General features: G+C 42.5%; 1 protein-coding gene and 1 pseudogene across 7 annotated transcripts; one reads left to right on the forward strand and one right to left on the reverse strand.

Moving 5' to 3' along the window:
• Window positions 1-13,859: 13,859 nt before the first annotated feature.
• On the forward strand, window positions 13,860-58,625 carry PWWP2A (PWWP domain containing 2A). Of its 7 annotated transcripts, none has more exons than XM_062188733.1 (4): window positions 13,860-14,510; window positions 38,615-39,579; window positions 47,043-47,198; window positions 52,919-58,625. In XM_062188733.1, exons 1-3 carry the CDS (start codon window positions 13,930-13,932, stop codon window positions 47,129-47,131), a joined length of 1,635 nt encoding a protein of 544 aa, XP_062044717.1. In that variant the 5' UTR covers window positions 13,860-13,929; the 3' UTR covers window positions 47,132-47,198; window positions 52,919-58,625. The 7 variants fall into 7 exon arrangements, with proteins under 7 accessions (XP_062044717.1, XP_062044721.1, XP_062044719.1 ...); XM_062188737.1 differs by lacking the exon at window positions 47,043-47,198 and adding an exon at window positions 50,591-50,747; XM_062188735.1 differs by lacking the exon at window positions 47,043-47,198 and adding an exon at window positions 50,591-50,710.
• On the reverse strand, window positions 24,782-25,084 carry LOC133758189 (U6 snRNA-associated Sm-like protein LSm3; annotated as a pseudogene).
• Window positions 58,626-63,020: the final 4,395 nt, after the last annotated feature.

Consider the following 63,020-nt stretch of genomic DNA (forward strand, 5'->3'; position numbering starts at 1 on the left):
GAGCAACCGGGACTAGAACCTGGTGCCCATATGGGATGCCGGCGACGCACAGTGTCGGACCCCCCACACTCTGATTCTAATCCAGCTTCCTATTAATGCATCCTGAGAGGCAACAGATGATGGCTAAAGTGCTTGGGCCCCTGCCACCCACATGGGAGACCCAAATGGAGTCCCTGGCTCCTAGCTTCAGGCTGGCTCAGCACTGGCTGTGGCAAGCATTTGTGGAGTAAGCCAGAGGATCAGAGATAACCCCCCACTCCCCCACTCCAGCCCCCACTCTGTGAGTCAAGTAGATAAAAATAAATATGGGGCCGGTGCTGTGGCTTAGTGGGTAAATCTGCCGCCTGCAGTACCAGCATCCCATATGGGCACTGGTTTCAGTCCTGGCTGCTCCACTTCCAATCCAGCTCTATACTATGGCCTGGGAAAGCAGTAGAAGATGGCCCAAATCTTTGTGCCTTTGCCCCCAAGTGGGAGACCTAGAAGAAGCTCCTGGCTCTTGGCTTCAGATCGGTGCAGCTCCGGCCATTGCGCCTGCCAATTGGGGAGTGAACCATGAAATGGAAGACCTCTCTCTCTCTCTGTGTAACTCTGACTTTCAAATAAATAAATAAATTTTTAAAAAACAAATGATAGGCCGGCGCCGTGGCTTAACAGGCTAATCCTCCGCCTTGCGGCGCCGGCACACCGGGTTCTAGTCCCGGTTGGGGCGCCGGATTCTATCCCGGTTGCCCGGGAGTGCAATGGAGGATGGCCCAAGTGCTTGGGCCCTGCACCCACATGGGAGACCAGGAGAAGCACCTGGCTCCTGGCTTCGGATCAGCGAGATGCGCCGGCCGCAGCGGCCATTGGAGGGTGAACCAACGTCAAAAAGGAAGACCTTTCTCTCTGTCTCTCTCTCTCACTATCCACTCTGCCTGTCAAAAAATAGCAAAAAAAAAAAAAATAATAATAATAAACTTTTTTTTTAAAAAATGATCTCTTTAATGGCATGGAAATAGTCCATGATCATATGGTTTTGTTTTGTTTTGTTTTGTTTCCAAAATGAAGGGTTGATACCTCCAAGTTTATCCTCCAGGAGCAAATGCAGACAGTAACAGCTTCCAGGCAAAACTGAGTACTAAGAATTAAAGAAGAGGGGCTGGCACTGTGACATAGCAGGTAAAGCCACTGCCTGCAGTGCCGGCATCCCATATGAATATTGTTTCGGGACTTACTGCTCTTCTCCTTCTCCTTCTCCTTCTCCTTCTCCTTCTCCTTCTCCTTCTCCTGCTCCTCCTCCTCCTCCTCCTCCTCCTCCTTTTTTTTTTTTTTTAAAAAGATTTATTTATTAATTTAAAGGCAGAGTTACAGAGAGGCAAAGGCAGAGAGACAGAGGTCTTCCATTCGCTGATTTACTCCCCAGATGGCTACAATGGCTGGAGCTGCACAGATCTGAAGCCAGGAGCCAGAAGCTTCTTCTGGTTCTCCCACGCAAGTGCAGGGACCCAAGGACTTGGACCATCTCCCTCTGTTTTCCCAGGCCATAGCAGAGAGTTGGATTAGAAGTTGAGCAGCCAGGACTCAAAACAGTGCCCATATGGGATAGCAGCGCTACAGTAAGTGGCTTTACCCACTATCCCTCAGTGCTGGCTCCTACTCCACTTCTGATCCAGCTCTCTGCTACAGCCTGGGAACACAGCAGAAGACGGCCCAAGTGTTGGGCCTCTGTACCCACATGGGAGACCCAGATGGAGTTCAGGCTCCTAGCTTCAGCCTAGTCCAGCCCTGGCCTTTCCAGCCATTTGGGGGAGTGAACCAGTGGATGGACGATCTCTCTCTCTCTCTCTCTCTCTCCGCTCTGCCTCTGCCTCTGTGTAAGCCCGCCTTTCAAATAAATAAATCATAAAAAAAGAAATAAGAGAGAGCAACACCAGGAGGTAGCTAACACAGATCATCTGATGAAGAATCAGATGTTTCTGATTTTTTTCTTTGTCCTGCCCGCAACAAAACAATATAAGCCACTTATACACCTGAAAATGTTTCAGTAGCCATATTAAAAGCATAAAAATAAATGAGTGAATTAATATTGTGTTTTATTTAAAATATTATTTCAACATGTAATCAATATAGAAACTGTCAGTGAGCCAGCTTACAATACTTTCCTCACAGTCTTTAGGAATCAGCTTGTGTGTTATACTTGCAGCACATCTTAACTTGAGGCAGGTGCATCTCCTGTGTTCAGTACTCCCCAGGGGCTGGTTGGTGGCCATGGTGGTGGACAGCCCAGCTCTGGAAAGAAGCGACAGCAGAGCTCTAGATGGACACCACTCTCAACTCCCAGCCCCTCATCCCTTGTTGGAGTCTTGTAAAAACTCAAAACTCAAACAATTAAAAGTGACTTTCAAATTCACTCTACTCAAGCTGAAATGTCTTTTTTCCAGAACTTGGTTCCTGAACTGAGAGAAAGGAAGGCCTTGGGCTCTGGGTGAGTCTGGCAGTGGTATGTAGATTTTCTCTTTTCCCTTTGACCGGTAGTTCTATTAGGAAAGTATTTCCATATCTTGCAAAAGGAGAAAGCACTTATTAAGGGCCAGGCACAATGCTATTCGATTTGTACACATCACTCTAATTATCTTTACAATAACCCTAGGTAGGGGAATCTATTATTATGCCTTTTTTTTTTTTTTTTTAACAAATGGGCAACAGAGGCTCAGGGAAGTTAAGGAACTTGTCTCCAGTCACACAGCAAGGAAATGACTCACCGTGGGTCCGGACTGTTACTATGCCATCCTGTGTTGCAGAGCTGATATTCATCTTCACCATTTTTTAAAAAAGATTTATTTGAAGGGCAGAGTTAACAGAGAAAGAGTGAGACGGGTTCCGGGGCAGAGAGAGAGAAAGATCGATCTTCTATCTGCTGGTTCACTCCCTAAATGGTCACAACAGCCAGGGTTGGGCCAGACCCAGAACTCCGTCTGGGTCTCCCATGTGGCTGGCAGGGCCCAAGCACTTGGGCCATCTTCTGCTGCTTTCCCAGGTGAAAACAAGGAGATGGATGGGAAGTAGAGCACCAGTGCTCATACGGGATGCCGGTGTTGCAGCTGGTGGCTTATCCCACTGTCGTAGCTGGTGGCTTGTCCCACTGCACCACATCATTGGCCCTTCACTTCTGATTCTGGAAATGAAACATCAGCCACCTCTGCAGCGTGTGAGGACAGAGCCAGGCAAGATTCGAAAGCCTTCCCAACATTCTGCCCTCCTCCCCCTTACACAGTGTGAAGGCCCCAGTGTTTAAGCTGCTGACTTCCAGCGCCTGTGGTGCTCGCTTCCTCAGTGGGCGGGGAAACGCAGGGGTGGCCTTATTATGAATGACTATCATGACCGCTGAGGCTTCAGAGAGAAGTCACTATGGTGACCAAAGCAGAGAGTGTGGGCTCCAAGAGCCCTCCAAGGTCTCCAGGCTTTCACTGCAGAACTCTGCCAGGCTCCCCGCACCGCGAGCTCTGCCGAGTTAAGTGCCTCAAGGTCAACAGAATAAAGAAAGGACAACTCAATTGGCTTCATCTGCTTCTTCTTCCTTAGCCTCCGAAGGCCTGGATGGAGGGGGCTGAGTGTAGTAGAGATTTGGGTTTGGCTACAGGAGCTCGTTGATTCAGGAGGGGGTCATCTCTGACAGCTCTGGGGGCAGGAGCCATGCTGCTTCCCCTGCAGTGCCACAGAGACAGTGAGACCCAGGCCCTGCCTCTCTCTGCTGGAGGAGAATTGCTTCTTATAAATCATTTAGAGCTCTTGAAACACTCATCCGGGACTAGCTTTTCTCCACCCAGCAAACATGCCCGAGCAGAAAATGATATGGTGTGACCCAAAGGAGGACAGAGAGGCCCGGGCCTCTCTGGTGAGGAGCTCTCTATCCCTCCAAGCCAGCAGATCCCAGTCACCCAGTCACTCAGCCTGTGGCTCTGCACTCCCAGGCCAAAGAGCGCAGGTTTAGGATCTAATATTACAAGGCCAGCCAGGCCACATTTCACTCCCTTATTTATGCATATAATTGTTTTAGTGTTTTTTAAACACTTTCCCTCTAACAAATACAAATTTGTTCAGCATCACAGTATAGCAGGCTAAAGCCACCACTTGGGAATCCCCCATCAGAAGGCCAGTTTGAGTCCTAGCTCTTCCACTTCACATCCAGATTCCTGCTAATGCATCCTGGGAAACAGCAGATATGGCTGAAGTGCTTGGGCCCCTGCCTCCCACCTGGGAAGCCTGGATGGAGTGCCTGGCTCCTGGCTTTGGCCTGGTTTAATGCAGATTGTTGCAGGCATTTGGGGAGTGAAACAGTTTTTCAAGTAGGTGAAAATGAATGCATAGAACATTAAAAATCATGCATATATATATATATGTAAAGAAATACCATTCATTGGAGAAAAGTTAGAAAAGGAGGATAACTGGGGTACATAGATGGGCAAGGAGCAAAGAAAGTTCACAGTGACCCAGACTCCTGGAAGTGCCCACTCCCTTAGTTAGCCTTCTGTTTATGAGTTCTACACCTCGTTTTTAAGGCCCCCTATACACTAAGCAATGTGTTATATGCACAAGATGAGTGACAAATAAGACAAACCTCACAGGAGCTTTTTTCCATGAAGACATACATACTTTCCTGAAAATTTCCTGTTTTTTTTTTTTTAATTAAAAAAAAATCTATTTAAAAGCTAGAACATCAGAGAAAGAGATATTAAAAGAGATATTTTCTGTCTACTGGTTCACTCCCCAAATGGCTGCAGCAACCAGGGCTGGGCCAGGTTGAAGTCAGGAGCCAGGAACTCCATTCTGGTCTCCCACATGGCTGGCAGAGGCCTAAGCATTTGGGCCGTCTTCTGCTGCCTTTCCAGGCACACTAGCAGAGAGCTGGATATGAAGCAGAACAGCTGGTACTTGAACCAGTGTGCTTTCTCTCTCTCTCTTTCAAAAAAAATGTATTTATTTTATTTGAAATTCACAGTTACAGAAAAAGAGGTAGAAACAGAGAAAGAGATCGTCCATCTGCTGGTTCACTCCCCAAATGGCTTCAACAGTCAGGGTGTAGAATCAGAATCAAAATGGAGTGAGTGTGGCTAAAAGTTAATTGCAGACCTCTTGCTTCTGTACATATTAGCTTTGCTTGCTAATGTCTAAGGTGTATGTTGTGGAACTCTGTGGGCCCAAATTCCCAGGAACTAGGTTGACCGAAATGTGTCCTTTACTGTTATCTTACAACCATATCTTGGATCTGTTACTGGGTTTGTTCTTGTTAACTGTTATCTTACAACCATATTCTGGTTTTCCTCTTTATTGTTCACTGCATACCAGAGGTCTGGTTCAAAACTGTGAGCCCTAGTGGACAGAATACTATAAAAAGCTGTGTGACCTGCCGTTGGGGGCTGCACTCTGGTAAGGACTGTTGGTCCTGATTGGTGGACGGTCCTTACCTCTCATTTGTCTCTCTCATTTGCTTCTCATTTTCAATAAATTCCATCTGTAACTGTCACTGGTATTTGTAACATTTTGTTTTAGCTGACGAGTGGATGCAACAAAGGCTGGGCCAGGCAAAAGCTGTAAGCCAGGAACTCCATACAGGCCTTCCATGTAGATGGCAGGGGCCCAAGTATTTGGGCCAACTTCTTCTGCTTTTCCAGGTGCATTAACAGGTTGTTTGATTGGAAGTGGAACAGCTGGAATTCAAACTAGAAGCCATATGAGATGCTGGAGTCACAAGTGGCAGGTTAACCCACTGCATCACAATGTCAGTCCCTCTCTCTTTTTTTTTTTTCTTTTTTAAAATTAATTTATTTAGTTTGGGGCCAGCTGTGGCTTAGCTGGAAAAGCTGCCACCTGCAATGCCAGCATCCCATATGGGCACAGGTTCGAGTCCAGGCTGTTCCACTTCCGATCCAACTCTCTGCTATGGCCTGCTATAGCTGTGGAAGTCCTTGGGCCCCTGTACTGGGAGACCTGGAAGAAGCTCCTAGCTCCTGGCTTCGGATTGGTCCAGGTCTAGCCATTATGTCCTTTTGGGGAGTGAACCAGCTGATGGAAGACATTTATCTCTGTCTCTCTTATCTGAAAGCTAGAATGACAGAAACAGAGAGAGAAAGAGAGAGAGGGACTCTATTTTCTGGTTCACTCCCCAAATGCCCCCAATAGCAAGAGCTGGGCTAACCAGGAACTACATTCTGTCCAAAACCAGGAACCTGGAACTCCATCCTGTTCTTCCAGATGGATGAAAGGGGTTCAAGTACTTGAGCCATGCTCTGCTGCCTCCCAGGGTGCCCATTAGCAGGAAGCTGGATAGGAAGTGGAATAGTCAGGATTCCAAGCAGACACTAACATGGATGCAGGTATCCCAAGTGGTGGCTTAATGCCCTCCCTGGTGTTAATCTCTGAAATTGCTCTTAATGGTCCCTGCTTCTTGGCATTCACACCCTTGTGAAAACCTCTCCCCTTGTTAATGGATGGACCCAGTGACTTGCTTCTGAAGAGAACACAACAGAAGGGCTAGGATGCTTCTGAGATGAGATTATCAAGGCTTCTCTCTTGCCAGTACCATTTATCTCTGGCTCTTCTTGGACCCTTGCTCTGTTAAGGTCAGCTGTTTATTTTGAGTTATCCTATGGAGCAGACTTGTATGCAATCAGCTGAGGACAGCCTCTGTTCAATAGCAACCAAGGAATTTGAATGCTTTTGATAATTATGAGTGAACCTTAAGCATGAACTGTATTCTTTCCTGAGACAGAACCATTTTGTACCTATACCTATACCTATACCTATACCTATACCTATACCTATACCTATACCTATACCTTTACCTATGCATGTATGTATGTATGCCTAGTGGTGGATCACAGAGGCTGAGAAGTTACAGTATGTGCTATCTGGAAGCCAGAGACCCAGAAAACCTGGTGGTGTTATTCTCACCCAAGAACTAGGGAAGCTGATGGTATAAATCCTGGCCCAAGGGCAGGAAAAGATGAGTGTCCCAGCTCAAGCAGGCAGGCAGGAAGAGGGGAGAATACCTCCTCCCACTGCCTTTTTGTTCTAGTTATGTTCTCAATGGATCAGATGATGTCCACTCACACTAGAGAGGGCCATGTACTTGACCAAGTCCACCAATTCAAATACTAACCCCATCTGGAAACATCCTCACAGACACAAATGAAATAATGTTTATTCTGGCATCAGTGAAATTGGAACAAAATTAACCATCACTTTGACCATCCCCTGCCTGAGCATTCAGATGTGACTGCAGTCCCAGCTGTACCTCAGTGGCAGCCTTGAAACAGGGCCCGGGGAGGCTGTGTCTGAATTTCTGACCTGCTATTGCAAAACCAATGTAAGTTGTGGGGCTGGTGCTGTGGTGTAGCAGGTAAAGCTGCTGCCTGTGGCACTGGTATCCCATATGGACACCGGTTTGAGTCCCAGCTGCTCCACTTCTTATCCAGCTCTCTGCTGGTACTCCTGGGAAATCAGTAGAAGATGGCCCAAGTGCTTGGGGCCCTTGCACCCATGTGGGGAATCTCAAAGGAGCTCTTGGCTCCTGGGTTTAGATCTAACCATTGTAGCCATTTAGGGAGTGAACCAGTGGATGGAAGATCTCCCCCCGCCCACCCCCATAATTCTATCTTGCAAATAAGTAAATAAATAAATCATTAAAAAAAACAATGTATATTGTTTAAATCACTAGGACACTAACAGTTACAGATAATCGATATAAACCTACCCACAGAAAAGTACACATTGACGAATTTTAAAAGCTGAACATACCCATGTAACCAGTACTCAGGTCAGGAAGCAGAATGATAAGAATCCCATAAAACCCCACTCACATTCCCTGTAGTGCTCCTCTTCACTCCCACCAAGAATAACACCTATCCTGACTTCAAATGGCATAAACTTGTTTTGCTTATTTTTGTATATTATTTAAATGGGATCCCACCATATGTAGAAAATAGCTTTTTAGCAGATTCTCAGAGAGATCCTCCAATACACTGAGAACAGTTGAGAGACACACACACACGCAAACACACACACAGCCAATGATTGACATGTATCAGTAGTTATCCATCAGACTTGGTCTGGGAGCAGGAGAGCTGATTCTAGTAGAGAAATATTGGTCACCTAGATAGAATAGGTCTAGAACAGGGGGTTCAAGTCATTCAGGCTCATGGTTTCGCAACCATGCCCTGTGAGCATTCTAGTACCTTTATTTTAAGTCTCTGCTCTCCATGTTACCTAATGGCTATAGATTGATTTCTTGAGAGACCATGCCCAGGGAATATAACCACTAAGCCATATTCAACCATATTTATCCCTCTCCACAAGCAAATATTTTGGTAGGCTTTTTGTTTTATGATTTATTTTGTTTATTTGAAAGGCAGGATAACAGAGGGAGAGGGAAGGACAGAGACGGAAAGAGATCTTCCATCCTCTGATTCACTCCCCAAATGTTCACAATGGCTAGGGTTGGGTTAGTCCAAAGCCAGGAACAGGAGCTCCATTTGGATCTCCCACGTGAATGAAAGGGGTTGAAATACACAGGCCAGCTTCTGAAGCTGCTTTCCCAGGCAGGGTTGCAGGGAGCTGGACTGGAAGAAGAGCAGCTAGTATTTGAACCTGCATTTGATATGGGATAATGGTGTCATAGGGGGACAGTTAAATATGTCACAATACAAGCCTCTTGTGTTTGGATTTTTACGTAGTCCTTCGCAAGTTTATTGAGGATCTGCACTCCTCAAGTATGATCAACCACAAAAGCAATGGTAAGACTGAGTTTCTGGGGGCTGGTGCTGTGGCGCTGCAGGTTAATGCCCCTGCCTGCAGTGCTAGCATCCCCTATGGGCACCAGTTCGAATTCTGGCTACACCACTTCTGATCCGGTTCCCTGTTAATGTGCTTGAGAAAGCAGCTGAGGATGGCCCAAGTCCTGCACCTACATGGGAGACCAGGAAGAAGCTCCTGGCTCCTGGCTTTGGCTTGGCTCAGCTTCAGCCATTGTGGCCATTTGCAGGAGTGAACTAGTGGATAGAAGACCTCTCTCTTTGTCTGTCTCTACCTCTCTCTATAACTCTGTCTTTCAAATAAATTTTAAAAATCATTAAAAAAACGAGTTTCTGGACCTAGTTATAGCAATTATTGAACTATGCTTAATATGATAGAAGGTCTATGTTAGGCATTTTATATATGGTACATAGCTAAAAACCAAACCATATTGGTAAGTAGCTTTTATTAAGATACTTTGTGATTAAAGAAACAGAGATTAAGGAGTTTTCCTAAAATTGTGCTCCGATCAGTCAGAGCCCAACTGGGGAGTCAGATACAGGTGCATTCACTTCTATCAAACTATATACCCTGGGAAGCTTGAGATCCAAGTCTGCTGGTGAGCGAGAGACTCTGCTTGAGCATCAACTATATTCCTTATCCCACTCAATCATCTGTCTATCCAACCATCAATCTATCCAACTAGCCATCTGGCTATTCTTCCAGTTATCCATGCAGTCCATCAACCACCCAAACAACCCATCATCCATCTAGCCAATCACAAACACCATGTGATTCTCTATTATGCAAATATCAAGGGCTTCCTCTATACCAACTTCAGGTCAGGAGGATGCTGAATGCAAAAGTGACTAGGATACAACAGCAAACGTATGAGCCAGGTTGCCCGCTAGAGCTCTTGGAGCTCTTGGCTTTCCTGTGTTTGCATCTGAGGAGCATAAGGTATGTTTTCCTTTCTGACCTCATCTTACCTACTCGTCTTCTTGCTCATTCCTCTTCTGCGACGCTTGTCTTTCTTCTGTTTCTGGAACAGAAGCCCTCTTTTGTCTCACAACTTTAAGCAATTGCTGTTTCTCTTGACCCAAATGTTCAACACCAATGTCAGTGTCCTGTCCTTAGAGAAGCCTTTTGTAATCACCTCATCTAAGGTGTCTCTCCCCCAGCTACTCTCTCTTACTTCTCCCTGATCTTTTTTTTTTTTTTTAAGATTTATTTATTTACTTGAAGGAGTTACACAGAGAGAAGGAGAGGCAGAGAGAGAGAGAGAGAGACAGAGAGACACGTCTTCCATCTACTGGTTCACTCCCCAGTTGGCTGCAAATGGCCAGAGCTGCGCCGATCTGAAGCCAGGAGCCAGGAGCTTCCTCCAGGTCTCCCATGCAAGTGCAGGAGCCCAAGGACCTGGGCCATCTTCCACTGCTTTCCCAGGCCATAGCACAGAGCTGGATTGGAAGTGGAGCAGCCGGAACTGAAACCGGCGTCCACATGGGATGCTGGCACTGCAGGCCGTGGCTTTACCGGATACGCCACAGCACTGACCCCTCTCCCTGTTCTTTCTTATGGCATTGTCACAATCTGTCATGTTCTTGTTTTATTCTTTGCTTATTTTTTAACTCTACAACTAGAGAAAGAAGCCCTTGGAGTGTAGTTGCTAAATCTTCTTCTTTATTGCATGCCTCTGCCCATGTAGCTCAGTAATTAACACATAACAGATCTTCAATGTTTGTTGAATGAAGGGATGAATAAATGGAGAAAGGATATATCACCAGATCTCCCCAGTATTAGGGTACTTGAAGAGTAGTGGAAATCAGACCTGGAAAGATAGGGTGAGAACATGGAGAGGACCTTGAAAACCAAGCAGAAGATGGTACACCTGATGTGAACCTGAGCAGCCAGAGGAGGTTCTTGAGCTGCAGGATGAAATTGGTGGTTTAGGAGGATGGCTTGGTAAATCAAATCTGCTATAAATTGGAAATTTATATTATTCACTGCAACATCTTATAATAAATTACTGCAAGAGGTAATTGGGTCCCAGGGCCCCAAAATGGTTTTCTCCCTGTGAGAGATTATACCATATGGGCACTCAGAGTCTAGGAGTTTCATAGACTATATATTATGTTCAATTAATTGATCTTGATAAACTAGAAACAAGTGTCATTGTGAAAACCATGCAAGGCAGGACCTGTATCTGCTTACTGTAGGCATATAGCCTGTAGGGGATAATCATTTGTTGAATGAATAAATAAATGAGTGAAGAATTGTGCACTTGGAAGGACTTGGATCAGATAGAATCTGCTGTTAATTAGCTTGTGACCATTACATTCTTTAGCCTGGCTAAGGTTCATTTTCCTCATCTATAAAAGAGAAGATTTAATTCACAAGAGTCTGAGAGCTCATGGGAAAATCTCTGGAACAGAGTGGACACTAAGTACATTCTTTTTCTTCTGTTGTTTTGAAGCAATATCCTGCAGCTGCCCTGAATGGGATCTCCTACTGCCCTTTTCCCAATAGCCACTTGGCTTGAAATAGACACAGCATATGGTGATATTTGCTTATTGCCATTTTCAGTATTTTTCTTGTAAAACTTGAATTCTGACTATGCAACTTGCTATACATGTGACTGTGGGCACCCTCTTTTTTCCTCAATGTTTTAGTCTATAAAATGGGTATAACAAAATTCCTCAACTTATTACAAGGATTAAATGGGATATATTATAGGTTTGTACTATGGCTGATTCATGGCAAACAAGGATATGTTCTTTGGGGCAGGTGTTGTGGCACAGTGGGTAAGGATGCTGCTTGGAATGCCCACATTCCCTATTGGAGTGCCTGGGATCCGATCTCACCTCTACTTCTTCTTCTTCTTCTTTTTTAAAGATTTATTTATTTATTTGAAAGTCAGAGTTACAGAGAGAGGAGAGGCAGAGAGAGAGAGAGGTCTTCCATCTGCTGGTTCACTCCCCAATGGCTGGAGCTGCGCCTATCTGAAGCCAGGAGCCAGGAGCTTCTTCTGGGTCTCCGACGTGATACCTCTACTTCTGATCGAGCTTTCTGCTAATGCATTAGGAGGCAGCAGACGATGGCGCAAGTACTGCTACCCATGGGGGAGACCCAGATGGAGTTCCTGGCTCCTGGCTTTGGCTTAGCCCCAGTCTGGATTGTGTGTGTATGTTTAAAGATTTATTTATTTTTTTTGGAAGGCTAGGGGGTGGGGGAGCAGCGCAGGGTGAGAGATCTGAGATCTTCCGTTTAGAGTTCACTCCTCAGACGCCCAGAACAGTCAAGACCGGGCCAGGCCAAAGAAAGGAGCCCAGAACTCAATCCGGATCTTCAACATGGGTGGTGGGGACCCAAGTACTTGGGCCATCCTTCACTGGTGCATAATTAGGAAGCTGAATTGGAGGCAGGGTGTCCGGGACTCAAACAGGCACTCCTTTGTGGGATGCCAGCATTCCAAGCTTTACACAATATGCAGCAATGTGGTCCCCACCCAGCCCTCATTGTTACAGGCATTTGGGGAGTGAACCAGTAGATCAAAGTTCTCTTTCTGTTAGCCTTTCCCTCTCTGTCACTCTGCCTTTCAAATAAATAAATCTGCAAATAACTCTTAAAAATGGTAGCTGTAATTATTCTTTAGAATTCATTTTTTACTTCCTTCAATGTTCACATTTTTCTTCCCTTTCTCCTGTAGGCATTCTCAGTGTTCATAATCTATGTCTCAGAAAATTGACCCTGAGGTGCAGATTGAAAGAAATGGGCTCAGTAGATTGTTCCAGACATAACAAACCAAGAGATTTCAAGTGAGAGTAGAGAAGCTAGGGCATCAAGACACTGAAGAGAGACCCGTTTGGTTTTCTGAGGGTTTATTTATTTAAAAAGCAGAATGTCAAGGGGAGGAGGAGAGGGAGAGAGGAGAGGAGAGAATGAATGAATGTCTTCCTTCTGCTAGTTCACTCCCTAAACGCCCACACAGCAGGGCTGGCCCAGGCCAAAACCAGGAGCCAGGAACTCCATCTTAGGCCCAAGCACGGGGGCCATCTTCCACGGCCTTTCTAGGGCATTAGTAGGAAGCCTGATAGGAAGCAGACCAGTCAGGGATACCAGTGTTCCACGTGTGAGCTTAACCTGCTAAAACTGCTGGCCTTTAGGAGAAGCCATGAAAGAAAAAGGCTCAAGCAGGTAAACAGGTGTGCCCGCTCTGCAGTGGATGTGTAGAGAAGAAACACTGTTCTCATAGCAGTCCAGCCCTGTCCCAGGTTTGCTCTCTTAAACATTCATCGGCTTAATAGTGTGTATGATGTCTCTGCTCCTTCATCAGCATTTCCCTTCTCTGAAATTAGTAGGTTCCTAGAAAGTAGGGAGGACTCGAGGAAAACACTCAGGTGGAGACTGGAATGCTGCCACGAGGCTATGGAGAACGTCTGTACATCATTGCATGCCCAGCACCCAGGACAGTGAGTAGCATAGTGTTTGTTCAGAAAGTGCGTGTAGAATTATTTTTCCAACTTTAGTTGTCTTTCCCAAACAAGCTTGTGCCCACGCACGGCCGCAAGCAGGTCCGCGCTTAGAAATAACATTTATTCTAAGGATCTCTGCGCACGGATACTTGGGAAGCGGTTTCCCTCCCGCATTCTCTTGTTACTCCTCCCCTCGGTTGCCTTTGAAAGAACTGGTTCGCCACGTGATTCTTTCCTTTCTACCACCTCTGAAGACCTGGCTCATAATGGGCAGGAGCTTAGGCCAACCGTAAAACTCCATTTTTTTCTTCCAGCCAATAGAAAGAGGTGATAAGTATAGGACTAAGCTTGTGTGACTTCCCCCGCCCCCTCGGGGCCCGCCCCGTCAGTCCTCCTCTTAGCTTCGACATTTGACAAGTCATCTGGCCAATGAGAAGTTGCTGTTCTGTGTGGGAAGGCGGGACTGAATAGACGATAGACGTCCCGTGCTGACCAATGGGCTATCAGAAGTGTTGGAGGGTGGTAGGATGGAACCAATGGCGCGGTGCCAATAACGAGCATCAGGGAAAGGGCGGGACAAAAGTGTTCGCGGGAGGGAGGGGAAGGCCCAGGGAACCAAGCAGCGTTGCTGCCGCCGCCGCAGCTGCAACCGGAGTTGGAGGAGGGAGAAGCCAGGAAGAAAATGGCGGCTGTGGCTGCAGAGGCGGCAGCGACTGCAGCGTCCCCCGGGGAGGGGGGCGCCGGCGAGGCCGAGCCGGAGATGGAGCCCATCCCCGGCAGCGAGGCCGGCACTGACCCCCTCCCGGTCACGGCCACTGAAGCGTCCGTGCCGGACGGCGAGGCAGACGGGCAGCAGTCAGCTCCTCAGGCCGACGACCCGCCGCTCCCGCCGCCGCCGCCGCCGCCAGGGGAGCTCGCCCGCAGCCCGGAGGCAGCGGGGCCGGAGCTCGAGGCTGAGGAGAAGCTGCCCGTCCGAGTTCCGGAGCCGGCGGCAGTTGCTCCTCAGGAAGGACCCGACCTTCCTCCCTCCCCTGCGCCGCCCGAGCAGCCCCCGGCTCCGGAGGAGCGCGAGGAGACGCCGCTGCCCCAGCCCGCAGCCCCGGCGCTCGTGCCGCCGGCGGGCGGGGACTCCGCGGTGTCGCAACTGATCCCGGGCTCAGAGGTGCGGGTCACGCTGGACCACATCATTGAGGACGCGCTCGTCGTGTCGTTCCGCCTGGGGGAGAAGCTCTTCTCAGGGGTCCTCATGGATCTGTCCAAAAGGTACCGCGCCCGCCCCCAACGCCCCTCGGGGCGCCCGGGTCCCCAGGGAGGGAGCCACCCTAGGCAGCCCCTGCACCCCGGGCTCCGGCGCCCCGCCGTCCTCGGGTCCTGCTCGGCGCGTGGCGCGCGCTCTGAGTGGGGCAGGCGCTCGAGTCCGGGAGAGGGCGGCGCCTGCCCCAGGTGGGCACCAGCCGGGGCAGGTGTGCCGCCGATCGTGGGGGGATTAGCGCGGTGCTGATGGACTTGCGGATCTCTCCTCCCACCCCCGGGCTCCTGCGGCTTCATCCCGGCTCCCCCATGTTGAGGCGGGTGGGCTAATGCAAAACGCAGATTTCTTTCTTTTTTTGCAGAGAGCAGGGTGCTGGGCGGGGGGAGATAGCTTGTGAGGCCACTTGTCGATTTGTCCTCCCTTAGCCTTTAACTTTAGCCTGGTTGGAGGGAAGGGGGTGTGTGCCTTGAGGTTCCTAAAAGGTTTTCCCTAACGCCTTACAGGTGGAAGAGCGTTTGTTAGAATGCAGCTTTTGACTGCCCTCCTTTAGTGTCAGAAGTGATTGCCCTTAGTTAACTGTTTCAGCAGGGAAACGTTTTTCTCATTTTAATGGTAGTTTTAAGAGAAGTCGAAAGAAGGGATCACACGCGTATAAACTTTACTGTCAAGGTCGTATGCATAAAAGCCTTTAAATGATTACTGTAGATAGCCTTTATGTGCTAAGGGCAGAGAAGGTTGAGTTCACCCACAAACCTCTGTCCTCAGTATATTTTTCATCATTTGGTTTAAAATGTTACAGGCACTGCTTTAAATAGGTGAAGAAGATAATCTGTTCTAAGTCTGGAGTTAAGTTAACCTTTTTATTTTCTTCTTTTGCAGATATGAAGTGCAGAGGCTCCCATTCACGGCTCTCCATTCTGTTTCCTGCAACAGCACACATGCTGATAATATCTCACCTGTTTGGAAGTGGCTTATTAGTACGTTTTGCTCTTAACTCCTCGCCTCCCGTTGAGTTACAGATCTTTTCCCATTCAGGAAAAAGCCAATTAAAATTCATATTGAAGAATGGTGCCTGGGGGAAAAGATGGGAGCTTATATTGTTACTCTGTGTTGTTTAATTTCAAGTTTGGTGTTTTCTTTTTTTTGGATTGGAACTTTAGTTCTTTTGTTTTAGTAGTTGGAAAGCAGAGTAAGACGAGTATGCTTTCTCCTGCTGTATTTAATAGAGCAAGGCCTTCAGTAGTGTGTGCTATTGGATCAAACAGAAGAGAATGCCAGTGACTGTAGGAGAATCTGGATTTCAAATCTGCAAAAGGAAGGTGCAAGAAGGTAAGTTGTTTTTGGAAATGGGATGGATAGTGGTCTCCTGTTTGGAGGGTTTAATTTTAAGATTTTCTCTGGCAGAGTATTGCAACATTGCACTTTGGTCAGTTTTGCTAACAGTTCCTAGAAACAGCACTTCGCTTTTGTCGAAGGAGCTATTCTTAGTATGAACCATGTGCATTTGAATGTTTTGAAATGAAGGAATCACATTTTCATAAAAAGCTTTTAAAGGAGTCCTGTCAACTTTTAATTAATGTATATTTACCAACTACATCTGTGTATAAGGCTTCCTAGGTTCTGGGTATAAAATGTTTGAGGTGTACTTCCTACTCTCTAGAAGCCTAGTGTATGGGAGATACCAGTCATAGAAATGGTATGAGAGTAAAACATCATGGCTTTAACATTTAGCTATTCAAGGAATTGTTAGCGGACCAATGATTGGCTATATTTCTCTTATTTGTAATTTAATATAATGTGGAAAAGTGGACCTACCAATATATTTTGTTATCTGTACATAGCTTGATTGAGTTCTTTCATGTTCAGTTCTATGGTTAAGGGGTGGATCTAGGACATAACTTTTTATAGATTCTACCAAGGCCACCACTATAAGGTACTCATCAGTTACTTTAAAAGTAATTTATATCCTATTTGAATTGGTTCCTGAATTAAACCTCTAGGTAAAATTAACAAGAGCTTCTTATTGAGTGCCTATAAAGCATCAAGCATTGTGTCACAACAGTCTTTATAACTGTGGTGATGTTTTTCTTGTATATAGGAGGAAATTGAGGTTCATTTAATTTTGCCATTTGGCTAGATTGTAAATGGCAAAGTCAGGATTCAAATGTAGGGTGATTTAATTCTAAAACCTATTGGTTTTTTACTTTGATTTTAAAAAGATAGTTGAGCTAGCAATTTTTTAAGTAGAAAGTAAAGAATTTTGTGTTTTCGAAATTTAGTACTTAACCTTGAATTCAATACCTATATAGGTTAATACAAAGGATTTGTATGTTGGAGTCAAGCAGATTTTTTTTTTAAAGGCATAAAGTAGAGAGAAAAGTAGTTCAATCCCAGATATGCCATCAAGGGCCTGTACTGGAATGGGTTGAATCTGGGAGCCAGGAACTCAATCCAGTTCTCACATGTGGGTGGCAGAAAACCAGTTACTGGAGCTGTACCATGCTGAGGTCTGTGAGCAGGAAGCTGGAGTCAGGAGCTAGAGCTGGGTACTGAACCCTGGTACTTTGAAATGGGACATGAGCATCTTAGCTGCTAAGCCAAACACCTGCCCTCAAGCAAATTTAAAAAAAAATTAGTTTTACTTATTTGAAAGGCAGAGACGGTGGGGAGAAAGAGGAGGGAGAGAGGCAGGTATCTTTCTGTTGCTGTTTCACTCCCCTTGTTTGGGGGCTGCGCCAAGCTGAAGCCAGGAACCAGGACCTCATTCTGGGTTTTACACATAGGTGAAAGGGACCCGAGTACTGGAGCCATCACCTGCTGCCTCCCAGGGTGCACCTTAGCAGGAATTTGGGTTTGGAAGCAAAACCAGAATGCAAATCCTCACACTCAGGGGATGCAAGTGTGTCCCAAGTTGAGCTTTTTTTTTTTCTTTTTTTAAGATTTTATTTATTTGAGAGGCAGAGATATAGACAGAAGAGGGGAGAGACTGGTTCACTTCCCGACTGTCTGCTATGGCTGGAGCTGGGCTAATCAAGCTGAGAGCTTCTTCTGGATCTCCCATGTAGGTGAAGGGGCCCAAGCACTTGGGCCTTTTTTTGCTGCTTTCCCAGGCCATAGCAGAGAGCTGGATGGGAAGTGGAGCAGCTGGGACTGGAACCAGCACCCATGTGGGCTGCTGGCACTGCAGGAGGCTTAGCCTACTACGCCACAGTGCCGGGCCCCCAAGCCAAGTTTTTAAGTAACATACCACCAGCAGATTTTTTAGTTAATATTGAAACTTCGGTCCTGAGAAACCCCATTTCCTTAGCTGAATATTAGGGAAGACAGTAAACTCTAGTTCTGGTTGTTGCTTTTCTAGTGAGATGGTCAGGAAAAAATTAACATTTGGGAAAATGGGTCAATGTATGCTTTTCGTAACACTGTAAAAGGAGCTAGTTCTGACATTATGGATAGTACAGAAATGCCTTTTGAAATCAGAAATGTCCATTGTGTGGGTTCCTAAAGCATAGGAAGTAGTATATGTGTGTGGATGATTAACAGGCTACTTTTGTAAGCATTGAAATGTTTCACTTCTGCGTTGAACACTTTTTTAAAAGATTTATTTATTTGAAAACGGTGATACAGAGAGAGATGCCAATCTTCCATCCACTGGTTCATACCTCAGATAGCTGCAATGGCTGGGGTGCTAGGGCTGGGGCAGGCCAAAGCCATATGGGTGGCAGGGGCCCAAGCACTTGGGCCATCTGCTGCTTTTCTCAGGTGCCTTAGCAGGGAGCCGGATTGGAAGTGATGCAGCCGCACTCTGGCACCCAGGTCGGATACTGGAACAGCAGGCGGAGGCTTAAGCTTCTGTGTAGCAGCACCAGCTCTGAATAACACATTTGTGAGGCAAGTTTTTTTCTTTTTGGAAAAAAGGAGCAAGGAACATGTAAATCAAGAAAGAAAAGGAAGTGGGATTAAATAGATGATTTAAAAAAAGATTTATTTACTTATTTGAAAGAGGTAGAGAGAAGATCTTTCAACTGCTGGTTGATGCCTCAAATGGCCCCAATGGCCTGGGCTAGACCAGGCCAATGCCAGCAGCCAGGAGCTTCCTCCAGGTCTCCCACATGGATAGCAGGGGCCAGACGCTTGGGCCATCTTTGGCTGCTTTTCCCAGGCCATTAACAGGATATTGGATTGGAAGTGGATCAGCTGGGACACGAACTGGTGCCCAAGTGGGATGCTGGCATCACAGGTGGTGGCTTTACTTGCTATACCACAATGCTGCCCCTTTTAAAATTTTAATTTATTTTCATTTATTTGATAAGGTAGAGACAGATCTTCGATCAGCTGGTTAGTTTCCCAAATACCCGTAAGAGCAGGTGGTAGGCCAGGCTGAATCCAGGAGCACAGGACTCAGTTTGGGTCTCCTGTGTTTGAGTGGCAGGGACCCAAGTACTTGAGTCATCATAGCTGCCTCCCAGGGCGCACATTAGTAAGAAGCTGGATTGGAAGTGAAGGTGGGATTCAAACCTGGGCATTATGGTAGGGGTAAGGGTGTCCCAAGTAGACTTACCTGCTGTGCCAAATGCTTGCCCCGAGTATTAGATTATTGACCAGAACAGAGTATTGGGTTACTCAGACTCTGAGTACTCCCTTTGACACTTTAAGCCAATTATTGTGCCCCTATTTTCACTAGGTCTTTTTTTTAAGAGTTATTTGTTTGAAAGGCAGAGTTATAGAGAGGCAGAGGCAGAGATGTCTTCGCTAGTTCATTCCCCAGATGGCCACAATGGCTTGAACTGTGCTGGTCTCCCACAAGGGTGCAGGGGCTCAAAGACATGGGCCATCTTGTACTGCTTTCCCAGAGCATAGGAGAGAGGTGAGGTGTCTCAAAAGTGGAGGAGCAGGGATTCGAACTGGCGCCGATATGGAATGCCAGCACTGCAGGCAGTGGCTTTACCCGCTACGCCACAGCGCAGGCCCCTTCACTATGTCTTAGGAGGTTAATACATTTGGCTTTGGGCAGTTCACTTTAACACAAACAAGGATCAGACCATGCCTAGGTCTGTATGTAGTCACATGCTGTGGACTGCACAGATGATTGATGGTCCTCTGAGATTGTATTGCCTAATGATGTTATAGCCACCTTAGTTTATGTAAGTGCACTCTGATGTTTGCACAGCAACCAGAATGACTAACTGTAGTTTTCAGATGTATTCTTGTCCTTATCTACACTGTATATGTAAAGTGAATAGAGTGATCAAGTGGCTTGATCTGTACCATCCTGGTTTTACTATACTACTTTTGTAGAAGAAGCTTGCATTGGCTCATAAATGATAGGGTCACTTTAAAAGTGAGGAATTTTTTTCATAAAGATTTATTTATTTGAAAGTCAGAGATAGGTATTGCAAATGCTGATTCACTCCCCCGGTGAGCACAGCAGCCAGGGTAGAGCCAACCTGAAGCCTGGAGAAAGAAACTTCTTCTAGGTCTCCCATGTGGGCAGGGTCCCAAACACTTGGGCCATCTTCCTCTGCTTTTCTCAGGCCATTAGCAGGGAGCTGTTTTGGAAGTTGTGAGCAGCTAGGACACAGACAAGCGCCCATATGGGATGCTGGTATTGGAGACAGTGGCTTTACCTGCTATGCCACAGTGCTGGCACTGATTCTTTGAGTATCTTTTTGAGTATATTTTGTTTAGCATAGCATTTGTTTGAAACAGAGTACCTTTAGGTGAAGCATGTATTTTCTTGCTCCTACATTTTTACTTCCACCTCTGTTCTCTAGTTTATTTTATATGCTTACTCCAGCTCATAAGAGTGCCTAGTGACAATTGTCTAATATGAGAAGAATCAACCTTACAAATTCAGTTGAGGTTTTCCTATTCTTGGATAATCAACCTTACAGATTCAGTTGAGGTTTTCCTCTTTATTCTTTTATCTTAAGTTTTTGTAATTTTTAAGAAAATGTTTACTATTTTCATCTACATTAAAGGCAGAGAGAGCACGAATGAGCTTCCATTGGCTTATTCACTCCCCAAGTGCCTACAAGAGCCAGGCCTGGGCCAGCCTGAAGCCAGGAGTCTGAAACTCTATTTAGGTCTCCCACATGAGTGACAGGTGCTTGAGCACTTGATCCAGTGGCTCCCAGGATGCATTAGCAGAGATCTGCAAACAGGCACTTTGGTATGACATGCAGGTGTCCCAGGTAGTGGCTTAACCCACTGTGCCACCATGCCTTCAGGTTGCTAAGCTGTCTTACTGATTGTTATAAGACAGTAATAAATCAGTGGTTGTACGGTATTTTTGTTGATTATGTAATGGAAAATGAACATGGATGAGTATATTGGCTGTTTTTATTTTTTGTTTAAAGATTTTATTTGTTTGAAAGGCAGTGTTACAGAGGGAGGAGATAGATTCCATCTGTTGATTCACACCCTAAGTGGCTGCAGTGGCTGAACCTGAGCCAATCTGAAGCCAGGAACTTCTTTTGGGTCTCCCACATGGGTGCAGGGGCCCAAACCCTTGGGCCATTTTCTGCTGCTTTTTCAGGCACATTAGTAGGAAGCTGGATTGGAAATGGAGCAGCTGGGACTCAAACCTGCACCCATATGGGATGGCAGTGTGGAGTGCTGGCCCCTGTATTGGCTCTTTTCAAAATCTGTCAACTGTTAGCCAAATGTATCATATCATATAAATGCCTCCGTTAGATTATTTTGAATAATTCCTTGGCATATCACTTTTTTTTTTTTTTTAAAGATTTATTTATTTTACTTCAAAGGCAGAGTTAGAGAGAGGTTGGTCTTTCATCAGTGGTTCACTCCCCAAATGGCCGCAATGGCTGGAGCTGCGCCAATCTGTAGCCAGGAGCTTCCTCTGGGCCTCCCACGTGGGTATAGGGGCCCAAGCACTTGGGCCATCTTCTACTGCTTTCCCAGGCCATAGCAGAGAGCTGGATTGAAGTGGAGCAGCTGGAACCCCAAATGGGATGCTGGCACTACGGGTGGCAGCTGTACCTGCTAGGCCACAGCGCTGGCCCCTGGCATATCACTTTACCCATAAATATTTCCGAATAGACTTCTAAAAAGATAAGTACTTAAACTATATCTATACTTGTGTTTCACACCTAAAATAGTAGGAACAATTCTTTTATCTAAGACATCTAGTCAGTGTTAAAACGTAACAAGCTGTCTAAAAATGAACACCTCAAGACTTATACTTTGTTAAAATTAGGATCTTGATAAAGTTCATACGTTGCAGTTGGTTGATTTACCCTTTAAAAATTTTATTTATTTGAGAAGCAGAGTGACAAAGATAGAGATACCTTCCCTGCACTGGTTCATTCACCAAATACCTGCAACAGGTAAGCCTGGACCAGGCTGAAGCCAGTAGCCTGAAACTGAGTCCGAGTCTGCTACATGTGTGGCAGGGACCCAGGTACTTGAGACATGACCTGCTGCCTTTTTGGGTGTACATTAGTAGGAAGCTGGATTGGAAGCAAAGGAGCTAGGAGTTGAACCAGGTACTGTGCTGTGAGATTCAGGTGTCCCAAGTTGTGGCTTAACTAGTGTGCCACAATGCCCACCCCTGATTGCTCTTAACTGTCCTTTCATCTATTGTTTGGCTATTACTTTTATTCCCTTACAATTTATTTGTTAAAACCTTTGGATTTTGTTTCATAGAATTTTCTATATCCTGGATATTTTCCCCCCAGTTCCATCCCCTTGGGTGCATTTCCGTGTCTTAAAATAGTTCTTTTTCCTTAGGAGCCAACTGAAGGTTCAGCAACCGCAGTCCTCTCAGGTCTTCTTTTGAAAGCCTCTTCCCTTGTTTTGGGTTAGTAGAAATGATTATGGATATCTTACCGCTAACAAACACTCAGACCTCTTGCTTAAACGCACCTCCATCCTTGGTATTTCCAAGCACAGGAAAATTTAATGAGTTAAGATGGTTTACAAAGGGCAAGATCCATCAGCCCAAGCTACTAAAAAGGTGGTTCTAAGTCTTCTCATCCATACCTGAAGGGACAGTATTTGCTGGAGACCAATTATTTCTCCCTGCACAGAGGGATTTTTCAAACTCTTCTTTATTCTCTACATATTAAAAAGTAGTTATATTTTGAAATCCTAAAAATCATTCTGAATCCATTTCTTTTGACTTGACCTGAGTTAAGGAATCATAAAGTTAAAGGTTATACCTAAAAATGCTTTTTAATTTTGTGATACATGCATATTAACAGGGGAGCTAGCTGTATTTTCAGACTGACCTTTTTACAAAATTGTATTTTGTGTGTATATTGGGGGGATTGTTAAATTAAGAATTGAGATGATTTCCTTTGAAAACTTCATATTTCACTAAGTGTTTAAAACAATTTGTAGCAAATTTGTTTTTTAAGGAAATATAAACCAAGACAATGATTTCTTTTCTTTACAGAGACCATGAAACGTATGGTGCAATAGCTCTACTTTTGGTGGGAAAAAAATACAGCCATTCTGGTGAAGCAGTGAGTAGTGGTATCAGTAGCTTATACTAAAGCATACAGGTTGAGAATTTAGGCATTCATACAGTAGTATGCTTGAATGATTGTGTTGAGTTGTACATATTTAAAGCAAATATTTTTTGGTGATTATTCTGCTTATAGCCCAAGATGTTAATCAAAAAGGTTCCTACAGTAAAATAGCAAGGAAACAAGTACCAGTCACTTTCTGACCCAGACAGCTGAAGCTTACCCACTATACTGTATTGAGAGTAACTGTTTCATCCATCTTTCACTAACCTGGCATTTACCCTTTTGGAAGTGATTAGTTTATGGGCATAAAAACCTGGTTTGAGTGTAAAGGATTCTGTAACATGGTGTTAAATAACACTTTATAAGTAGGTTTTAGATACTAGATAACTAGATGTGTTATGCAAAAACTATGCCTGGCAAGTTTTATTGGTCTTGGGGTTTCTAATAAGGTTAATTTGCAATCTTATATGTCAATAAGACTTGAGTCACTGTGCTGTTTTAAAGTAAAGCTTTCAAGAAACTAGATCCGTTCTTCCTAATATCAGCTTTTCTGTGAGAGTAATTAAAAAGTTTGTATATTATGTGCTGATAGCCCGGTTTGATGCATATTGATAAAAAATGAAAGATGTTATTAGTAATTTGTGCCTACAAAATGGTAATTTTTTCTCAGTATTTATTGTCCCAGTCCTTCTTAAATCCCTAAATTCAGAAATAACTAACTGGTAGAAAACAAGCTTGCTATAGTGGCAGGTCTTAAAGTAAGTGGAGGCTAAATTACATTCTGGGTAGATTTGATGTAGAATGCTTTGGCTAATTACTTTAGGGCGATGTTTTTCAAAACATGTTCATAGATTTCTGAGCCCTACCCCATTTACATTTAAACACAGTGATTCTAATGCTGTTGATTTTTGGATCGCTTTTGAAGACAGCCGATTTATAGATAGAGAAAAGGAGAATGATAAATTAAAAAAAAATTTTTTTTTAAATATGTATTGAATGCTGAGAGAGAAATATCTTCGATTTACTGGTTTATTCCCTACATGCCCGCAACAGCTGGGCCTGGATCAGGCCAAAGAGGAGCCTGGAACTCCATCTGGATCTCCCATGTAGTAGTGGCAGGAGCCCAAATACTACATCTGCTGCTTCCCAGGGTGCATTAGCAGGAAGCCTCACTAGAAGCTGCGGTACTGAGACATGAACTGGCACTCTAAGCCAACCAGTGGCCTAACCGGCTGAGCCAAAATGGCACGCCCCAAATGATAAATTTCTTAAACCAGAATTGGGAAGTTTTAGAATAGGGTCTAATCACAGACTAAACAATGCATGGAGCATGGGCAGCTTGGGTAGTAGGTTTAGATCCTTATTGTAGAATTGAAAATTAAGCTTGCAAATAGTTTCTTAAATTTTTTTGTGCACTGCAAGTTTACATAGTCCATAAATTTCATCTCTTTGCATTTGAAACAATTTTATATAGTCAAGTTACTATAGCTTTTTTTTTTTTTTTTTTAGCCTTTTAAAGCTTATAATACTTAGTTTTACCTTCTCTCTGTTTCTATTAAGAATAATGCCAAGCTTTATTTCTGCATCTTGGTGACCACAATTATTAGAAGGGCTTGGGAAAAATAAAACTGCCATTTAGATTAAACGGTTCTAAATTATCTGCAAGTCAGCATTTCAGGAGAAGAAACCTTGTGTCATTTTAAAGTATCAAGTTGTGTGCAAATTTTGAATGTCTTACAAGTTTAAAGATAGGAAGTCTACTATTTTCTGTGCAGGGTAAATTCTTTGTTTCAGCCAATTGTGAATGTAGGGGCAAGTAGTACACCACCATCTGCCTGGACAAAGAACCCTGGAATATTACATTTGTTGATTTATATATCTTCTCATATGTTTGTTCATCACTTCCTGTGGTAGTCGTAGTTTGCTTGACATCTCCAGAGTATTATATTTAAATATTGATTGTAAATATGTAATCTGCCTTGAAACTCTTGGCCATTTCTCATTTTCGCATGAATGTGCTCATCTAGGCCCAGCCTGATGGGAGCCAGTGGCTGCACAGTGTTGGTAGTGTGTTGCTGATCACAATCCGGCATGTTTTCAGACTTCACTTTCTATACTTAATAATAGCTACTGTGTTTTTCCATTTCAGTGCTGGGTCCTGTGTCAAGCAGTTTGTATACATTGTTTCATTTTACTCTGGAAAGTCCAGTGAAGTAAATTTTATTAATTCCCATTTCATGGACTGGTTTTGGAAATTAAGTAAATAGCCTAAAGTTATACATGGGAGGTAAGGCAAGTATATATTCAAGATTCCCTTTTGAATGGTAATTTTGTAAGATTTGAAAACATCCCCATTCTGATTAAAAAGTACTTACCTGTATTTTTTTTTTTTTTTTCTAAGATTAATTTATTTGAGAGGCAGAGTTACAGAGATAGAGAGGTCTTCTACCCACTGGTTTACTCCCCAGGTGGCCTCAATGGCTGGAGCTGGACTGAGCCAAAGCCATTAGCTTTTTCTGGGTCTCCCATATGTGCAGTGCCCCAGACTCTTGGGCTGTCCTCCACTGCATTCTTAGACCCTTAGCAGAGAGCTGGATCAGAAGTGGAGCGGCTAGGAGCTGAACCAATGGCCATATAGGATGCCACACTGCAGGTGGGGCTTAAACATTGTGGAGTATGCCACAAGACCAGTCCCACTTAAATGTATTTTACCATTACCATTTAGTTTATGGTTTGGTGGGAAGTTAACCTGGTTGTTGGAAATAATAGACTTTTCTGTTTCTCATCCACCCAGAACAGCTATTTGCTTTAAACATATTAATCTTCTGTTTGGTGAAGTATTCATCATATAGTCATATGAACCTGGGTCTTAAATTAGATAACATTCTTTTTTTTTTTTTTTTTTTTGATAGAGTGGATAGTGAGAGAGAGACGGAGAGGAAGGTCTTCCTTTTTGCCGTTGGTTCACCCTCCAATGGCCGCTGAGGCCGGTGCATCTCGCTGATCCGAAGCCAGGAGCCAGGTGCTTCTCATGGTCTCCCATGTGGGTGCAGGGACCAAGGACTTGGGCCATCCTCCACTGCCTTCCCGGGCCATAGCAGAGAGCTGGCCTGGAAGAGGGGCAACCGGGATAGAATCCGGCGCCCCAACCAGGACTAGAACCCGGTGTGCCAGCGCCGGAAGGCGGAGGATTAGCCTGTTAAGCCACAGCGCCGGCCAAATTAGATAACATTCTGTTTTGCTTTAGTTGACTTAGTCCTAGCAGTAGTGAAGTACAGAAGAGGAAGTACAGATTGTCAACTTCAGTGCTTATTCAGCACAAATCAATGTTCACTAAATGCTAAATGACTGAATTTGAAAAGAATTTTGAAAGGTTTATGTATTTGAAAGGTAGAGTGATGGACAGTAGGTTGACAGAGATTGATCTTCTGTTAGCTGGATCACTCCCCAAATGACCACAATAGCCATGGCTAGGCCAGGCTGAAGTCAGGAGCCAGGAACTCCATCTGAGTCTTGGGTGTGGGCCATTATCTCCTGCCTCCCAGGTGCATTAACCAGAAGCTGTATCAGGAGAGACTTGACTTATTTTATTTGAAAGGAAGAGTTAGAGAAAGTCTTCCATCTGCTGGTTCACTTCCCAAATGGCCACAGTGGCCGGAGCTGAGCCAATCCAAAGCCAGGAACTGAGTCTCCTTCAGGTGCAGGGGCTCAATGACTTGAGCCGTCTTCTGCTGCTTTCCCAGGCTATAGCAGAGAGCTGGATCAGAAGTGGAGCAGCCGGAATTGGAACCGGCGCCCCTATCAGATGCTGGCACTGCAGGGGGCAGTTTTACCTGCTACGCCACAGCACCGGCCCCCAAGATTCATTTTCAGTTAACTTCATACACAGAAGAACAACTCTGTACTAGGTAATGATTTCAACATTTTGCACACACATGCATGCAAAAAAAAAAAAAAAAAAAACAAAACAAAACTGAGAACTAGTTTTACAGTTAACTCTCCTATTACAACTCATTGAGGACAGAGGTCCTGCATGGGGAGTTAGGGCACAGTGACTCCTGTTGTTAATTTAACAATTAACACTCTTATGTATGACCTCAGTGACCACCTGAGGCTCTTGACATGAGCTGCCTAGGTTAATGGAAGCCTTTTGAATCCACAAACTCTGTCAGTATTTAGACAAGGTCATAAGCAAAGTGGAAGTTCTCTCCCTTTAGAGAAAAGTACATCCTTCTTTGGCCACTTTCCACTGTGGTCTCACAGAGAACCTTTATGTTGAACATTTTTTTTGCTGCAGTGTCTTGGCTTTGCATTCCTAAAATGGTCTCACAGGCTTTTCAGCCAGACCAGGAAGCCTTAAGGGCTGATTCTGAGGTCAGAGTATTACTTAAAGCAATTGTCATTCTGTGAGTCTGCTGAGTGGACTGCTTCCCATGTTGGAACATTCTCTCCTTTTTAATTCTATCTATTATTATTACCAGACACTTGAGTAAACTATTTTAAAAGATTGCGGAAAAATATTTTTTTTCCCAATTTTGTTTTATTTCTTTGAAAGAGATGGAGATCTATTCATTGAGTCATTCCTCAAATGCCTGCAATATCCAGGGTTGGGCCAGGCTGAAGTTGGGAGCTAGGAACTCAATCCTCATCTCCCACGTGGGTGGCAGTTGTCACCAAAGTACTTGAACAACCACTTCTGCTTCCCTAGGGTGTGCATTATCAGGAAGCTAGAGCTGGGATTTGAACACAGTTATCTAATATATGATATAGGTGTCCCAAGAAGTGTATGAACTGCTATGGCACATACCCACATGTGAGTAAAATTCTTGTGGTCAGGAAGGTGTTCTCTGGAATCTTTAATATAGTCCTTTTCTCCATTTATTCATTTATTGATTTTTTAAAAATTTTATAATCTATTTATTGGTTAGAGAAGTGTAACTCCCATCTGCTTGTTGATTCCCCAAACCCCTGTAATAGCCAGGGCTGGGCCAGGCCAGTGCGAGGAGCCTGGAACTCAGTCTCATGTGTTTAGCAGAGACCCAAATACTTGGACTGTCTTCTAAAGATTCCTGGGATTCACATTAGCAGGAAGCTGGAATTGGGAGTACAGCTGATACTCAAACTCAAGCACTCTACATAGAATTTCTTTCTTTTTTTTTTTTTTTCTTCCTTTTGAGAGATTTATTTATTTCCGAAGCAGAGTGACAGAGGGAGAGAGATCTTCCATACACTGGTTTATTCCCCAATGCCTTCAACAGCCAGGGCTGGTCCAGGCTGAAGCCACAAGCCAGGAACTTTATCAGGTCTCCCATGTGGGTGGCAGTGACCCAAGAGTCTGTGTACTATGATAAGTACTTACTTATCATAGGTTCTTTCTTAATTGAGATGGCCATTCTATTAAGAATCCAAAAAGCTTTGAAACCTGAGTTTTTTTGGTGGTAAAACTTAACCTGACCTGAAATGATATAAGGCTATTCTATTTAACTATCCCCTTTAGTGTGAATGTACTTTGATTTCACTGCTGAAATTTTTTTTTTTTTTTTGACAGGCAGAGTGGATAGTGAGAGAGAGAGACAGAGAGAAAGGTCTTCCTTTTTGCTGTTGGTTCACCCTCCAGTGGCTGCTGCGGCTGGCACATCTCGCTGATCTGAAGCCAGGAGCCAGGTGCTTCTCCTGGTCTCCCATGCGGGTGCAGGGCCCAAGGACTTGGGCCATCCTCCACTGCCTTCCCGGGCCATAGCAGAGAGCTGGCCTGGAAGAGGGGCAACCGGAATAGAATCCGGCACTCCGACCGGGACTAGAACCCGGTGTGCCGGCGCCGCAAGGTGGAGGATTAGCCTGTTAAGCCACAGCGCTGGCCATCACTGCTGAAATATTAATAGGCTTGATAATGTGGTGCTTAGTATCTTCTGAAAACCAGAAAAATTGTGTATTCTGAAAGCTGTTTCCACAGCATTCAGAAAAGAGCATGTGAACTTATTTCCGTTAGTAAAAAAGCAGAGGTGGAAAGGGAAGAGGTTAAGTAACTTGTCGAGCTGAGGGGAGGCTGTAGTCAGCATCCTGGCTGGGCTGACTTCCTGGATTCATATCCTGGCTGTCTAGCTTACTGACTCTGTGATCTTGGGATGGTCACTCAACCTCTGTGCTTCAGTTCTCTCTGCTACAGAATGGACCTAGGAATAGTACCTTACTAATAGGAGTGCTATGGTGATTAAATATTGAATTTAACTAAGTGTGTTTTTAGTACCTAGTACCTACTAAGTGCTATGTTAATATTTTGTGAAATAGGTAATAAGTGACAAAACTGGATGAATGTGATAACGTCTCTTGTGGTTACTTAGTGTGAGTTTTCTTGAATATCCACTCAACCTGTTGTACTGTGGTGTATAGTAGAGTCTGTATCTTTAAAATGCTTTGAAAGGATCTATAGATGCTTAAGTAATACTGGCAAAGTATAACTTCCCCGTTTGAGTAAAAAAAGATGACACTTAGATTTTAGTAGGGAATGAGGTAGGAAGAGTTGTTTGCAAAATGAAAGTATGGGTTTTTCTCAGCGTTTTCTTACTGCCAGCACTTCAGGGGGGGATTTCTTGTGGGAAAACGATGAATTTTGTCTCGAAGAGAAGGTTATAGTCTAATTGGTAAATTTGGTTCTTATATTCTGTCTTCTGTATGCTTTTAAGCATAATTTTGAAGGGCTTACCTTTGAGAATGACACATTTCAAAGAAAGGGAAAGGTTTTTTTTTTTTTTTTTTGACAGGCATAGTGGACACACACAGAGAGAGAAAGGTCTTCCTTCCTTTGGTTCACCCCGCAATGGCCTCTGCAGCTGGCTGCGCTGATCCGAAGCTAGGAGCCAGGTGCAAACACTTGGGCCATCTTCTACTGCTTTCCCTGGCACATGCGGAGGGAGCTGGGTCAGAAGGGGAGCAGCTGGGACTCGAACTGGTGCCCATATGGGATGCCAATGTTGCAAATGGTGGCTTTACCCACTATGACACCACGCTGGCCCCTACCTTTATTTTAATGCTTGTTTAAGTCTCAATCCTCACCAACATTCATTTAATTTTATTTCTATTTATTTGAAAAGCACAGAGACAGTGGTTTATTCCCTAAATGTCTATAACAGATGGGGCTGGGTCAGGCCAAAGGTAAGAGCTAAGGACTCAATGATGGCTCTTTCATATGGGTAGAACCCAGTTACTGGAGTCATCCCTGTTTACCTCTCAGGGAGCTCATCAGAAGAAGCTGGAATTGAAAGTGGGGTCTTGCCTTGACCCAGGCACTTAAAGTACAACTTTAGTATATAGTGATTCTTCTCACCATATCCGCCCTTCCACCCATACTCCCACCCCTCCTCCTCCCTCTCCTATTCCCAGTCCCATTCTCCACTAAGATCCATTTTCAGTTAACTTAATACAAATACACAGAAGACTAACTGCATACTAAGTAAAGAATTCAACAGTTTGCACACAAAAAAAAATTGTTCATCAACAGTTGAGACAAGGGCTGTTCAAAGTCATTGCATCTCGAAGTTAATTTCACTTTTTTTTTTAGAAACGTAATTAACTTTAAAGAAGCACCCAAGATTGATACATGTTTTACAAGCACTTAGACATAACTATAACTTATGAGTCATAAGACTATCCTCCACTTAATGCATTAAAAGAAAGTAAGTCTTTGAGGATGAGTTTTATTATTAACTAAAGAGTCAACTAAGAAAACAAGCGATGGAGTTGGACACTTGGGCATAACTAAAACTTAGGAGACATAAGAATATCCTCCACTTAATACCCTAAATGAAATAAATCTTTGAGAACAAATTTTACTGTTAACTCTCGTAATACAACTCTCTGAGGACAGAGGTCCAGCATGGGAATTTAGTGCACAGTATCTTTTTATTTTAAAATAATCTCAAATGTAGAGAACTCTTGTGCTTTTAAATTTTATTTTTATTTATTTGAAAAGCAGAGTGACAAACAGATCAAGATCTTTCATCTATTGGTTCAATTCCCAGTGGCCCGCAATAGCCAGGTTTGTGTCAGACTGAAGCCAGAAACCAGCAGCTCTATCTGGGTCTCCCTGTGGGTGTCAAGGACCCAGTACTTGGGCCATCATTTGCTGCCTCCCAGCATGTGTAGTAAGCTGGATTGGAAGCAGACGTGGGAGTCAATCCCAGACACTCCAGTAGGTTATGCTGGTGTTTTTAGCTGTCAACCACAATGCCTGTCCCTCTTGTAAGCTGCTTATCTAGAGCCATGAATTTTTAGTGTTTTGCTGCACAGAGAGAAGGAAAGGCAGAGAGAGAGAGCTAGGTCTTCCTGCTGGTTCACTCCCCAATTGGCCACAACAGCTGGAGCTGTGTCAGTCCAAAGCCAGGAGCCAGGAGCTTCTGGGTCTCCCATTTGGGTGCAGGGGCCCAAGGACTTGGGCCATCTTCTTATTGCTTTCCCAGGCCATAGCAGAAAGCTGGATCAGAAGTGGAGCAGCTGGGACTCGAACCATATAGGATGCCAGCACTGCAGGCGAGGCTTTACCAGCTACACCCACACAGCTACACACACAGCGCCGGCCCCATATTTTGCTACATTTTTGATCACTCTCCATGTAAACATTTTTTTCTTTATTATTGGAGAGTAGGTTGAAAACATCATTCTCTTTTACCCTACCCCTTATACTTCAGCATTTGCTTCCTAAGATCAACGATACTTTCTGGCAGAACTGCTAGTTTTCAAACTCAGGAAGCATTGATAAGAGTTCTTTTACCTAATTTATAGCCTATATTTCATTTTATTAATTTTTCCAATAAAAACTTCCTTTGAAGCTTTTTTTCTTCCAGTAAATGGAGAAGGAAAACATTTAACATTCAATTGTAATATAACGTGGATGTTATATAAAGAGAGTTCCCCAGTTCAGTGTGTCTGATGTTTGGTCCTGTGAGGCTTAGGTTACACAGGCTGTGTGGTGTCCTGAGGGTGCTGTCACCTTTGACTGTCCCTCCTGTTAAGTGCTTTCCTGTTTCTCTACAGTATTTGTTACATACCTTGAACTAATTAATAATTTTATCATCACGCAAGCATATTGTCTCTGATAAAACTTTTCAAAGTGTTTACCTAAATAAAGGAAAAGGTTTTTTTGATTGTGTTAAAAAAAACACATGACATGAATATGCTATTTTTTTGAAGGATTGATGTATTTATTTGAAAGGCAGAGTTACAGAGAGGCAGAGATGGAGAGAGAGAATCTTTGATCTGTTGGTTCACTCCCCAGATGACCACAACTGCTGAAGCTCAGCCAATCTGAAACCAAGAGCTTCTTCAGGGTCTCCCACAGGGGTGCAGGGGTTCAAGGACTTGGGCCATCTTCTGCTTTCCCAGGCCATAGCAAAGAGCTGGACCAGAAGTGGAACTGCCAAGACTTGAGCTGGCGCCCATATGGGATGCTAGTGCCAAAGGTGGAAGCTTAGACACTACGTATGCCACAGCGCCGGCCCCATAAATGTACTGTGTTAACCATTAAGTATACAGTTAAGTAGTGTTACGTACATTCACATTGATGTTCAGTGTGTCTCCAGAACTTTTTCATCTATTAAAATGAAATACAACACTGATTAAATAACAGTCACCGCAGGAAACACCCTAGTTTCTGGTAGTCATCATTTTATAGCAGTTTGTATCAATTTGAGTAGTTTCCAGTCTTTCATGTCATATATTCCAAGACCCCCGTAGATGCCTGAAAAACAGTCTTATATCAGAACTACAAAAAGTTTGAAAAGTTTGAATTAAAAAGATAGGCTTATTTTGCTGCAAAAAATTTAAAATTCAGAGTAGGCATTTAACGTACTGGTTGACTCAGGGTGCCTTGGTTTGATTCCTGGCTCTAGCTCCTGACTCAAACTTCCTTCTAATGCAGACCCAGGGAGGTACTGTGGATAGCTCAAGTAATTGGGTTCCTGTCACCCACATAGGAGACCTGGATTGTGCTCCTCCTGTGGACTTGGGGCTGGCCTAGCCATGGCTCTTGAGGGCATTTGGGCATTGAACCAGCCAGTGCTGTTTGTCTCTTTCTATGTCTTTGCCTCTAAGTAAGTAAGTGATGATAAAAATTTCTTTGAAGGGCTAGCACCATGGCTCACTAGGCTAATTCTCCACCTGCGGTGCCGGCACCCTGTGTTCTGGTCCCGGTTGGGGCGCCGGATTCTGTCCTTGTTGCTCCTCTTCCATTCCAGCTCTCTGCTGTGGCTGGGGAGTGCAGTGGAGGATGGCCCAAGTGCTTGGGCCCTGCACCCGCATGGGAGACCAGGAGGAAGCACCTGGCTCCTGGCTTTGGATCAGTAGAGCACACCAGCCACAGCGGCCATTTGTGGGGGGTAAACCAATGGAAGGAAGACCTTTCTCTCTCTCTCACTGTCCACTCTGCCTGTCAAAAAAAAAAATTCTTTGGAAATCCAGTTACAGTTTTTTGATAGTGTTCATTTTTCACGAACTTCAAAAAATTTTCATTTTTTTTTTAAGTTTTGGGTTTTTTGTTTGAGAGGCAGAGTTACAAATTCAAAGGGAAAGACAGAGCTTCCATCTTCTTTTCACTCCCCAGCTCGCTGCAACAGCCCGGGCTGTGTCAGGATGAAGTGTGGAGCTGAGAGCTTCTTCTGGGTCCCCTGTTTGGGTGCAGAGGCCCAAGCACTTGGGCCATCTTCCACTGCTTTCGTGGGCACATTAGCAGGGAACTGGACTGAAAGTACAGCTGCTGGGTCTCTTAGCAGCGCCCATGTGAGAGTGCAAGCTGAGCCTTAACCTGCTACACCACAGTGCCAGTCCCACATGTATTTTCTTCGAGACACTTGGGATGTGGGTATCACAACAGGCAGCTTAACTGCCAGGACAAGTGCTTGCCCCTTCTGGAAGTTGTTGAAAATTCTCTCTATATATTATGTTTTTTCCTATATATTCATGCCTATAATAGTCCCATTTATAATTAGGCACAGTAAGAGATTTACAACTAATAGAACAATTATAGAAATACACTCTAATGAAATTTACTTAAAACTTAGGTATTATTTCTGGAACTTTGCTTAGACTTTTGGACTGTGGTAAGTGAAATACCAGATTAGTTGGGATTACTGTAATTTAAATTCCTTATGTAAGTGCACTCATACTACCATGATGCTCTCAAGACTACTCATCCACGTTGTAGCATGTGATGTGATTGTCTTTTAGACTGGAAAATACTGTGCTGAGTGTGTGTAAGTGTATATGCATATCACATTTTGTTTATCCTTTCATTTGCTGATGGATACTTGGGTTGCTTCCACCTTGTGGCTCTTGTGAATATTGCTGCTGTTGAATATGGTACTGCATATATCTCTGAGATAATGCTTTCAGCTAGCTCTTTTGGATATATATCCAGAAGTGGGATTGCTGGGTTGCATGATGATTCATTTTTAATGGAATAGATGTACATAATTTGTAAACTTTTCTGTGACATTGCTATTCCTTTGTCATGAGGTTAAGCTTTGACATAATACTAATCTCAAAAAGTAATGAATTCAAGCCAGAATAAGCTTGCTTCACAGTTTCCCCTCTTTTATGATTTAATTTGTTGCTTATTGTAAGGGGAGGTATTTTCTAAAAATATGTGCTTAACATAAAATAAATCTGGCTGTTAATATTGAATTGCATATTTTTTTTATGAAAATAGAATTCTGGGGAAGGGGTTTCCTTTTATCTATTGGTTGTTTGCTGGGAGGGAGGTTTGGTCCAACCAGTACGGAGATGTAGCTCAATTCACCCTTCTGGATTTTTCTTTTTGAACGTTGTATTTCTCAGAATCTCTGCTTGAAATTTGCCATATCTCTGGTTTTTTATTCCTTTTATTTTTATTGTATACTATTTCAAAAAGAATTTTGGGGCCAGTGTTGGGGCACAATGGGTTAAAAGCCCTAGCTTGAAGTGAAGTGAAGTGAAACCCTGGCTGCTCCACTTCTGATCCAGCTCTCTGCTGATTGCCTGGGAAAGCAGTGGAAGACGGGCAAGTCCTTGGGCCCCTGCACCTGCATGGGAGACCCAGAAGAAGCTCCTGGCTCCTGGCTTCGGATCAGCTCAGTTCTGGCTGTTGCGGTCATTTGGGGAGTGAACCAGCGGATGGAAGACCTTTTGCTCTCTGTAATTCTGTCTTTCAAATAAATAAAATAAATCTTAAAAAAAATTCCTCCTACAGTTTCAGCTTGGCATTACTTATTGCAGGAAGTAAATAGATTTAGTAGTGCCCTGTTAAACTGTTGTAAACTGGAATGAGATGATTATAATCCTAAATCAAAGATGAATTTTTTGAGGTTTCTGTGAAGTTAATGCTGATGAGCAGAATATCAGCTTTTTTTTTTTTAAAAAAAAACCACTTAGCATAATTATTAATATATTTTAATTTGTTCCTATTCTTCCTATTTTTAAAGTTTATTGCATTTACTTGAGTGACAGATCTTGCATCCACTGGTTCATGCCCCAAATGACTGTAACAGCTGAGGAAGTTGTTTTTATAACTAGTGTCTCCATCTTTAGTCAGATAACACTCATCTATATATTTTGTGTTGTCCATGTAGTTGTGATAATGTCATTACTGAGATGGAGTGGACATGACCCTCCTCTTCCTCTCTTTGAGTTATCTTTCTGGTCTCTAGAGGACCTTTTAGTAGTAGTAGCTCGCTTTCCCATTTACCACCCACAGTACCAGTTTTGGCTTCCTTTATATTTTTCTTTCTTCTGTTGGTAGCTTATAACTCGGATTTGTCATTACCCAATGAAGTGCTTCTCAGTGTTACTAAAAACATTTTGTGGTTCAGTATTTTATATGTTTATGAGGGAAACGAAAAAATCTGGATGTGAACCTCTAATAAATTGTCTGAAGAATCAGTTTACTTAAAATGAATTTTAGGCCTGAAAAAATGGGTAAACTTTATTGAGCTGTTAATTCTGACTTGAATCCTTCAAGGTAGGAAGTGATATTCAGTATAGATTTAAGGGTACAAACATTTGATAGGAGATAGCTATGAAAGGTTATTCAAACATGAAGATAATGATGGTTTAGTTATTTCTGATAAGGGCATTTTCTTTGTTTAGTTATGGAAATGTTAAAGGTCAATGGGGTGAAATGGTCTATGAATTCGAAAAATGTGTTAATACAAATAGTGGTCTCCCTTCCGGTAAGTCAGCAGTATGTTGCGTATAGTAAAACACAAAAATTGCCTCTTTTGTCATCTTCAAAATGTGACTATATAAAAAAGGTTACATGATCATAGTGATTTGCATTTAGGAAGTAAACAGTTGACATGTGATGCTACAATATAAAGTAACTTTCCGGGAAGTCTGATGCAGTGAGGAGGGAGTCTTTTTCCTTTTTGGTCTATCCCAGACCCAAGCTAGTCCTGTGTTAGGTGAAAAGGCTATTCTCTTCCATCTTTGATAAATATTTGCTGTAATGTTAATTTATGGCCAAGGTAACAGACTAGGAAGAAAAGTATTTAGGCATTAGAATCAGGTATGTGTTGTTTGTTCGTAGGGTCTTTCTCATTTCATGTGTTTAGGTATGTCTGCAAGTGTCAGAACCTGATCTCAAAGTTTCTTCCTAACAAAGGTATTCTCAACCTTGTTTTAGAGCATTAACTTGTTCTCTAGGGAAAAAAAGACAAAAAAATAAAAAGGAAAGAAAATATTTGGGCCTAGTTTCAGGGGTTCTACCTTGATTACCTGATTCTTGGGTTCTAAGCACTTTTACTTTACGATTAATGCTACAATTATATTCTGTTAAATACTTTTTTAAAAAAGATTTATTTATTTATTTGAAAGTCAGAGTTACACAGAGAGACGTGAAGCAGAGAGAGAGAGAAAAGTCTTTAATCCGATGGTTCACTCCCCAATTGGCCGCAATGGCTGGAGCTGCGCCAGTCTGAAGCCAGGAGCTTCTTCTGGGTCTCCCATGCGGGTGCAGGGCCCCAAGGACTTGGGCCATCTTACTGCTTTCCCAGGCCATAGCAGAGAGCTGGATTGGAAGTGGAGCAGCCGGGACTTGAACCGAACCGGCGCCCATATGGGATGCTGGTGCTTCAGGCCAGGGCGTTAACCTGCTGCACCACAGCGCTGGCCCCCTGTTAAATACTTTTGAACAGTCAACAAGTATCATAAAGTTATGTATTGGGTGAAACTTTTGCTTAAGTGTTTATATTCATGCATATTTACTTACAAATTTTTAATTCCATTTTGCATTTTGAAGTTGCCTTTAATACATACATGTATACAGACACAAACGTTTTTATTGGGTTATAATGGGAAAAAATTTTGAAGGTTTATTCATTTGAAAGGCAGAGTTACAACAAGACAAGGGAGAGACAGATCTTCCATTTGCTTCCTTATTCCACACATGGCCACATTGGCTAGGACATTCCTGGCAGAAGCCAGGAGCCTGGAAATCAAGTCTCCCACATGGATTGCAGGGGCCCAAGCATTTGGGCCATCTGCTGCTGCTTTCCCAGGCACATTAGAAGAGAGCTGGATAGGAAGTGGAGCAGGTGGGACTTCAACTGATATTTCTCATGGGATGCCGTCATTGCAGGCTGTGGTTCAACCTGTTGTGCCACAGCAGTGACCCCAGGAAAATATTAGTTTTTTTAAAAAAATATTTATTAATGTGGAATATGACTCTAAAAGCTTGAAACCCTGTCTTCTTTGGAGGTAATTTGAGTTTCTTGATTTCTGGTGTGTTTGGCTTCTTTTGCAGGCAGACTGGGGAGCCTTGAGTTAAGGATGTAAGAGTAAAGGAGCAACTTCTTTGAAATCTTTAGCTGTTAATAAGTAAAGATGGGATTTTACTGATGGGGTATTTTTGGGTAATTAGCTGCATCCGAGTTTTTTTATTATTACTTTAAAAAAAACTCAGAGTTGGAGAGAGAGATTATCCTTCCACTGGTTCACGCTACACTTGGCTACAATAGCCAGGGCTGGGCCAGGCCAAAACCAGGATCCAGGAGCAGCTTTTGGGTCTCCCGTATGAGTGTCAGGGGCCCAAGCACTTCTGTCATCTTTCACTGCTTTTCCCAGGCCATTAGCAGGGAAATGGATCAGAAGTGGAGCAGCCGGGATACGAACCAATGCCCGTGTGGGATGCCAGCATCATAGTACAATGTTGGCCCCTGAATTTGAGTTTTAGGTTTTGAAAGCTATTTTAACTAGACAAAGATATCTGTGTATGTTACAAATTTATGCTTGCATTTTCTGAAAGTGTTATATGCTTCAGTGTTATATCACATGATATTTACTATTAAACTATCTGATAACACATCCTTTCTGGTTGAAAACTGGAATGGTCTATTTTAGGTAAAATTAGCTTTTCTGGTATTGCCTTTGATAAACACTTGGAGTGTTTCTGTTTTTACCTGCAATGAAGAACCAAAATAAGTAGAGGTCTTTGAGATTTTTGGAAAGTTAGCCAGTAGATGCTTGTGTTGATGCTTTACTTTTTAATATGAAGTAGTTTCAGGAAAGATCATATAAAAAAAACAGGAAGTGTTCTTTATGTTTAAGAAATTGAATTACAGATAACTAACTTGATGACTTGTGTTTTATTTTTTTCAAAGGTTTGGGCCTCATGGGATCCCTGTGACAGTATTTCCCAAAAGGGAATATAAGGATAAACCGGAAGCCATGCAGCTGCAAAGTAACACATTCCAAGAAGGGATAGAGGTCAAGCGCGAAGTGAATGGTGCTGCTCTTGAGGAACCTTCTCCTGTCCCACCGCCTGAGCTGAACTTGGCTGAAAGCTTGTGGACTTCCAAACCACCACCTCTCTTCCACGAAGGAGCACCTTATCCTCCCCCTTTGTTTATCAGGGACACATATAACCAATCAATACCTCAGCCACCTCCTCGGAAAATTAAGCGACCCAAACGAAAAATGTACAGGGAAGAACCCACATCAATAATGAATGCTATTAAACTACGCCCCAGGCAAGTCCTATGTGATAAATGTAAAAACAGTGTCGTTGCTGAAAAAAAGGAAATCAGAAAAGGTAGTAGTGTAAGTGACTCTACTAAATATGAAGACAAAAAGCGGAGAAATGAAAGTGTAACTACTGTGAACAAAAAACTGAAAACTGACCATAAAGTGGATGGGAAAAACCAAAATGAAAGCCAGAAAAGAAATGCCGTGGTTAAAGTTTCCAATATTGCTCACAGCAGAGGCAGAGTAGTTAAAGTTTCTGCTCAGGCAAATACATCAAAAGCTCAGTTAAATACTAAAAAAGTGCTCCAGAGTAAGAATATGGATCATGCGAAAGCTCGGGAAGTGTTGAAAATTGCCAAAGAAAAGGCACAAAAGAAGCAAAGTGAAACCTCTACTTCCAAAAATGCGCATTCAAAAGTCCATTTCACACGTCGCTATCAGAATCCTAGCTCAGGTTCCCTTCCTCCCCGGGTTCGTTTAAAACCACAGAGGTACAGGAATGAAGAAAATGACTCTTCTCTGAAGACGGGACTTGAGAAAATAAGGAGTGGCAAGATGGCGCCCAAACCCCAGTCCCGCTGCACCTCTACCCGCTCAGCAGGTGAGGCCCCTTCAGAAACGCAGAGTCCCTCAGAAGGCCCTGAAGAGGCCAGCAGTGAGGTTCAGGACACAAATGAAGTGCATGTGCCTGGTGAGCAGGATGAACCACAGACATTGGGCAAAAAGGGCAGCAAAAGCAATCTCTCTGTTTACATGACCCTAAATCAAAAGAAATCTGACTCTTCCAGTGCTTCAGTGTGTAGCATTGATAGCACAGATGATTTGAAATCTTCCAACTCAGAGTGTAGCTCTTCTGAAAGCTTTGATTTTCCTCCAGGCAGTATGCATGCACCTTCCACCTCCACTTCCTCCTCTTCAAAGGAAGAGAAAAAGCTCAGTAATTCTTTGAAAATGAAAATCTTTTCCAAAAACGTCTCTAAATGCATCACACCAGATGGCAGGACCATATGTGTAGGGGACATTGTTTGGGCTAAGATATATGGCTTTCCTTGGTGGCCAGCTCGTATTCTTACTATAACAGTGAGTCGGAAAGATAATGGCCTATTAATCCGACAGGAGGCCCGTATTTCATGGTTTGGGTCTCCAACAACATCTTTCCTTGCTCTTTCGCAACTCTCTCCCTTTTTAGAAAACTTCCAGTCACGGTTTAATAAGAAGAGAAAGGGCCTATATCGTAAGGCCATCACAGAGGCAGCCAAGGCAGCCAAGCAGCTGACCCCTGAAGTGCGGGCTCTTTTGACACAGTTTGAAACGTGAACATGGACAGTAAGGTAGGCAAGGACCATTGGAAGGCACCACAGATATTCTAGTCTAGTCAGGAATAATTTCTATGAGGTAGCTTGGCCAAATTGGAGAGAGAAATTGCACTCAGTTGGCTGACTTTTTTATACTTAACTTATAGCCATTTTTAGACTGAGAAGCTTAAGCTGAACATGCAATCAAATTTTGTCTTAAGGAAGTGAGATTTTAGCAGTATTTTTCAGTTCTGAACTCTAAAACCATCCCAAGGCATAGGAGCCATAGCCTCAAGTGAAATTGAATTTTTGCAGGGACTGTTAATTGCCATTTGTACCTAAATCTGTATGTGTGTGTATATGCAGACACACACGCACACCTATATAAAATATGGCCTGTCACTATGTGACATGGGTTGCATATTTGGGATTGTAGTAAGGGCTAGTGAGCTGGGAGAGTAGTGTGGATATTTAATGACTACTTGTTTTTAAATTAATGAACAGCCTTTTTATGTGCATATTGGTGTAAAAGTTTGATACCTGGGTGTTTCACAAACAAATGCTCACTATTCAGTTAGACTGGGGAAACAGGCTACTATTTGGGATCAACACTGTCAAAAAATGGATAGGTTTGAATCTTTATCTTTTGTCCTGTGGGAATTTGACAAAACTTTCAAGCTTTTAGTTTGGGAGTTTAGATACATTTGATTTCTGGATATGTAAATGGTTGATAGCTAAATTTGGTCAGATTTCTCCTGACTGGCTGTTCCTAAATTCTTAGGATACGTCCTAGTGAATTACACTTTGTGAATTAATTGTCATTATGTGTAATTGTTGCATTTTGGATGTACCTAGTTTGATAATTTTTTAAAAAAATATTTCCGTTTAAGGTATCTGTTTGCAGGTCAGAAAATGAGAAAATGTAATTGTGAATGCTCTGAAATGTAAAAAAAAAAAAAAGCTGTAAATAAAATCGACTAAATCCAAATTATTTGTGTGTGTTTCTCAAAAAGCTTTGAAAAATTTCAAGATGGAAGAAAATTATTCTTTGTAGTAGTGTGGAGAGGAAATGAAAAATCAAGCTTACATTTTTTCTATTTACCCTATCAGAATATATTATGAGCATAGGTAAAATTGAAATAATAATAGATGAATCAATATATTCTTAAAATGAGGTTTTGTAGCATGGAGGTCTGGTATGCTTCTAGATTTGATGTCCTTCTCCTGCCAATTTCTCATAAATGTGTGGGTTTTTCATATTTTTCATCTTAATATTTCATCACTTTTCTGTTTTATCTTTTGCCTCAGGTATCATTGCTTTTGGGGCTAGCTAACTAGCCTACTATTTTTCTTTATAATCCATCTGTCCCAAAGATTTGATTTCTTACTTAACATTTTTAGCTTTGTCTTGTTAGTAAAAATGTACCTGATTCTCTGTGGAGGCAAGTTTTAGATTTTTTTAAAAAGTTGCTTTCAAACTTTTTGTGTCTAACTTTTAAATTTGATATAATTTCAGTTTGACACTTTTGGAAACTGAAAGTAGCTTTTTGTAAATTCCAAATAATCCAATTTGAAATATCTTGGTTACAGTGGAATTCCTAATGAAAAGATTAATGGAGATTGGAAATCAATAGTCTATCAGCTTCCCTAAGGTTATGGACTTGGTTCATTAATTACCAATTTCTACAAAGGAAGATTTTTTTCTGGGGAAACTCAGTCAATGCTTTTTGATGATAGTAAACACACAATTTTTTAAAAAAAGAATGTTTCACTTGAACATATTCTTTCCTGCAAACAGAAACAAATATACTATTAAAAATTTTTGTTAAACAGGTTAAAGGAAGTTGTGATTGAGGGGTTGCAAGGTAGTATCCACAAATATTTTGAGTATTTGATTTAGATTAGTGAACTTGTTTACTCAGGTATTTTTGAAAGTTTGCAGTCTAAAGTTGAGGAAGATTTAGACAAAAGTTGCTAAAATGTAATTCTAAGGCTTTATGTAATGATATGGCTGTTTTAACATGGTTCTGAAAGTAGATGTTGCTGATGTTGACAGGTGCTTTGGCAAATGTGCTCTTGTGGCATAAACCATACTTGGTTTGTTTTAGAAACCTTGGAGAAAAAGAATGAAGTCAAGATTGTTGAGTACAAGAATAACGTGCAGTTTTATAGTTCATACCTTTGTGGCAATGGCTGAAGTATAATCACAAATTTGTTTTATCCTAAAGTAGTCTCTTTTGTAAACTTGTAGCCTGGAATATTTTATTGGAAGTTTCTAAAGGGAACAAGTTTTTTTTTTTTTTTTTTTGTATTTATTTATTTAAAAGGCAAAGAGAAAATCTTCCATCTGCTGATTCAACTTCCCGAATAGCCACAATGGCTGGGTGCTGGGCCAGTCCAAAAAGCCAGGAGCCAGGAACAACTTCCAGGTCTCCTGCAATGGTTACAGGGGTTTCCCAGGCATTTTAGTAGGGACTCAAAACGTGCCCACATGGGATGCCAGTGTTGGAGTCCCTAGAAACAAGTTTTAAACAGTTTGTGTAGCTGTATATTAAAGTTTTATACAAATAGAAATAGAAATAGGGAGGTGGATAAATTTGTCCAGTATATTGTGTAGATGCAGGTAAGAGTTGAGATGGGTAGTTGTAGGCATTTTGACATATTTCAAATGAGTGGAGATAACCCAAGTGGGTATTTTTCCCCTTGCAGAGAAAAAGCTGGGCTTATACCAAATCTCCAGTGGTCTAAGTGACAAAAGCCAAGTATTAACAGGGGAAACCAAGTGAGGACACAGGGGCTGTGAAAGCTAAAAATTTTTTATTTCTAGAAATTTAAAGCATTACAAAGTGTTTTTTTTTTTTTTTTTTTTAAGTTTTCTGGAATTTGCAGACTAGGAAGCTAGCTCTTCATTTGGAAGGGACATGTTTTTAATCTGTGATGAGCAGACATGGGGCCAAAATCAAAACATGTCAGTGAAATAAACCAGGATTTGTTAGTCTGAAGCCCATTCACATGATAGTAATTGTAAATGAATACTGGAATAGGCACGGATTTGTATATGAAGATAGATTACAGACAAAGAACATGGAACTGATAATTAAATCAACTAGAGGAATTATTTTTTTTGAGAGTTATAGACCGAGAGAAAGAAAGGTCTTCCTTCTGTTGGTTCACCCCCCAAATGGCCGCTATGGTGCTTCTTCCAGGTCTCCCATGCGGGTGCAGGGGCCCAAGCACTTGGGCCATGCTCCACTGCCCTCCCCGGGCCACAGCAGAGAGCTGGACTGGAAGAGGAGCAACCGGGACTAGAACCCGCACCCATATGGGATGCCTGCGCTGCAGGCGGAGGATTAACCAAGTGAGCCACAGTGCTGGCCCCAAATATTTGTTGTCTTTTAATGGGGTTGTTTCTAAATTAAAAATACATTGAGTTGCACATCCATTTCAGTTTTTTTTTTTTTTTTTTTAAAGATTTATCTGAATGAGACAGTTTTTCTATCTGCTGGTTCATTCCCCAGCTGGCCGAGTGGCCACTGTTGGGCCATGCTGAAGCCAGCAGCCAGGAGCTTCATCTGGATCTCCCATGTTGGTGGCAAGGGCTCAAACATTTGGGCCATCCTCCACTGCTTTTCCTAGGCCATTGGCCAGGAAGTTGGATCAGAAGTGGATCAGGTGGGATTCATACCGGCCCCTGTATAGGATAGTAAAGCCCACAGCACTGGCTTTACCAGCTATGCAACAATGCTGGCTCCTGGTTGTACTTTTCTAAAAACTGGTTCCATTGAAGGACATGTCTATTTTAAGATTTATTTATTTGAAAGGCAGAGTGTGAGAGGGAGGAGTGAGTGCAGGAGTGCAAGGACTTGGGATATCTTCTGCTGCTTCCCAGGTGCATTAGCAGGGATCTGGATCGGAACTGTGCTGCTCATATGGGATGCCAGTGTCCTAGGTTTTGTCTTAACTTGCTGTGCCACAGCAAGCGCCCTGGGAACACACACTTAAAGATTATCAGTTTTCCTTTATATAGAGGAACTGAATTGGGAATTGGAAATATCTTAAGAAATCAATAATGTGGACATAAAATTTAGTTTTCTCTTCAGTTGGTTTACTTTTATTAGTATGTAGAGAAGAGGTGGACAGATGCTGATCATGTTTTCATTGAAGGATTTGTGCTTGTTGATGGCTTCCAACAGGGAGTTTTCCAGAGAATGAAGACGTAATGTGTAAGTTGGGGCAATTTTGGGTTTTACTTTATACTAATATTCTAGTTATTAAAATGGTGAGTAATGGAAATGCCAGATGCAGAAGCGGCTGAGGCTGGTGAGTTGCCAGGAGAAAGTCAAACAGGTATGCTGTATTAATGTTTCCTGGCTTTGACTTAGTTGGTAGACTCTTCATGCTCTGTATTTACAGTTTGCACTTAACTGTGTTACCTTTACTTAGTAAAGATAGAGTAGAATGAAGAAATGAAAGCATTATCAATTAATACACTCTATTATGCTATTTTGAATAAAGGAATAGGGAGTTTAAAAAGCATGGTTTCTAGATGTCTATTTTAGTTTTCCAGGTTACCTCTGTCTTTACCAGGGATACTTGACACCAAAGATGAGAAGATAAACAATTGTTTAATCTTCACTCAGTTAACAGATTTACCATAGATTCAAACAGGATTTAGAATATTCCTTTCTTTGTGGCATTAAGTGGAAGTACTTTTTTCCTGGTCATAGTAATAGAGTGCTGTAATTTTGGGCTGTATTTTAAAAATCATCAAATAGACATAGAATTCATCAGTTTGTTTCATTCATTACATTTACCTTGTTTTGTAGTCATCACCACTGTCCATCCACAATCTGTTTTTTGATAGAAATCTTGAATTTGGGATAGAACTGTTCTGGAGGTTTTCAGAAATTAAGTCACTCAGTCTTTCTTAGTACTGTGATTGGAATATGCTATGCTTTTGTCTGCCTTTCAGGTTCTTTTGTTGCTGCTGTTCTATTTTTAATTAATTATTTGGAAGGCAGAGTTACAGAGAGAAGGAGAAGCAGAGATCTTCCATCTGCTGGTTCTTTCCTCAAATGGCCACAATGAACAGGACTGGTCCAGACCAAAGCCAGGAGCTTCTTCTGGGTCTCCTACATGAGTGCAGGGGCCCAGGAGCCTAGTTTCTCATGTGCATTAGCAGGGAGCTGGATCTGAAGTGGAGCAGCCAGGACTTGAACTGGTGCCCATATGGCTGCTGGCCCTGTAGGTGTTGGCTTTGACCGGCTGTACCACAGCACTGGCCCTCAGATTCCTTTCTGATCAGCCTGCAGTCAGTCCTGCACAAGGAAATACTGTCTCCCATGATACCCATGGTACCCCCATTTTTAAGAACTGTAATTGCCCCTTAGTAAAACTTGAACTGGTGTGACTTAGTTTGCCTGTTAAGTTTTTTTCGAGTAATTTTAGTTAAAGCTATTCCCTTCCAGTGACAAAATCAGTTTTTTGGGGATGATTTTACAAGTATAGAAATAAAACCATTTAAATTATTTTAGCAGTGGAATTAAGTTACTTTGCAAAACTCAAGTTGTTTACATACCATTGCGTATTTTCATAAGATATATACTAATTTTTTGACTCCCTTTTCATGTCAGTACAATTAATGGAAAACAAATGTTTTGACATAATGTGTATAACCCTAATAAGATTCTATCGTAATTCTCTACACCACACTTTGGTAGGAGTTAATTTTTATATCATGCCTTGAGTCAAATGTTAATGTCTTTAATTACTTACGAAAGAATTGCTGAACTTTTTCTTACAGATTCTGGCACAAATGAAAGATTGAGAGGAAGTGTAAAGGAAATACTTTATTCAAAAGTTATGGTTTATCAAAATGTTGAATTTCTGCATCAGTCTTCATTTTTCAATCAAATAACTTAGATGGCTGTAGTACATTGTCTAACTTAATGAACCTTTTGTTGAACACAATTTTTGTAAAGCAGCTTTATAAAGCTTTGATATTAAGAAAGATCAATCTTAAAAACTTAAACAAGAATTAAGTATTTTTTTTCAAATTTCTGATATTTTTGAAATGTCTCATTTAAAAAGTTGAAGAGAATCATTTAAGTATGGAGTGTTCCTTGTGCTATGAGATTGTGACAGTTACCTCCTTTTATTGCCTTAGAAATCTCAGTCTTAATCAGAAAGCATGAATAAAATTCCATCCTATAATTTCTATCCTGGTTGTCAGTATTTAGAAGGAAAACCAAATACTTCATAGCTTAAAGTGTTAGGCGATTGCTATCACACTTTTTTTCCTTTTCTCTGAAACGAAAAAAGAGTTTGGACTTATGTGTATCAAGTATTAGGAAAGGCTTTTTATGGAGGTTATTTCAGGTAATTTTCTAACGCTTAGCATTTCTTGCTTAGTTCTTACACAAAGAATCATTTAAAAACTATTGAAAAACCCTAGAAGTATAATTTTTCCCCATATAAATTATAATAGAATTTTTTGCTTGTTCGAGGTTTTTTTTTGGGGGGGTATTTAAGAGCAAGATTTATTGAAGTCAGAGACCTCCAACCAGAGTGGCCTGGAGGGAGGCTACAAGAGAGGCAAAATGCTCAGTGTTTTTCAAGAAAGGTGAGTGTCATCCGCTTGAGTGTAAAAGATAGAGTTGGGTAGATAACTTGTCAGTGATGCAAGTGAGTTGGAGCATTAACATTTTTGTAGTAGTAGTGCTCCACAGCAAGCTTTTATTGAGCAAAGAATCATTTTCTCACTTTTTAGGCACCTGGTTGAAAGTACAACCTCTTGAGCCAGATTTCCTAGATTCAAAGCTTGACTTGGATCTGCCACTTAAAAGACAAGCAGTGTGATCTTAGGCAGGTTACTTCAATGCCTTCATCTGTGAAATGGGGAGAATAACAACACCTCCTTAATAAGGTAATTGTGAAATATTTAAAGCAGTAAAGATCTATATAAATAGTTGCTGTTGTTACCACTATTTTGTGTGTGTGTTAGTGAGATTTCATTCTGGTAACTTAATATTACTTTTCTGTAACATAGTATAGATGAAAATGTTATAGCAGTGTTATTATATAAACATTTCAATCATCATAGTAGCAATAACCACAAATATCTAGAAGTTGGGTATATTCACAGGCATCTTGTAGAGGGTAATTGGACTGGAGATCTTGGGGATTATGATAAAGGGAGATGTTCAACTCTTTTCCTGTTCATTTATGTGAAACACAAATTCCAGGAATTTAGTACTCCTGTTTCCACTGCCCCTTATGCCAAGCATAGTTTATGGCGTGAATAGAAGTGGGTGTACTTGTAAGTGAATGAGGAAGAGTAATTCTGATTGGACACTTAAGTACTAACAAGATAACCCTGCACACACCCCAGATTGTTTTTAAGTGATGTGAGATGGATCTGAGCTGGTTGGGCTCAAGTTGTAGAAGTCATATCCTAGGAGACTTTTCGGAAGGTGATAGAGCTAGAAACCTAAACGTGGCAGCTTTAAAAAGTTAATTAGTGAATTTGCAAAGATGTCCTACACTGAGCACCTGCTGTCTTACTGTTTCAATGTTTTTTTGTCACTTGGTGAAAATGTGGACATCACTTGTACATCTTTAAAACTGCTACTGGTGTGGTTGAATAGAAGATTGTTTCCCCATTTGAGGAGGGAAATGCCTTACATTGCAAGGCCTTGTTCTGTGTGTGGCATGACTGTTTACTAGTGAACAGTCATTTTAACCCATGGTTCATTTCTGAGATGCTGATTACAATTCTGTCACTTTTCCTACAGATTTTAGTAGGGAGTCTGGCTGAGAGTGGCACATGTTAGTGTGAGGCTTGGCATGCTGGGAAGAACTGTGCAGTTTGTTTAACATAAAAATAAGTGATTAGGAAACCAGCACTAAGGCTAGAAAAGCAGGATATTTATTGTAAAACAAGTACTAGTTAATACATTTCCTGCTTTTACATTGTACATTAAGGATAGGTGCATGAGTATAGAGTAATTTTTTACTTTTAACTACTGTGTTTGCAGTAAGCTTGATGTCCTCTGCTTTATTTTTTCATGCTCTTGGTCTAAAACCAAGATGACTCTGTTGTGTTATGCCCTTTAGGTCTCTGCCGCTTCCCAGGAATAGTTGCCCTTGTTGCACCTAAGCCTGTTTCCAGTGCAGCTGTCACCTTTCCATGGGGGTATCCCTGCATTTGCTACGTCAGAGCCATTTGGTTCTTCCAGATGGATAGAGATCCTGTATGAGTGGCTACATTTCTCAAGAAACTTCAGTGAGACCCTGAACACACTAAGGGGAAGTTTGTCTCTACAGAGAGAGGTAGAGCCAGAGAGAGTGGTCCTCCCATCCGCTGGTTCACTCCCCAGATGGCTGCAACAGCCAGAGCTGCGCCAATCAGGAGCCAGGAGCCTCCTGCGGGTCTTCCACATGGATGTAGGGGCCCAAGGACTTGGGCCATCTTCTACTGCTTTCCCAGGCCAAAGCAGAGAGCTGGATTGGAAGTGGAGCAGCTGGGACTCGAACTGGTGCCCATATGGGATGCCAGCACTTCAGGCCAGGGTGTTAACCCACTGCGCCACAGCGCTGGCCCCGGGAAGCTTGTCTTAGACATAACCGGCCAGGTGCTGTGGTGGGAGACTGGTCTGTTAATAGCTCACATGGGGTGCAGGCGAGGAGTGCAAAAGATAAGATGAGGGCTTTCTTTGATCATCTAGACTCCTTGTCTGGAGTCATTTTTTTTAAGACTTACTTATTTGAAAGGCAAAGTTAGAGAGATGGGGGGAGAGAGAATTCCCCAGATGACTGCAATGGCTAGGCAAAGCCAGGAGTCTGGAGCTTCTTCCAGGTCTCTCACATGGGTGCAGTGCCCAAGCATTTGGGCAATTTTCTACTGCTTTCCAGGCACATCAGTATGGACCTGGATAGGAAGTGGAGCAGCCAGGTTTTGAACTGGCACCCATATGGGATGCTGGCTTTACAGGTGGAGAATTTACCTGGTATGCTACAACAGTCCCAAAGTAGATTCTTTAATAATAAAAGTTGTACTTATGGAGAGAAAATCAAAAGACAAAGTCTTAAGTACATTCAGATTACTCGTGTGATTGCTGTTGCGTTATGGTTAATGGTATGTTTAATTGTTCCCATGAACAAAAGGGCAGATAACCTCATTATTAAACCTCATTTATAAACCCTGCTTTCCATTTAGTTAAAATTCAGAAGTAATTGTGTTTGTACATCAGGTGTATAAAAAATTTGTCCTTTTTAATGTTAGAAAAGGCTTTTTAAAAAGGTTTCTACATGCCATTGGTTCTGATTATTAGAAGGACTACTATCTACATCAATGAGCCCTTAGTTGACTATGCTGATGTGATAGGTGAATTTTTTCTTACTCATACTTTAGGGAAGTAAGGACACAAGTATGTTTGAAAATAAGGCTTAAAATAGCAGTTCTTTGTGTGAATTGTGCTTAGTAATTAAAGATTAAATTTTGAAAGCGTAAGAAAGCTTTACCATGTTCATTTTATTTTTTCTGTATTTGAAAGGCAGAGACACATCTTCCATCTTCTGGGTCACTCCCCTAATGGCTCTAACAGCTGGGGCTGGACCAGGCTGGAGCCAGGAAATACATCAGGGTCTCCCATGTCGGTGGAAGGGTCTCGAATATCTGAGCCATTGCTTCCTGCCGCCAGGGTGCATACTAGTGGGGAGCTGCATCAAGCTCTCCAGAATGGGAAACAGCACCTACCCCAAGTAGAGCCTTAGCGCTGCGCCAAATGATATTTAATCCAGAAGATTAGGTCCTGAATAACAGGCAAGAGAGGTCTTTGGGATTAAAAGAGAAAGGGGTTAAGGTAGTTTTTGGTCATACTGCAAAACAGCCTCGTGGAGCTCACTGTGTTATATAGATAGGAACTCAGCCCTTGAATCCTGAGGCAGGACTTAATCCAACATTGCCCTCGTGTTAGACTGGTACACTTTTTGGTAGGATACTTAAAAGTGAGTTAGCATTTCCTCTCTTGAGTTTGCTTGGAGGGCAACATTTTGGTGTGCCCCACGACATTTTGCTGCTGATTTGACTTGGGCCAGAGAGTGCCCTCTCCTGGCCAAGGCTGGTGTGTCTACCCGGCTCTCAAGTCTTCCTTTCAGTACCAAAGCTTGGCTTTCTATGAAGCCAAGTAAATTATCCAGAATAAATCCATTGTGAAAATTCAACTGAATATTGCTCTTATTTTTAAATTATTTTTGGTAAAATGGATTAAAAAGAACTCAAGTGACTTTTTGTTAACTTGGTTTTTTCTACCATAGGTCTCAACAAATGGCAGCTATTACATCAGACAGTGACGAGTCCTGCTGCTCCCTAACAGTGTCTGACAGACCACTGTGGATTCAGACTGGGAGCATTGAAGTTAACAGTGAAACGGGCAGGTCTGTCTGTCTTAAGCCCTGCCACAAAGAGAAGAGGGTACCATGTTATCACTTGGTCATTCCTAAAGTAGGTTAGGCTATATTTAAAAGAATTCATCAGTTCTTCAGTTTTCACTGACCTTGGCAGTTGGGTATATTTCATGTAGGTGATAGTTTTAAGGAGTAAAAACAGCTTACAGTCAATACTACCTGCTGTGTTAAACACCAAAAACTGCCTGTGAGCAGTCTCTGCTGGGTTATGGAAGTTGCATATCACATGACAGAGTCCTAACAGTAGGGGGGTCTCTGAATGCCAAATACTGGGTTTATATTTTCCCTAAGTCAGTCTGTATTTGTCATTTAGCATTCATTAACTTCTTAGTTATTACTATTTGTTATATATAAACATGTATATTCTTGAATTAATTTCAAAAACACTGACATTTATATAAGTCAAAATTCCCAAATAACAGATGGTGCCGAGATGCAATTGTAATCTATTTCTTCAAACGTTTATTGATGACTTCCTGGATAATGCCTAACTATGGTGGGTTTAGGGTTTTTGTTGTTGCTGTACTGCTTTTAAACTTAGGATAGTTTATTACTTCCTCAAAGCTATCTAACCTCTGATGTTTGTGCAGCTAAGGAAGAGCTTTATAGTTGGTATATGAGCTGTAATTTGTATTATAGAAGCACAGTTGAGATCAGAGATTGTGTCTAGGAGTTTGGATTCTTCATCTGTATAGGAATGCTGGCGCCATTAACGTGATCTTATAAGGAAAACAGTGTTTTTCAGTCGTCACCTCATAGGAATAGTACGATTTGCTTGAGTTGTTGGCTTTCTTGCTCTATTCTTTAATTGAACTTAAAACAGGTTTCACTTAGGCTGAGGTCAACTCTTGAGTGTCATAAATAGAAGAAAATTGAATCATGTATTTTTTTCTCCTTCAGTTTATACAGCAGAAACATTTGCTTCCAAAAATTGTGAGTTGAAATCTAGTATTATAACTGCATTAGTTCAGGAAGACTTCTCAGTGTTGAACTCTAAACCAGTGTTAATCATCCTGTTTCTTCAGAAGGACTATATCACCTTTCATCCTGATGTGTGCAATATTTATGGGTGAAAGTGATTTTTCATTGCTTGTAAAGAAATGTGATAGAATGTCCTGTGATGTTTACTCTGTAGGTCTTGATCCAGTGAATGAAGTTTGGCAACACCAGGAAGTTAACAGGGAAAAAAATTGGTGTCAGATCATGGGAAAGACATTTTGAAATGTTTAGAAGTTAAATATTGGGAAAGATGGGGGTGGGTTTTCTTTTTTGCATTCTGTGCTTGTTTGTTATTCCACTGAAACACTGTATCTTTGGTTTAAAAACATATTTGATACAGCTATCTTTCCTTCCAAGGATCACCTCTTTCAGAATTTAAACTCTTTGGGGTACATCAGCTCTCCAGTTTGCAAGGCATAACCAGGGATTATAGAGGGTTCTGACTACCTTTTAGTATGAGAGGGAGGTGGGCAGTGTTGGGCATTCTGGTTGTGCTACTTGGCAGTCATTTCGATACGCCTTGCCCTTGATCTAAATGTAGGCTTGGAGTCCTATATTTGTTGGTGCTGTGGTGAAGACTGCCTCTGCTGCTCAACAGGTTTGCTGGTGTAACAAGCGACCTCATGGTCTGCACATTGTCTCCTGCACGGACATGGTGCCTTGATGTTTCCTGGCAGATGAGCTGTCCATCTCTGTATCCCGCTGTTTTGCTCTATGCAGGCAGTTGGATCCGTGGCTGACTTTGCTGTAGCCTGGTTTTGTATATAAATTAGCTTCTCAAGACTGTAGGCTTGCCTTACTAAGGCAGGCTGCAGATGCTCCCTCACAGTCTACTGCAGCTAAGCTGACTCTGAGTTCAGTACCATAAAAACCAAGGTTAGAAGTCCTCTTACATTAGGCAAATAGTCCTAAGCAAGTCTTAGTCAATCTGCACTTGAGTGCTTTTGTCTATATGAAAGTCACAGCTGTTTTGCTACTGTTGGAATTTGGCCCAGTGTACTTCAGAAATAACAGCAGTCCTGCTCTTTAGAGTGGTAATAGTTTTTCCCTCAAGTTTAACCCATTTAAAAGAAAAAGTCACAATTATATAGGGCTTAATTTCAACAACAAGGACTTTGCTTCCCCTCTATAATTACTTGTGCTTAACTGCATTTTCTTCCTTTTCTTACTGTATTTCAGCACAAAGACATTAGCAGGCTGCTGGTTTCATGGACCCGTACCACAATGACAGAGAACACCAGAACATCAGGACGGAAGGAAATTGGAGATTTTAAAAGCTGCACTAAGAAGTAAATGTTAAGGCAGTGGTTAAAACCAACAGTCTATAAAGGGGCACTTGCAAATTGTGCTATATTAAGCTGAAGAAAAGGTATTAGGGAATATTTTATAACAAGCTATTGCAATAAAATATGCATGAGATGAGGAGAAAAGTGATGTGAAATATACATAGAAGAGCTCGCTTGAAGAATGTGAAGTTTATATCAGTACAGTTTGGAAAGGCCCAAGAGGTGTGGGATGATAGGGAAATATTGAAGTATTTTTCATACTTAAACTTTGTGCTTTCTCCAAGGTTTAGTCAGTTCCAACTTGAGCAAAGGTATTTCTAAGATGGCTTGCCTATGAAACAGCAATGGTCACGTATGCTAAGGCCAATGTTTCCTTCAGTGTGCCAGGAAAGAGGATTCAGCATCCTGCAGAGAGGATGGCAAAGTGCCCCAGCCCACTCCTACCCCACCCCACCCACAAAATGGGGATCTTTTCCTTCTTGAATAAAGCAGGGCTGTATTTTGAATATATGTTTGCTTGTTAGAACATATTAAGATGTATTTATTTGCCACTAGTATTTAACATTTTGTGCACATTTTCATTAATACATTCTTTCATATTTTGATTCAAAGTGGATAGGCTAATGTTGATCTTGGAGTTAACATGTACACTCTAAGAACTACTGAGCTGGGAAACTTATTGTTTCTGTCCTTACTGATTGATCTTGTTCAGAAAAGGTGACAACATCTGAATTTTGATGTGGACCTCTCCCCAAGGAGCCCCTCCTCTGTGAGCTCAAGGGATTCTCACAGATATCAGGTAGGATGTGGTCCCACAGCGGGTGAATAGCAGAACAGATCCATGGAGAGATTGTCACACTTTTTGTGCATGAAACTTAAGTTCTTAATAGAGACCATAGTTTTTTTCTTATATTTGGTAAATACATATTCTGAAAAGTCTTTTCTTTTTTAATGAATGGAGAAAAGAAGAGAAAAACACATGGACTTGTTAGTACTACATTTTTAAGGCATTTTATATTTGATGGTGCTGTACTTTTAATAATAAAACTGAGGTTTTTTAGTGGCAATACTGATTTATTTTTTAAACCAGAAAGATAATCCATATTGAATACATATTACAAAAAAAAGCAAAGAAAAAATGCCAAAAATAAAACCCACAAAATTCATTTGAAGCAATGAAACAGGTTACTGAGCACTTGGCCCAGGTATTCAAACATCCATAATATCACTGTATTTTGGAATTACCTAGTAGCCCCAATCTCAGGACTTACCAAAGGTTCTGGGAGTTTTGAGCATTTAGCATAGCTGACTACAATTTGTTTTTACCACTCAAGAAGGAAAAGCAGGTAGTCTTGTGTCTAATGATCTTAATGCAAATCCCAATTACATTGCATGTAACTTAAAGTTTCAACTACACTATAAATTTATCTTTTTGGAAAAGTCCCTATCATGAAATCATATTTTATCACATTGGAAAAATAAGCTCAGGAACTGTAGCAGCAGGGAGTTCTAACATGAAATATATTACATTACAGGGGTGCCCCACTCCGCCTGGCCTAGGGCTTTGCTTGGTTGGGCCTGTTCTTTCAAATTATACCACCAGCAGTATCTTTTAGGCTCACTTCAAGAAGCAGGTAACTCCCAAGCCATGGTGGAATTAACACATGGGATTGTATAATCAAGATTTTAAGTTAAGCTTTAGAATTCATTATTTCTGAGGGATGGAAATGACCAAGTAATAATAATAGGCGAAAGAATTGAGAGAGAAAGTATCTATTTTCTCTCATGACATATTCTGAAACATGTTTTGGTTACAAACCGAATTTTCATTTTTTAAAAAATGAAACTTGGTGATATTTAAAATCTAGACTTACCATGTTGCTATTTCACTTTCATTGCTTTAGTTGCTTAATATTTAAGCTTTGCTTCATGCTTTTGTCTGTATTTCAAATCTTCACAAGCCTATTTTGTTTCGTAGACTTGAATGACAAAACTTGTTTTTCATCATGAGTATGCTCAGAGTTAAATGTCAAAGAATGTTGTGTAACATTTATCCAATAAAGTCTTTGATTTTTTTAAAGTTTAGTTATTTAAAAACTATGTTTACTTTTAAAGGATTTTTTTTTAATTACAGTTATGCAGAGGCAGAAACAGACAAACTCACCATTCATTTGCTGGTTCACACCCCAAATGCCTGCAACAGCCAAAGCTGGTTCAGGCCTCCTGGGTGGGTGAAAGGGACCCAAGTACTTGAGCCACAATATGCTGCTTCCCAGGTACGTTAGCAGGAAGCTGTATAAAAAGCAGAGGAGCTGGAACTCAAACCAGCACTCTGATATGGGATGCAGGATCCCAAGTGGTAGCTTAATCTGCTGTGATGCTTTGTGATTTGTGTAGAGGAAGAACAGTTTACTTAGGACCCTGTGTGCAAACATAACTTCTTATCTGATGGAAATAGCCTATCCTTCTGAACTGGATATAATTAAACATCTAATAATGGGTTTATTTTAAAGAGTCCTGCCCTTAATGGATAAATGAAAAGTCCGTAACATCCAACAGAACCAAGGAACACTTGAAAAGTTAGTCGCTTAAAACCTGTCACACAGTTGGGAGTATTGGTACTGACCCAGAAGCATAGGTCAGTATAGTGGTTTTTTTTTTTTTTTTTCTTTTTTTTTCCCCCATTTCAGTAAAGCAGTACCTCAGAAGGCTGCATGTTATTCAAGAGTATACATGGACTCTCTACTTTCAAGCATTCTCCTGTTTCACTTTATTTGGATGTACAAAGGAGGCCACTGAAATCTGTCCCCTCCCCCAATTTTCTAAGCAATGAAAACTGATGACAGAACCAGGAAAGGTGAATGAGCCATGTGCATTTTATCTAGCAAGACCTACCTGAGACCTGTACCATTCCCAATCCTGCTGTGTAAATGTTAGTATTTTTATAGACACAATTCCTACAAGGTACAGGAACAAGTGACAGAACAGATACATGTGATGCTAGTCTTCAGAGAAGGAAGTCTTAAGTTCAGATCCATAGAACTGTATGGGCTGTACTGTTCCTCTTAGACACACTGGGTCTATCACCACAAATACCGACTTCAGAGAAAACCTGTTTTCATGCTTTTATACCTAGTTCCTCCTTTTTGCTCTTCCAAACTTAGCTTCCGGGGCTGAAGAATATCATTCAGGAATTACTGTGCTAAAGGAAGAGCGAGCTTGAGAGAGCACAGATAACAGGGCCAGGGGCTCCTTAACTTTTCATTCTATGTGGTGTCTCAGGTTTGTACTCTGCTCTTGGGGCATTATTAGATTTTTCTCTTTAAAGATCTTTCTTGGTGCCAGTGCTTTGGTGTCTACTGGGCACCAGTTCAAGTCCTGGCTGCTCCCTGCTGATGGCCCAAGTGCTTGGTCCCCTGCACTCTTGTGGGAGACCCTGAAGAAAGAAGCTCCTGGCTTCTGATCAGCCCAGCTCCAGCTGTTGTGGCCATTTGGGGAGTGTAACAGTGGATGGAAGACTTCTTTCTCTCTCTCCTTCTCTCTATAACCCTGCCTCTGAAATAAATTGTTGTTTAAAAAAAGTCTTTCTGCAGGAGATTAAAGCTGCCATTAACTTGCACAGCTGCCTCAACAGCCCTCTTAGATCTCCTATCATAGCCTTCCTCTGACATTCCAAGTTCTGCAGTTTGTGAAACGCAGGATTTGCATGCCTGCTTTGCTCTTGGGGTCAGACAACTCTTGTAAAAATATGAGCATATAAAAAAACTTCAGGATTTTTCAGGAGGTAGAATTAAGACCTAAGTTCATTTTGGTGCTAAAATTTCTGAAGTCCATGCATACAAGAAGGTCTTTAAAATGTTCTTGTATGGACTGACAGTGTGGCGCCAGTTCCACTTCTGGCTGCTTCACATCCATTCCAGCTCCCTGCCTTAAGATGGCCCAACTGGTTGGGCCTCTGCCATCCAAATGGGAGAGCCTGAAGAAGATCCTGGCTTTAGCCTGGCGCAGCCCCACTCACAGTGGCCATTTGAGGAGTGAGCCTCTCTCTCTATAGCTCTGCCTTTTAATTAAATAAATAAATCTGGGGAAAAAAGAGTTCATGTAAAACTGTATGGATTAAAACATTTTGTGCACCAAAATAAACATACCTTTTCTTTGTTTTTCCAGAGACTTAAGGCCCCATGTACATCTTCCAATTGGGTTTACTGACTTAACTGCCCGCTCCCCCTCTGTCTGGTCAGTGAAATCCCTCTAAAGAATCCCTGTGTTTGGGCTGGCGCCACGGCTCACTTGGCTAATCCTCTGCCTGCGGCGCCAGCACCCTGGGTTCTAGTCCCATTTGGGGTGCCAGATTCTGTCCCATTGCTCCTCTTCCATTCCAGCTCTCTGCTGTGGCCTGGGAGTGCAGTGGGGGATGGCCCAATTCCTTGGGTCCTGCACCTGCATGGGAGACCAGGAGAAGCACCTGGCTCCTGGCTTTGGATCAGTGCGGTGCACCGGCTGCAGCAGGCATTGCGGGGTGAACCAGTGGAAAAGGAAGACCTTTCTCTCTGTCCACTCTGCCTGTCCAAAAAAAAAAAAAAAAAAAATCCAAGATAACTTAAAGACCAGGAGTCTAATGCTCACTGGCAAGGTTGAATGCTCTATATCTGAGGACATTCTGCTTGGCTGCACAAACGACTCCTTCAGATGATCTATTTCTTCGACTCACTGTTGAGAAACCCTAGCTGAGCCCTCCAAATCTGCCAGAATTGCACACTTTCCTGAATAAACACCACTGCACAAAGCTGCAGTAACTAGGACCAGAGTGTCTACGGTACACAGGGTAAACCCAGATGAATTCACTAGCCTCGATTACCTGAGCCCAGGCTGTTGTTTCACTGCCTCCTACTGCATTGTTTGGAACATAGTCATCCTAGACTTCTAAGCTAACATGAATTGCTGTTGGGGCCGGCGCTGTGGCATAGCAGGTAAAGACACCACCTGCAATGCTGGCATCCCATATACGCACTGGTTTGAGTCCCTGCTGCTCTACTTCCGATCCAGCTATTATGGCCTGGGAAAGCGGCAGAAGATGGCCCAAGTCCTTGTGCCCCTGCACCCATGTGGGAGTCCTGGAAGAAGCTCCTGGCTCTTGGTTTCAGATCAGCCCAGCTCTGGCTGTTGTGGCCACTTGGGGAGTGAACCAGCAGATGGAAGACTCTGTCTCTCTCTCTGCAACTGATTTTTAAATACATATTTTTTTAAAAACATGAATTGCTTGCTGTGTCTTAAAATTCATGGATTTTTTTTAATATAAAGATGATACTGGTTAGCAAAGGAGACGGGCACTAAAGAAAGCACAGAATCTGGAGATGGGTAGTGGCTGGTGAGGACTGGTCACAGTGAGGCCCCTTTTGTTGTCCTGCAATAGCAACTCAGCAGCCTCTGGCAGAATGGTAGGTGCTCACACTGTGAAGAACACATGCAGGGGTACTTGAACAGTTTGTGGAAATGCACATTATTGAGAACATGCATCAGCTGGTTTACTCGCAGTGCTCCAGTGTCTAGAACTGCCTGGGGCTGAAGCTGAGAACTGCAAATTTAAATCAGGGCTCCCACATAGGTAGCAGGAACTCAAGCACTTAAATCATCAGTACTGCCTCCCAAGGTCTGCGTTGGCAGGAAGCCTGTCAGGCATTGAACCCAGGCACTCTGATTTGTGATGTGGGTATATTAACTGGTAGGCCAATGCTGGCCCCTGCATTATTATTTTTTTTTAAGATTTATTTCCAAGGGGCAGGCATTATGATGCCAGCTTCAATGCCGGCATCCCATTTGGGCAGTAGTTGGGAGTCCCGATTGCTCCACTTTCTGTCCAGCTCCCCACTAGTGCACCTGGGAAAGCAGCGGAAGATGGCCCAAGTGTTTGGACCCCTGTACTCACATGGGAGACCCAGATGGAGTTCAGGCTCCTGGCTTCTGCCTGGTCCAGCCCCGACCTTTGTAGCCATTTGGGGAGTGAACCAATGGATGGAAGATCTGTCTCTCTCCCTCTGTGTAGCCCTGATTTTCAAATAAGTAAATCTTAGATAAAAAAGATGCATTTTTTACATGAAATGCAGAGAGCAAAAGAGAGCTGGAGACAGGAACTTCATATAGATCTCCATGGCAGTGACCTAAGCACTTGGGCCATCATCTGCTGCTTTCACTGGCTCGCTGGCAGGAAGATGGGCTAGAAATCAAGCAGCTGGAACTCAAACTGGTGCACTGATACGGGATGCTGGCATTGCACACAGCGGCACACCAGCCCTCTCCTTCATTATTTTTTTCATTCTGTCGTTTCACAAATTTCTTGGAGATACAGCCCTTCTCTTCTAGGAACTCTTATCTACTCAAGGAGTTAGATGAGGAAACAACAGAGCATGGCATTTTGAAGACTATGAGGTGGGCCTTGTGATGCAAGGAGTTAAGCTGCTGCTTGGGATGCCTGCATCCCATACAGAGTATCTGGTCTGAATCCCTACTACCCTACTTTTGATCCAGCTTCCTGATAATGCAGCTGGCAATATAGAGGAAACAGTGCAAAGTGCTTGAGACCCTGACACTGTGATACACCTGGATGGAGTTCCTGGCTCCTGGCTACATCCTGACCCATCCGTGGCTGTGGCAGGCATTTGGGAAGTGAACCAGTAGATGGAAGATCTATCACTCTGCCTTTCAGATAAATACATAAATAAACCTGCTTTAAAAAAAAGTAAAAAATATTTGTCTTCAAGGCAATTGTAAAAGAAGACTGAAAATTGTTCAAATACATTGTAATGTTGGAGTAAGAATATATCCAATATGGGCAGGCATTGGGCGTGGGGTTAAGATGCCACTTGGGATGCCTACATACCTTAAAGGGTTGCCTGGGTTCTAGTCCAGAATCTGCTCCCGATTCCAGCTTGCAGCTAATGAGCTCCTGGGGAGGCAGCAGGTGACGGCTCAAGCACTTTGGTTCCCGTCACCCGTGTGGGAGACTTGGTTTGAGTTCTTCACTCCTGGCTGTTGCAGTTATTTGGGAAGTAAACCCATGATAGAAGCTCTCTTTCTCTGTCTTCCAAATAAAATGAAAATAAATTCAAAAAACATTTAATGAGTATCCACAGAGTAATTAAAAGTAAGTTCTGGTGTACTTTTGTTGCTGTTGGGGGGTGGAAGGCATGACAGAACTTGAGATCATGTACTTGGGGCAGGTGTATAGTGCAGCTGGTTAAGCCACTGCTTGGGATGCTAGCATTCCACACTGGAGTGCCTGGTTCAAGTTCTGGCTCTTCTGCTTCTGATCCAGCATCCTGAGAGGCAGCAGATGATGGCTGAAAAGCTTCACTCCCTGTCACCCATTTGGTGGCTTCAGCTGGGTCCAGCCCCAGCTGTCGAGAGCATTTGGGAGAATGAATCAAATGGAAGATCTCTTAGTTGCTCCACTTTCCCAAAAAACAAAACAAAACCCACAAAAATAAGTCATTCACCTTGACAGCAGTAAATATAGGCTACTTTCCTTTCACAAACATGCCCTACTTTTGTATACATTCAGGTTTTTTTTTTTTTTTTTTTCCCATTTGAAAGTCAAAGAGAAACAGGAAACAGCAACAGAGAAAAATCTTCCATTTGCTGGTTCAGTCCCTAAATGCTGCAACAGGCAGGGCTGGCCCAGGCTGAAGCCAAGAACTCCATCTGGGTCTCCCACGTGGGTTGTAGGGAGTTGAGCCATCATCTGTTGTTTCTCAGGGCAAACAATAATACAAGATGAATCCAAAGTGGATTGAGCCCAGACTTGAACCATGTATGATACAGGACACAGGTGTCACAAGTGGCTTCCTAACCATGTGCCAAATGCTAGCCCCCTTTCAGGGTTTTTCTATGGTCACACATTTTCAAAAGATTTTAATCTACATTGTATTCCACATTTTGGAAGCAGGGAAGTTACAATGCTAGATAAAAACTTGTTAGTTTAACCAAACTCACGTGCACTGAGATTCCTTCCTTTCGTTTCCAGATGTAGTGGTGGGCTTGTTAGGCATCTTGAAAGGTTTCAGGGTGGTGGTGGTGGTGGACAGACAGGGAGAAAGAGGACAGAGGGGCAGGTATTGTAGAGCAGAGAGTTAAGCTACAACTTGAGACACCTATATCCCATACTTCAGTGCCTAGGATTGAGTCCCATCTCGACCCACTTTCTTGCTAACCATGCACCCTGGGACAGATTATGGGTCAACTCCCTGGGTCCCTGACAACGTGGAAGACCAGGATATAGTTCCTAGCTCCTGGCTTCAGCAGATGGAAGATATGTCACTTTTTTTTTTTTTTTTTGGACAGTGAAAGAGAGAAAGGTCTTCCTTTTTGCCATTGGTTCACCCTCCAATGGCCGCTGCATCGCGCTGATCCGAAGCCAGGAGCCAGGTGCTTCTCCTGGTCTCCCATGTGGGTGCAGGGCCCAAGCACTTGGGCCATCCTCCATTACACTCCTGGGCCATAGCAGAGAGTTGGCCTGGAAGAGGGGCAACCGGGACAGAATCCGGCACCCCAACTGGGACTAGAACCAGGTGTGCCAGCGCCGCAAGGCGGAGGGCTAGCCTATTTAGCCGCGGTGTCGGCCATGTCACTCTTTCAAAGAAATAAAAATAAACTTAAAGGGGGTTGGGAGGGTTCTAAGAAGCAAAACCTCTACACGCTGCAGCAATAATAGGCTCTAGAACCTTCTAGCAAGGCTGTTTCTAGGTAAGCAAATCTACTTTATGTTCCTGGGAGACACATGTAGTCCTTCAGAGTCTCATCTACTAAGCTATAATCTGATAAATAGTTCTGAAAATGTAGACCAAGGCTCCCTAGGGCTTCCAGGGACCCTGTCAGTATCCATGAGGTTAAAGCCATTTTCATGTGATGTGAAAAACTGAGTACAAGGCAGATATGAGAACTTTGATATTTTCTAACAAAAATACATATGAGGGGTTCAAAAATGTACAATGACTGGGCCGGCACTGTGGCATAATGTGGTAACCTGCCACCTGCAGTGCTGGCATCCCTAATGGGTACAGGTTTGAGTGCTGGCTGCTCCAGTTCCAATCCAGCTCCCTACTAAAGTACCTGGGAAAGCAGCAGAAGATGGCCCAAGTTCTTAGGCCTCTGGACCCAGAGGGAGACCCGGAAGAAGCTCCTGGCTTCAGCCTAGCCCAGCCCCAGTCACTGTGGCCATTTGGAGAGTGAACCTGTGGATGGAAGATCTCTCCCTCTGTAACTCTTTGATAAATAAAATCTTTTTAAAAAATGTAAAATTTCGTTTTTATCAAAATGTATCTTTGCTGTGGAAGATATTTTTTATTAGAGTATTATTTATATTAACATGAAATACTTGTTATTTATTAAAGAGATTACCATTTAAAATTTCCTGTTTTACTTTCCAACATGGTGACTATTTGAATCCATATATGTGGAAGTGCTTTTTTCCCCAAGAGTGTGAAGGGGCCCTACATTTACAAAGTTCTGAGAACCACTGCTGTGGCATGAAGCTGCCTGTGGGACACACCACCACCATCAGCTTTTAAACAAGGTTCCTGTACAACGTATGTGACTTTTCAGATATATTTTTGGGAAAAGTCATATGCTAGATTTAATAGAAAGATAGCAAAGCAAAAATTACTGCTGCCCACTCCTGCCTCACCTTGTAAATTCTATGTAGAATTACGTTGCAGCTTTGGCAAATTCCACAAGTTAACATTGCCTCACGACCCTTCCTAACCCTGTCAGTGTGCTGGGAACAGATCAGAAGAAGCAGTGCAGTTGCTGACACTGGGAGTGCGACTGCTGCGTGCCACACACAGAATTCTATGTGTGACTCACTCCCAAGATGAACCTTGCATGCCACTGCCTTTGACAGATCAGAAAACTGAAAGCTTTCAACAGTGTCAATGATGACTATGGGGAAAAAAGCAGCTTTGAAACCCCTGGGTTTATGGAGTCTAAGAATACAGCTTTGC

The sequence above is a fragment of the Lepus europaeus genome, chromosome 4, assembly GCF_033115175.1.
Source record: "Lepus europaeus isolate LE1 chromosome 4, mLepTim1.pri, whole genome shotgun sequence".
In the NCBI taxonomy this organism is placed as follows: Eukaryota; Metazoa; Chordata; class Mammalia; order Lagomorpha; family Leporidae; genus Lepus; species Lepus europaeus.

Excerpts from the sequence above, each read along its gene's own strand:
- PWWP2A (XM_062188731.1), top strand. The coding sequence starts at position 13,930 with ATGGCGGCTGTGGCTGCAGAGGCGGCAGCGACTGCAGCGTCCCCCGGG. Across the intron at positions 14,511-38,614 it reads CTCATGGATCTGTCCAAAAG|GTTTGGGCCTCATGGGATCC; the intron begins GTACCGCGCCCG and ends TTTTTTTCAAAG.